Raw genomic sequence first — 72089 nt, forward strand, 5'->3', positions numbered from 1 at the left:
TACCCAAGCCAGCTACATTGAGTAGATTTGCCCATTCTCCCCCAACTCCCTTTCACCACTTCTCTCTTCCTCCTTATTTGTTCTGGATACACCTGATGGGATAATTCTAGTCTACCCGCTCAAGTGACCTGACTGGCTAGCACCAGCCAGGACCTGCTCAGATCCCTGGCTGGTGATTAAACGTGCCATGATTGTGACAGTCCTCTCCACTGGATTAGCCCTAATAGAGACAAAGGACTGACCATGACCCACTGCCAGGAAGCAGAGTCACAGACCAACTGTGCAAAACTGCCCCAGCCTGACCATGGCTGAACACCTAAACTGCTCTGGGAGGCTGCCCCACATGTCACTGACTGATGGATGTCTCTATTGAGCTCCTGAGGACTACTTCCCTAGGTTTTTGAGACATGGCTGACTGCTTACTGAGGATACAGTGTCTTTGGCATGAACATTGCTGTCACATGGTACAGGTGTGACACTGCCATATAGCAAGCCATATGCACCTTTGACGGAGGGCTACCGAGCAGCACATCAGCATGAATCAGCACCTATCTAGTTGCATAGTTGCACTAATTGGTAATATAAAGCATGACAAGGCAATGCATGAAATCTGGGCGCTTGCCGGTAGTTACCAAGTGTAGGTGAAGAGATTAATCTGTACCTGATGTAGTCATATACTGCTAGTTGCTGGTATGCACTGGGGTGCATGTCTGAGCATATCAGGGTGAACTGCCAGAGCATCAGAGAGGCACCATGGTATTACCAAGTGTTCACTGAATGTCTGTGGAGGAAGGGTAAGTACAGCAGGTGCCCATGGATCGTAGCCTGGGCTGCAATTCAGTTGTACACAGAATGGATGTTTTACAGAGGAAGCAGCAAGCTGTATGCATTTTCCATGTCAGGTTTTCCCAATGGCTGTTCAACAGGTTTGGTGAGTTTGAAACCAGAATGTTAATGGGGCAAGTTGCTCCATCAACAAGGAGCGAAATGACTGTTAATACCCATCAACTGGCAACTTGCTGCTGCCTTCTGAGAATCTTGCCACTCCACTTGTGAGAAATGTAATAGATGGACCGAGATAATCTCAACATGGAGAACATTGTTCAAGAAGGGGAGTAGAAACAACCCTGGCAATTATAGACCAATGAGCTTTACTTCAGTTGTGGGTAACGTGTTGGAAAGGGTGATAAGAGATAGGATTTATAATCATCTAGAGAAGAATAAGTTGAGTAGGGATAGTCAACATTGTGTTGTGAAGGGTAGGTCATACCTTATGAACCTAATTGAGTTATTTGAGATGGCGACCGAACAGGTGGCTGAGGTGAAGTAGTTGATGTGATGAATATGGATTTCAGTAAGACATTTGATAAGGTTCCCCACTGTAGGCTATCGCTAAAAAATACAGAGGCATGGGATTGAGGGTGATTTAACAGTTCGGATCAGAAATTGGCTAACTGAAAGAAGACAGAGGGTGATGGTTGATGGGAAATGTTCATCCAGGAGTTGAGTTATTAGTGGCAACTGCTGTTTGTCATTTTTATAAATGACCTGGATGAGGGCATAGAAGGATGGTTTAGTAAATTTACAGATGACACTAATGTCAGTCGAGTTATGGATAGTGCTGAAGGATGTTGCAGGTTACAGAGAGACATAGATAAGCTGCAGAGCTGGGCTAAGAGGTGGCATGTGGAATTTAATGCAGAGATGTGTGAGATAATTTGCTTTGGAATGAGCACTGGAATATAGAGAACTGGGCTAATGGTAAGATTCTTGTTCGTGTAGGTGAGCAGAGAGATCTCGGTGTCCATGCACATAGATCCCTGAAAGTTGCCACCCAGTTTGATAGGGTTAAGAAGGCAGATGGTGTGATAGCTTCTATTGATAGAGGGGCTGAGTTTCGGAGCCATGAGGTCATGTTGCATCTGTACAGAACTCTGGTGCGGCTACACCTGGAGTATTGCATACAGTTCTGGTCACTGCATTATAGGAAGGATGTGGAAGCTTTGGAAAGGGTTCAGAACAGATTTATTAGGATGTTGCCTGGTATGGAGGGAGTGTCATATGACACTTGAGGCTGTTTTTTTTGTTAGTGAAAGGAAGATTGAGAGGTGACTTAGTTGAGACATATAAATTAACCAGAGGGTTACATAGGTGGACAGTGAGAGCCTTTTTTTTCAGATGGTGATGGCTAGCACGAGGGGACATAGCTTTAAATTGAGGGGTGATAATATAGGACAGATGTCAGAGGTAGTTTCTTTACTCAGAGAGTAGTAGGGACGTGGAATGCACTGCCCGCAATTGCCGTAGACTCACCAACTTGAAGGGAATTTAAATGGTCATTGGATAAACATATGGATGTAAATGGAATAGTATAGGATAGATAGGCTTCAGATTGGTTCCACAGGTCGACGCAACATCGAGGGCTGAAAGGCCTGTATTGTGCTGTAATGTTCTATGTTCTATATTCTATAACAGCCACATTGGACTTCTTGCCTGATTCTGCAACACATCTCTGCAAAACCCACATCTTTTAGACATCTATACTATTCCATTCCATTTACTGCATATGAAATGTCTGACACTGTCTGGTGGTTAGTTTGCAAACTACACTCATAGAAATCAGCTGGTTTGCTGTGATGTCTGCTTTATAACTTGTAATATGATCTACTGTTTTAAGTAAACCAACATATGGAATTAATCAATCCATGATTAACAATTGATTACCACACGGTTATCATTGCCATGGCATAGTAAGTTGGTGTGGAGGTCTATTGTGCTTGAACAGTCCAAAAATAAGTTAATGCACAGCTGAAATACAGAGTCACCAGATTTAAACTGCACTAAAGTTTGTGGGATGACCCTTGATGTTTTTACTATTACAAAGTCAGACAGTGTTAAAATCAAAGCTTGCTGTTAAATTGTCAAATCCCTATCAAGAGCTCAATTTAAGTTGCTCGAAGAGTAAGTAATCAGAATGTGTGCTGTATCAATTGTAAGGAATAGGTCAAGTGCATATTGTCAAAATTACCTGTAGCATTTTGTCATGTGATTGGGACACAGCAAGCCTCCCAATAGAACTTAAAATGTTTAAGCAACATTCAGAGCTGTGGTTTCTAGATTTGGGTATGTCCATTGCAGAAAAACAACTTATTAAGATTTGCTCGGTCATAGGAAAGTAAGATCTGTGTAGACTTAAAACACAAGGATGAACAACCAAAAAGCAAAAGATCCACCAAAGATAAGGACCACAGTAGAAGACCAATTCAAAGTCATCTTGAACTTGCATATTAACAGAGTAAAAATCATGTAATTTAGATAGAAGTCTATATAATCCATTTACTACACAAGTGCAGAAGCAGAGAAAAGATGTCAATATGTGACTTTCTTTTCAGATGAGAGGCTTGCAAACAAAACTGCTGAATTGGTAATAATATCCATCCCAGCAGAAACTTTCTGGAAAGATGTATTAGACAAACTGAAGATTGATTTAAACGAAGAACTATTGTGTAATTAGACATAAGTGCAAAATATTCCTCAGAGTTTGATAAATCTTAGAGGTCCTAAATACAAACTTAATGTCTGATACAATCATTAGAATACTTAAACATAGGCAATGCATATGGAAGGTGTGCTTCAGGATGTGGCTGAAGAGTTTCAGGACAGAGGAGATAACCTGGGGGGGGGGGGGGTGCAATTAAAGAGAGAGACTCACTGAGATCCTTGTAGAGAGAGGAGGAGAACGTCTTCAAGGTAGGCATCCTTGGAAGACGCTTCACAGTAAGGTTAAAATTAACTAGGAGAAAGTGAGAACTGCAGATGGTGGAGATCAGAGTTGAGAGTGTGGTGCTTGAAAAGCACATCAGGTCAGGCAGCATCTGAGGAGCAGAAGAATTGATGTTTCGAGAATAAGCCCTTCATCAGGAATGAGGCTCATTCCTTATGAAAAGCTTATGTCGAAACATCGTGGCTGCCTGACTAGCTGTGTTTTTCCAGCACCACACTCTCGACCCTGATCTCCACCATCTGCAGTCCTTACTTTCTCCATTTGGAAGGTGTGATCTTCTGTATGCACCAAGAATTGCTCACCATTCAATCAATAATAGGTAGAGGTTGAATAGGCTGGGACTTTTTTTCTCTGACGTGCCGGAGACTGAGGTAATAAAATTACGAGGTGCATAGATAGGGTGAATAGGCAAAGTCTTTTTCCGAGGTTGGGGTGTGTCCAAAACTAGAGGACATACGCTTAAAGAGAGAGGGGAAAGATTTAGCAAAGGACCTGAGGGATAACATTTTCATGCAGACTGTGATGCATATCTGGAACGAGTTGCCAGAGGAAGTGATGGAGGCAAGTACAATTACATCATTTAAAAGACTTTTTTTTAATTTCAAAAATATACTTTATTCATAAAGGATTTGATGGTCTGTACATTGGATCATGCCATACATATGTCCATATTTACAAACACAGATTCGACTTTATTCTTGTCCTTTACAATCCTGTGCATTTTTCAATCTTGTATATATACATATATTTGGCTGAGGCATCAGCAGAGCCCAAAAAAACGTCTGTATGGGCCCCCTGTTCTTCTTTCGGCAGGCCGATCTTACACGGTGGTCTTTCCCCACCGCGTCTTGGCGGCAGCTGCCCCAAGCTTCAGCGCGTCCCTCAACACGTAGTCTTGGACCTTGGAATGTGCCAGTCTGCAACACTCGGTCGGGGTCAACTCCTTCAGCTGGAAGATCAACAGGTTTCGGACCGCCCAGAGAGCGTCCTTCACCGAGTTGATGATCCTCCAGGCGCAGTTAATGTTCGTCTCGGTGTGAGTCCCGGGGAACAGGCCGTAGAGCACGGAGTCCCGCGTCACGGCGCTGCTCGGGACGAACCTCGACAAGCACCACTGCATTCCTCTCCAGACTTCCTCTGCGTAGGCACATTCCAGAAGGAGGTGTGTGACAGTCTCGTCCCCCCCGCAGCCACTTCGAGGGCAGCGTGCAGTGCGGCAGAGAGTCCGGGCGTGCATAAAGGATCTCACGGGCAGAGCCCTTCTCACCACCAGCCAAGCCACGTCTTGGTGCTTGTTGGAAAGTTCTGGCGATGAGGCATTCTGCCAAATGGCTTTGACAGTCTGCTCAGGGAACCGCTCGACAGGATCCGCCCTCTCCTTTTCCCGAAGGGTCTCAAGGACACTACGTGCTGACCACTTCCTGATGGACTTGTGGTCAAAGGTGTTTTTCCTCATAAATTTCTCCACGAAGGACAGGTGATACGGAACGGTCCAACTACTCGGAGCGTTCCGCGGCAGCGAGGCCAGGCCCATCCTTCGCAACACCGGGGACAGGTAGAACCTCAGTACGTAGTTACACTTGGTGTTTGCATACCGGGGATCCACGCACAGCTTGATGCAGCCACACACAAAGGTGGCCATCAGGGTGAGGGTGGCATTGGGCGTGTTTTTTCCCCCATTGCACCGGTCTTTGTACATAGAGTCTCTTCGGACCCGGTCCATCTTTGATCTCCAAATGAATTGGAAGATGGCCCGGGTGACTGCGGCGGCACAGGTCCTGGGGATAGGTCATTTAAAAGACATTTGGATGGAAATATGCATAGGAAGGGGGCTATGGGCCAAATACTGGCAAATGGGACTTGGTCAGATTGGAATATCTGCTTGGTGCAGATGAGTTGGACTAATGGGTTTGTTTCTGTCCTAAAAGACTCTATGATTCAGTGATTCTAAAAAGGGTCATTGTCAAAGGCAAGCATGAGAGTGAAGGCTGATGCATGCAGCGACCCAAAGAGACTGCACACAGCGTGTATCTTCGAGCTTCAATAATAACCATCTGATATCCTGCCAGAGGATGCACTGGATGACAGCTGGTTGACACATGAACTGGTTGACAAATCAGAATGCATCAGTGTATATGACAAGCCAAATATGGTGAACATATGATTCACACATTCAATCTTGTAGAAACATCTTTGTTATCACAATGTCTGAACTGTCCACAAAAATTCAAATCATCTGGCCTTGGAAAAATGGTAACAATTTGTTCTGAAGAAGAGTCAGAGGACCCGGAATGTTGATTCTGCTTTCTCTCCTCGGATGCTGCCGGACCTGCTGAGTTTCTGTTTTTGTTTCAGATTTGCAGTATCAACAGTTCTCTGTTGTTTATTTAGTGACTATTTGATTTTGGCAAAGATTAACATGGAGCTAATATCAATATTCAACCTTGTCTTGAGGGGATGTCACCTTTAAGAACTCTATGTGTTTTGTGTAAACAATGTCGTGATAGTACTTTGCATTGCGTTTGCAAGCTATATAAATAGAAATCAGTTGGTTCGTTGTAATGTCAGTTTCATGACTTGTGGTGTGTTTTTTTTGTTTTAAATAAATAGACTGAATTGAGCCCTGAAGAGTGGGTAATTATTAGACTGTTATCATTAACATGACAACTTAGGCCTCAATTAACCTTATACAGTATTGAGTAAGCTGCCTGATACCACTTCTAATGCTGGAAAAATTGCACAAGTAGGGAGGTGGGCAGCAGGCACCAACTGAATTTTTTATGCTGTGCTGCTTACCAACCTGGAAGCAGGGATCAATAAGTAAGCTATGTTTCAGAATACAAAGACAAAGGAAGTAAGAAAAATAAAGTCTCTAGAAGAGATGTGAATGGCCATTTTACAGCAAAAAAAGGAAAAGACAAGAGAAAAATAGTAAAGGAAAAACAAAACTGAAAGAGAAAACAAAGAGAAAAGAAACAAAATGGAAGCCAGGGTAGCAATCCAAGATATTGTCTCCTCTACCTTAGGGAGATGAAGCTCAGACTAGGTGACCATTTTGCAGAATGCCCACATTCCGTCTGCAGAAATGACCCTGAGTTTTTTGTTGTCTGCCATTTCAACACATCACCATGTTCTCTGGCCAAATTCTCCACCTTGAGCTTGCTAAAGTTCTCCAGAGAAGATCAGTGCAAGCTGGAAGAACAGCACCTCAATTTCTGCTTGGGAATCCTTCAACATTCTGGACTCAATATCGAGTTCATTAATTTTAGGGTCTGAGCACTTTCTTCCCCCACTTGTCCATACTCCAACCCACACACACACACACACACACACACACACACACTAGGCCCTGCCATTGCCTGCCGCCATAAACAAACCATTAGCAGCTAATCATTGTCCCAGGTTGACTTTTACCTTTTCCTTTGCCTGCTCAGCCATTGTTCTCTCTCTCTCTGGGCTTCCTCTCGACCTATCATTTATTCCTCCCCCCTTTCTCCACCCCTTGTCTAGAAAATATACCAAATCTTACCTAGCTACAATCAGTTCTGAAGAAGGGTCACTGTAGCCGAAATGTTAACTCTACTTTCTCTACACAGATGCTGCAGACCTGCTGAATTTTTCCAGCAATTTCTCTTTTTGTTCTGATTTCCAGCATCCACAGTTCTTTCAGTTTTTTGTTTACAAGATTGGGGTCACACTTACAGACTGAACAGAGATGGTCTGCCAAGTGGTCACTCAATCTGTATTTAGTGCCCTTACTGTAAAGGAGACAACACCATGAACAGTGTATATTGTATATAATATTGAAAGAAGCATATGGAACTCATTGTTTCACACATAAATCCTAACTATCTCTACCTACAATGTCATTTCATTTCATCCTGAGAAATGTACATTACTCTGATCTTGATATTAGTGACTAATCTTTGAATTTAAGTCATGTGAGGTTCGTTTACAGTGCAGTTGGTTTTTAAAACGCAGTTGGTTTTTAAAACAGAATTAGTTCGTCTTCAGATTTATGTGGCATGCTTAATCCATGAACCACAATAACCTCAACTGTTGCATGTAATTTACATCCAGACTGAATTTAGATAAAACAAAAGCTGCAGGATGTCTGAAGTCACCACAATGTTCCCTGGCCAACATTTCTGTAGCAGGCCTGCTGCAGCATTCCTGCAAGCCTCACTGTAAGCTCAAAGATAACATCTTATTTTTTGCTGGGGGATCCTGCAGCCTCTAGGACTCAACATAGATAACTTTACAGCCTGATTCCACCTTTTTATGTGTTTTACTCATTGCACACCTGGTCCTAATAAGACATGAGTTACTTTCAGCACAGTCACCCATTTTCTCACTCTTATTATCACTATTTAGCTTTTCTTCTGTCCTGGCCTGCTATCTATAAACTCCGTGTTTACCTATCCCTTTCACAGCTCTCTCTCTCTCTCTCTGTCACTATCTCTTTCTCTCTCTCTGGGCTCCAGCTTCACCTTTCTGCCCAATTCTCCCTTACCCCCACCCCTGCCCCAAGTTCAGCTTCAATATAAATATTATTTTTTCTTAGTTGCTAACAAGAAAACCTGACTTGAAATGATAGCTCTGCTTTTTTTCCCCCACGGATGCTGCCAGACCTGTTAAGTGTCTCCAGCAAATTCTGTTTTTGTTTTAGATCTTCATCATTCAGATTTATTTGTTTTAAATACTTTACAACTCTATTTCAGACACTGTTATGGTCAGGGCATTTTCACTTAACAAACTGGTTGACTAACTGACTTTTCTGCTGGATTACAATGCGAATATTAGTATATATTAGTGAATATTAGGATATTAGATGGCAAAATTTTACAGTGATATCATCAGTTAAGTCTCCTAAAGGTACATGGTTGGATGATCATGGATATCTGCAATGTTTGAAAAGAAAGCAATTGTTCTAATGAACAACAATAGGACGAAAGTCTCCATTTACTGAAATCTGCTTTCCATTGCAGGAAGACCTGCAACTGCTGAGGAAGTGTTATTGTGATCGAGAGTCTTAGTTATCTATTCTGTTCTTTAGCACTTCACAAATTTCCATTATTTGATATCGGTAAACTTTCACTGAAACTGATAGCCTAGTGGCTTAGAGCATGATGAGGGAGGAGAATTTCTCCCACATATTCAGTCTGTAAGTAACGTTCACTGGTGAACCACAAAACAAAAATTAAAAGTTAGTGGTGAATTGCAATCTTAGACCAGATAGATAATGTCAATATCTAAGGGAGGGAGATTAACAGTGCAACTTCTGATTTAAGGCATGACAGACTGGAAGAGGTAAAAATGTTGAACTATTGGATGAAATGACTGATCCTTGCACGTAAAGTCAATTTGACCACAAAGAAATGGTCTGTACTGAAACTGCTGCTCAGCAAAAAAAAACTTGCAAAAGCCAGTTAAATATAATGAATAGGCCCGTGATCTCAGCCAAGTTATTCCATGATTAAATATCCATTAGGTTATTTGGAGTCTCCAGAAAGAACAAAACATCTCAATTAAACTTGTGGTAACAGTGTTGTTAAATGAAGAGCAGGATAACTTTAACACTACCCTAAAAGCCCAAAGCATGTTTTAGCAAAGTAATGGAATCTGATTCTCTCTTCTTTTAAATGTCAGACTTTAAAATGTTTTTCTGTTGTTCTAGGTTACCAAAATCTTGCTTAGATACATAACTATGAATGAGGGTGATCCTTCTGGTCTTTATGGCATCATATAAGGTTCTTCAGATTAATCATTTGTAAAAGACTCACAATACTGACAGTAGAGTTCCTATAACAGCTGATGGTGACATCTGGGCACGGATGAATCTCATATAAAGCTTGATGAGAATCAAGATCATCACAATGGAGTTTGTAAACATCAGTTACAAACCAAAGCAACACCACATAGATTATTGGGAAGTGATGAATCTTGTATGGACATCACTTACTTTGATGAGTATAAAATACCTCCGATATTCTCCAGTTTTTGTTTTATCTGAATGCTGTCTGAATGCAATTTAAATGCAACAGGTGAGGTCATTTTCAATTCATTGATTAAGTGTACAACATAAATCTGAAGACGAAACAATTCTGTCTTAAAAATCAACAGCACTGTAAACTAACCTCACATGACTTAAACTTGAAGATTAGTCACTAATATCAAGATCTGAGAGGCATATTTAAGCAGGACAAAATAAACTAACATTGTGGGCAGGGATAGTTAGGACTTAAGTGTGAAACTATGACTTCCACAAGCTTCTTTCAATCTAATTTACAATATACACTGCTCGCAATGTTGTCTTCTTTGTAGTGGGGAGACCAAACACAGATTGAGTGATCACTTGATGGAACACCTCTATTCAGTCTGCAAATATCTTCTAGACGTCTGTCTTTTCCATCCTCCCTTGTTCCCACTCTGATATTTCTGTCCTGAGTCTCTCAATGAGTCTCAAAACAAGCACGGATATCAGCACCTTAGCACTTCATGTTTTGAAGGGACACTTTAAAAACTTTCAGATTCAACATTCAATTTCAGAATCTAAGATTGTTACATTGGATCCCTTTTTCTTTCCTGTTTGTCTGTTTTGTCTTTTCTTCCTTATTTTTCTCTTCTTGTCTTTTCCTTTTTGCTTTCAAATGGTTGTAGCTCAGGATTTGACCAATCACACCTCTTCTAGATAATCCTTTTTTTATTTACTTGCCCCATTACCATTCCCTTTAGTCTTGTACCATGAACCATAGTTACATATAGATCTCCCACTGCCAGGTTTGTAGGCAGCAGAGTGTAAAAAAAATTCAGTGGATGACCTGCCTACTGACTACCTCTGCAAACTTTACCACATCAGAAACAGACTCAGGCAGCTTACTCAGCAGTGGATTATTTGAGGCCTAAGTTTTCGTATTAATGATAACAAGCTAATAATCATTCACTTTTCAGGGTTTGATATATTCTGTGGATTTGTTTATTTAAAACAATGAAACATATTATAAGTTACGAAACAGATATACAATAAACTAACTGATTTCTGTGTACCAACCCTTGTTCTCAACCATGGATTCCTCACCACCATGGTTGACAGGGCCCTCAGCTGTGTCCAACCCATATGCTTCAATTTGGCACTCACCCATTCTCTTCCTACAACAGTGATTGGACACCCATGAAACTAATTTACCATCTCTCCAGAATCCACATGCAAAGGATCATTAGCCACCATTTCTGCCACCTCCAGCAGGATGCCATCACCAGACATATATTCCCCTCCCCTCCCTTGTCAGCCTTCCACAGGGACTGTTCCCTCCAAGACCCCTTGATCCACTCTCCTCCACTCCCAATATCTTCTCACACCCCCACAACACCTTCCCATGTAATCACAGAAGGTATGACACCTACCCATTTAATTCCTCCTTTCTCACTATCCAAGACCCCAGACACACCTTTCAGGTGAAGCAGCGATTTATTTGCACTTCACTTAATCTAGTCTACTCTATTAGAGTTACAGGGTTAAAGAGTTAAAGAGTTACAGGGAAGTAGTTACTCCCAGGCACGAAGAAAGCTGTGTGACTGTTCGAAGGGGGATAAACAGTCAGTGCAGGGATCCCCTGTGGTCGTTCCCCTGAAAAACATGTTTATCGTTTTGGATACTGTTGAGGGGGATGACTTACCAGGGGTATGCAGTGGGGCCCAGGTATCTGGCACAGAGCCTGTCCCTGTTGCACAGAAGGGAAAGAGGGAAAGGAAGAGAGTGTTAGTCATTGGGGACTCAATAAGGTAAAAACAATGACTGCAGATGCTGAAAACCAAATACTGGATTAGTGGTGCTAGAAGAGCACAGCAGTTCAGGCAACATCCAATGAGCTCGTTGGTTGCTGCCTGAACTGCTGTGCTCTTCCAGCACCACTAATCCAGTATTGGGGACTCAATAGTTAGACGGTCAGATAGAAGGTTTGTTGAGGACGAACGAGACTCACAGTTGATGTGTTGCCTCCCAAATGCCAGGGTCTGTGATGTCTTGGATTGTATCTTTGGGGTCCTGAAGGGAGAGGGTGACCAGCCTCAAGTCGTGGTCCATGTAGGTACCAACGACATAGGTAGAAAGAGGGATAGGGATGTAAGGCAGGATTTCAGGGAGCTAGGGTGGAAGCTGAGAGTTAGAACAAACAGAGTTGTTATCTATGGATTGTTGCTTGTGCCACATGATAACGAGGCAAGGAAGAGGGAGAGATATCAGCTGAATATGTGGCTGCAAGAATGGTGCAGGAGGGAGGGTTTCAGGTCCTTGGATAATTGGAGCTCATTCTGGGGAAGGTGGGACTTGAACAAACAGGACGGTCTTCACTTGAACCAGAGGGGTACTAATATCCTGAGTGGGAAATTTGCTGGTGCTATTCAGGTGGGTTTAAATTAGTTCAGCAGGGGGATGGGAACCGGAGGTGTAGTTGCAGTGCACAGGAGGATGAGAGTAGGAAGGACATGGACAGGATTTCAGGGTCACAGGAATGTGCTGGCAGACAGTGAAGTGGTTTGAAGTGTGTTTACTTCAACGCCAGAAGTATCCGAAATAAGTTAGATGAGCTTGCAGCATGGATAGGTACCTGGGACTTTGATGTTGTGGCCATTTCGGAGACATTGATAGAGCAGGCTGAGGAATGGATGTTGTAGGTTCCAGGGTTTAGATCTTTCACTAAGAACATGTAAGGCAGTAAAGGAGGGGGAGGAGTGCCTTGTTAGTCAGGGATAGTATAACGGTGGCTGAGAGAACTTTTGATGAGGACTCATTTACTGAGGTAGTGTGGGCTGAGGTTAGAAACAGGAGAGGAGAGGTCACACTGCTTGGAGTTTTTTATAGGCATCTGCAGAGCTCCAGGGAGGTGGAAGAGAGAATTAGCAAAATTAAAATGCGATTAGGCATGAATTAGGATGCATAGAATGAGGTAGCAAAATGCAGGAGATGCAGACAATGGAAATGTGGAGCTGGTTTAAGGAAAAGATATTGTATGTCCCTGTCAGGCAGGAAGGAAGTGATAAGGTAAGTAAACCGTGGTTTACAACAGAAATTGCATCTCTTGTTACAAAGAAGGAGGAGGCATATGGGTTGATGATTCAGATGAGGAGATGGAGAGTTACAGATCAGCTAGGAATGATTTAAAGAGAGAGTTAAGAAGAGCAAAGAGAGGACACTAGCAGTCTTTAGCAAACAGAATAAAGGAGAACCCTAAAGCTTTCTATGGGTATGTGAGGAATAAGAGGATGACTAGGGTAGGAATAGGGCCAGTCAAAGACAGAGGTGGGAAGTTGAGTGTGGACCCTGTAGAGATTGGAGAGGTGCTAAACAAACATTTCTCATCAGTTTTCACTCAGGAAAAGGAGAATATTGTTGAGGAGAAGAATGAGGTAGGAAATATTAGACTAGAAAGGATTAAGGTTAGTTATGAACAGGTGTTATCAATTCTAGAAGAAGTGAGAGTAGACAAGTCCCCTGGGCCAAATGGGATTTATCTGAGGATTCTCTGGGAAGCTAGGGAGGAGATAGCAGAGTCTTTGGCTTTGATATTTGAGTCATCATTGTCTACAGGTTTGGTACCAGAGGACTGGAGGATTGCAAATGTTGTGCCCTTGTTCAAGAAGGGCAGTAGAGATGACCCAGGTAATTATAGACCAGTGAGCCATACTTTTCTTGTAGGAAAGGTAAGATTTATAACCATCTAGTAAACAACAACTTGATTTCAGATAGTCAACATGGTTTCGTCAAGAGCAGGTCGTGTCTCACAAACCTCATTGAGGTTTTTGAGAAGATGACCAAGCATGTAGATGAGGGTAGGGCAGTTGATGTGGTATACATGGACTTCAGTAACGCCTTTGATAAGGTTCCACATGGTAGGCTGTTGGAGAAAATGCAGAGGCATGGAATTGAGGGTGATTTAGCAGTTTGGATGCGAAAGAAGGCAGCGAGTGGTGGTTGATGGAAAATATTCATCCTGGAGTCCAGTTACTAGTGGTGTGCCACAAGGATCAGTTTTGGAACCATTACTGTTTGTCATTTTTATAAATAACTTAGACGCAGGCATAGGTGGATGGATTAGGAAATTTGCAGACGACACTAAAGTCGGTGGAGTAGTGGACAGTGTCGAAGAATGTTACAGGTTGCAGGGGGACTTGGATAAACGGCAGAATTGGGCTGAGAGGTGGCAAATGGAGTTCAATGCAGCTAAATGTGAGGTAATGCACTTTGGGAAGAATAACAGGAAGGCAGAGTACTAGGTCGATGGAAAGATTCTTGGTAGTGTGGATGTGCAGAGGGATCTTGGAGTCCATGTACATAAATCCCTGAAAGTTGCCACCCAGGTGGATAGTGCTTTCAAGAAGGCATACGGTGTGTTAGGTTTCATTCGTAGAGGGATTAGGTCCTGGAATCGCAATATCATGCTGCAACTATACAAAATGCTTGGATATTGTGTATAGTTCTGGTCCCCATATTTTGGGAAGGATGTGGAAGCATTGGAAAAGGTGCAGAGGAGATTCACCAGGATGTTGCCTGGTCTGGAGGAAAGGTTTTACGAGAAAAGGCTGAGAGACTGGAACCTGTTCTCACTGGCAAGAAGAAGGCTAAGAGGGGATTTGATAGAGACATACAAGATGATCAGAGGATTAGATAGAGTAGACAGTGAAAGTCTTTTTCCTAGGATGATGACATCAGCATGTACTGGTGATAGATTTAAGACAGATGTCAGAGGCAGGTTCTTTACACAGAGAGTGGTAAGAGTGTGGAATGTCCTACCTGCCAATATAGTCAACTCAGCCACATTAGGGAGATTTAAACAATCCTTGAATGACCACGTGGATGATTTTGGGATAGTGTAGGGGGACAAGCTGAGAATAGTTCACAGGTTGGCACAATATCGAGGGCCGAAGGGCCTGTTCTGTGCTGTATTGTTCTATGTTCTATGTTCTATGTTCTATTCACTGCCTACATTGGGGAGATGAAACATAGATTGGGTGACCGCCTTTCTGAACACCTACATGCAGTCCACAAGATTGACCCTAACCTCCCTGTTGCCTAACCCTTCAACACTGTGTTCCCTGTGCAAAATTTCTGTCTCAGGCTTGCTACAGTGCTCCAGTAAAGCTCAGTGTAAGCTGGAAGAGCAGTATCACATTTTCTGCTTGAAGACTTTTCAGTCTTTGGGACTCAATATCAAGTTCAAACATTTTAGGGCCTGAAAACCTTCTTCCATGTCATCAATGGACTGCCCCCAATACCATCTCATTGTCAGCTACTAATGATCCCAATGTGCAGATATTGATTTCCCTAGGCTGACATATCTTTCCTTAACTATCCCTTTGTCTCACCGTTGTTCTCTTTCTCTGAGCTCTATTGCCATCTATTGTTTACTCCTCCTCAACCACCACCCCCCCCACCCCATCTTTAGTATGTATACTAACCTTTCCTTAGCTACAATCAGTTCTGAACAATGGTCACTGTACCTGAAACATTAACTACGAACAGGAATTGACTTCGACTGAGTGTTCCAGACCAACATATTCCAAGGTCCAGGACTATGTGCTGAGGGATGCAGTATAGCTTTGGACAGCTGTTGCCAAGGTGCAGTGGGTAAAGACTACTTTCTGGGGTCATTCTGTTGAAGTTATTTGTGGGTTTGTTCAGTATCGGGCCCTCTGGGTACCTCAATTATATGTAAATATGACCTTGCACAAGTAAGAGATGCCTTTGGTTTGTTTGTTAGATAGAGTCAAATCCCAAAGTTTGTTTGTTTCCCTGACATACTACTGTGTAGAGCCGAGCTGCATTTGTGACTGTGAATATATATAAAGATTTTGTTATGAATGAAGTATAAGACCATAAGACAAAGGAGCAGAAATTAGGCCATTCACCCCATCGCATCTGCTCCACCATTCAATCATGACTGAAAAGGAAAGGCGTGGCATGAAGGGATAGAAACAAACACCATGTATTGGCCAGGAATCAAACCCAGGCTTCCTGCGTAGAAGGCGAGAACTATACCACTGAACCACCAACGCAAATAGCATATACTTTTGAAATAAAAAAGACTCTACTTTCTTTCCACAGATGCTGCCAGGCCTGCTGAGTTTCCCAGCAATTTCTGTCTGTGTGTGCAGCTTTCAAGCTCAAAGCAGACTAACTGTCAAGAAGAGTCACAATGTTGTCTACACACAGCACACGGCATTCTTAAAGATAAATTTTCTTCGAGGCAAGGTCAAATATTGGCATTCATCCTATATCAATCTTTATCAAAAACAAATAGTCACCAAAATAAAAAGCACAGAATTGCAGATGCTGGAAATCTGAAACAAAAACAGAAATAGTTGGAGAGATGCAGCAACTGTGGAGAAAAAGCAAAGTCAACATTTCGGGTCCAGTGACCTTTTTCAGAAGAAATAGCTGCAGGTTTTCTGAGGCCAGATAATTTGAAGTTTTGTTGACACTTCAGACATTGTGACAACATTGATGTTTTCCCTGAGATCGACAGTATGAAACATATGTTCACCACCTATGTCTTGTTGAGTTCCATTTTAGGTTCTGGTTTGCCATGTGAACCTCTCAGATGGTCTGTATTGAAGAAGCTGGAAGATACTTCTTGTGTGCAGTCTGTTTGGGTAACTGCAGGATTCTGTCTTCACTTTAACATTTGTCTCTGCCAATGGCCCTTTCTTTCACATGTCTTATAAAATTGATTGAAGAGAACTGTTTTCTAATCAACTTGTTCAGAGATGTTAGTATGCACTTCTAGAGCAGGTGGGACTTGGAAACAGGCTTCCTGGCTCAAAATTAGGGATATTATCACTGCACAACGAGAGCCCTCATATTGATTGAAAGCTTGGTGCATGCTGGTGGTCACACCTTCTATACGTTTTGATGTGTTTAGATACTCTCGTGATTGCATCACACATTAAAATAGTACTTAGAACTGTAAATTTTATCGACTTGTGAAGATTGTTCACACTTATGTCCACTCTTCATTAGTTTTTTGACTCGATACGCCTTCAGTTTGTCTAGCCAATCTTTTTGGAAATATTTACTGGGATAGATGCCATTACCAACTCAACAATTCTGTTTGCCAGCCTCTCATCTGAAAAAAAAGTCACATATTGACCTCTTTTCTCTGCACCTGCTATATTCAAGAGATTGTATCGATTTCTGTCTAAATGGCATGAATTCTATCTGTGAGTTTGCAAATTCAATATGATTGGCAAAACACAAGCCCCACTACATCAACATGGCTGATCTTGGACTAACACGTAATATACTTCAGCCATTCAGCACTGCACTTTGGAGCTCACTAACATCTTACAATATTCCTTGCAGGTTGCTTAGTGCACTGTGATACACTCATCTCATGCATCTGCATATGATGCATTTTCTGGATTTTTGTTTGCTCTCTTAGCGTTTATTCATTTTGCACTGACTTTGACAGTCACAACATCTCTGGCTTGCATTGACCTCCAGCACAGACAGAAAGGCAGACAGCTTGTAATAGTTGGGAACATAAACAGTCAAGGGGCTGACTGGCCTGTTGTACTGCACTTTGTTACATTAATAGCGCATCTACATCACGTGCCAACAACTTATGCAGCAAACACACTTAGTTCAACCAACTGATCAGGTCTGAACATTGAAGAGATTAAAAGGATTGACTATGGTCAATCAGAAATTTTCACCACAATCAGTCAAGAGGTTCACTGATTAACGTATTGGATTGGCCAGTCAATCACCACATCCTATCACTGTCTGGGAATCATTGTCTCTGCTGTCCAAGGATTGGGGCATATGGGTTAAGTTCAAGCAGAATTACAGGTACAGACAGTTGAGGAGACATCTGACCGAGGGATGGGCCATGCTCATTTGGGGCTGTCACCATATAGTTTAGAGGTTATGTTGCAGTCAGTCCTGGAAGTTTGGATAAAATTGGTGCTAATTGAGCAAAGCTGGAAACTCAACCTTGGGAGCATTGCATTATGTTGTGATGTGCTGAGGGGATAATGAAAATAAAGGAAGGCAATTTGAAATATAAGGGTGGAATCTGATGCAGTACTGGAGGACACAGTCTACTGCAGGAGGTTTGCAAGTTACCGTGACTCTAGTTTCAGTGAGAGGGCAGGAGATTGTTGTCATGGACATGCCAAAACAATCAGTCATGATTAAGGGAGAAAATTGGATATATTTACAATCAATAAAAAGGATTGGGTGTGAATATAGTCAGCTAGAAAGCTCATATGGTTGAAAAGGACAGCTGCAGCTAGGGTGGAATAAACCTGCTCTGTGATGGAGCCAGGTGGCCTTGAAGTTTTGGTGGGCAATCGTGAGGCCACTTGAGGCTAGAAGGCTCAGGGAGATGGTAGGTCCTGAAAGCTCTAGAGTATTCTGAGATGAAGGAACTTTGGTGGGAGAAAGGCCTGTCTTACTGAGAGGAAAGGGCTCCTGGAGTGTGGTCCAGGTACCTCATACCTTCTTGCCTTACTGTTGATGCTGAGCACCAATGCCTAAAGTGTTGGAGCACAAATCTCCATGTGTGCATTACTGGCAGCCACTGATCTTCCTTCTGGATTTGGCTCTCCATGACACTCTAACCAGGTAGCCAGATGCATGCATTCTGGAGTCACCACGGCACTGATTCCTCCAACTGTAATCCAGTTTACCGACAGTTTCCAACAAACTCCCCCATAGTTTCAGTGCCTGACTATGCATAAAGTTATTTTTGGCTGACACCGTGGGATCATTTTATTCAGGGTGTCTGGCACTCCGCTGAGTGGCAGCGATTTGGGGCATTTCCTCTTCAATCAGCATGAAGTCTTTTGGTTTGTGCTGTGCTCACCAAAGCACATTCCTGAGTCTAATCTAAATAAAAGCCTACTGAGGTGAAAGTAAAGGGTGCATGTAAAGTTTCTGCAAGTGCATCCTTTGAGCGTTCAGTGGCTTCCTCCTTGGAGATGGAAGCGGAGTTAATGTCTTCAGACACTAGCCTCTTTAGCACAGGGGAGGACCATTGGGTACTGCTGGTGGAGCAAAGCAGAAGAGGGGCCTTTAGTTGTTCAACCGGGGTAGAAGATTGAGCATACTTATGTATGAGTTAACACTGGTGGTAATGGGAGAACAGAGCAAAAATGAAAGCACAGTGAAATGAACTGGACTCGCTTGGAGCTTTAAGCATCCCCATACAGATGGTTACGACCCTCTCTGGCCATCTTCAGGATCCTATCCTTCTGGGGGTTGACGGCTGCTCCTGAGATGAGACTGAAGGAGAGATTGAGTGAGATGAGAATGGACGGAAGAGCTTTTAGTAGCGATGCTTGAACAAGAGAGAGTTCAGGTGTCCTCTGTGAGTGAGTGGCAAGTGCAAAGTGCAGAAAGGATTGGCAGTTTGGGAGGATGAGATGGGCAAGGCCCATAGAATGGATGTGCTGCATGCAATAATGAGACTTGTAGACTACTGGACTTGCTGATCTTACTGAGCAGAACTAGAGTTAGGATGAGTGTAAGTTAGCAGAAAGATGATGGTGGCACTTACTCTTAAGGAGTGCAGAAAATCATTGACCTTCTTCCTGCACTGTCAAGTGTTTGCCTTATCTTAGACATGCCATAGGCCTAAGCCAGATCTGGTTATAAAATAGCATGGCCTCCTTTGCAGTTAGTAGGATAGTGGGGGCTGTCCTCTTCAGCACTGAATCCCCAGGTCCCTGTCTGAAGAGGGGAGTTCAAGCTTTCCCTTCTGGACCATATCCTCAGGGATAACAGTGACCACCACAGAGTGAAAGGTAGTCCCTGGCATGCAGCATCTGAAGTGAGGTGCAGCTGGATTTTAAATTTAGTGCCTATGGCATAAATAATGGTGCAATGTCCAAACATAGTTTTGAACTCTGCCTCTGCTGCCATTTGACAATATAAAATGGTCACCTTAGATGCATAGTTAATGAAGTGAGAAACAAAAGGTAACATGAGAAAAATTGCTGTGGCTCACAACGAGACAGGCACAATGAAACTCTCGGAAAATAACACAGCCTAAACATGGGAAAATCCAGGCCAAATTGGAGTATAGGTGCAAAAAAGTCAAAACATGGAGACCAAAGCAGGCCGAGTACAGAAAATTCACTGGAAGTGAGGAGTTGACGTCTGTTAAATTTTAAGGTAAAAATTTGGTTTGATCTATTGTTTTTCTGTCTTTTTGTAAATGTGGGCTGAATCTTCCCACAGTTTGAGAAAACCCCATTTTTCTTGAGTCTTTTGGAGGTATTTGCTCTGCCAGGTCGGTAAATTTTCTCGCTAATTACTATCCGACCCCTATAGCACCCTTCTCAGCCAATGCCATCCTATTTCTGCCACACTCTGTAGCCAGAAATACTCAGCACTGCTGGCGTATCCCAGCATACACCAGTATCCCAGGCAATAACACCATACTTAAAAGGCAACTGCACACTTGGACTTTTGGAGGTGTGTGTGTGTGTGTGTGTGTGTGTGTGTGTGTGTGTACATATATGTTCAGGTTTTATTAAAAACTTGAACTTGTGGCATATAGGTTTTCTGTGAGTCAGAAAGATTTGGATGATTAACTTGTAAGTATTTCTGTACCCATGATGATTTATTTTAAAACATAGCATTAGAGAGAGACTTTCAGGAGAATGATGAGGATTGTTTTCACTGGTGAGTTTATGTGCAAACAAAATGAATGGTGTAGTGTGTTAAGCTTTCAGGATAGAAGATTTTGGAAACTTTGGGGGCTTAGAACAAAGAGCCATTAAGCTTGAAAACAGTTTTTGGGTTCCTGTTGGCAGGTTTGCAGAAACCTGGTTGAAGCTACTTGTGCAAACAGTTGCTCCTGAGAAAGGGAGGTGGCTTAGAACTGTAAAGAAAGAAATTTCCAAAGTGCAAAGGTTTTAGTTTATAAATTCCTGAACAGAAGTGTTTGGTCAGAACTCTGAAGGGATTAAGTGAAGCTGAGAAAGTCTAAGCTCAGTTATATAATGAAACAAAGAGGAGGCTATCTGATTCTCATGATCGGGAATTTAAGCCACAGCTATGTCAAACACTATGTGGAACAGAGAAGGGAATTCCACCTGGTGTTTAAGTACTGTTGTGGGATTTTGTTAGGATTAATGGGATTGTATTTTTACCAGATCTTTCAAATCTTTAAACCTGTTTAATATGAACAAATGGTTTGGTTTATTCCATTTACATTTATTTTAAACTTTTATTTTATTGTTTAATCCAAATTTGCAACATTGTGTGGCTTGTGTTTCGGTGACAGATGACCTCCTCAAAACCAAAAAAAAAATCCACCAAATTAGATTTCAGTTTGGGATTTGAATTGTACAGTAATAACAAATTCAGTAATAACACATTTTCTTAGAAACTATGGCAGACAAGGGAAATTGGTGCCCTGCTTTGAAGTCAGGGACCTTGAGGTCCTGCTGGAAGGAGTTGTTCAAAGATAAGATAGGATAGAAGGGTACATATAATTCAGGTAAGATTAGGTAATAATGAGGACATTAATGACAGTTAATTCCCTTTAAATGCCACTTGCCAATCGCAATCAAGAATCTCATCCTAATGTCTGGAATGCTGCTGCAACATTGCTTTCAACATTGAGAAAGGCCTCACTTGACTTCTAACGTGGTTCTGCCAAATTTCTCACCATAGCCCACGTCATTCGGGGCCTGGGAACATTCTGCTTCATGCAGAAGTTTAAACAACGTAGATTCACAAAAATGAAGCAATGTCATGACAGATATCACTTAGAATCTTTTCTAGGTCTAGGCAAAACTGAGATATTGCAGAATTCCATATCTTGATGACATCTTGATGGTTTCAATTCAGTAAAGCAGAATTTGAAGTCAGCTGTCATAAAAGATGTGTAAGTGTTTATCATACATTATTTCCAAAACAAAATTCTATCAGTTTTCCATTTGCCAGGTGGTTGGCAGAGGACAGAGTTTAATCTCCTAAATGTTTGCTAACTGTGAATTGTCTTGTTCATTCATATTGCACATTTGATTTGCTGTATTCAGAATGCCTCTTATATTCAGCATCCAGTTGTTAACTGTTACAATTTAGCTCCTGCTCACACTGGTCTTTCAGATACAGTGGCATAATTTTTCATAGATAAGCATATAGATCCTAAGAATAAAAAAATTGTAACCTTGGGATAAACCCTGGAATGGAAAGTACCAGACATGCTACAAAGCTTTGGGGGCTTGAGACTTGTGTCTTCTGACTGAAAGGTCTAAGACCTACTTTGCCTTTGATGTGCTGTGCATGTAGCAAAGTGGGTCAGATGTATTATGCACCTGTACGTACATTTTGAAGTCAGCCTCATTAACAATCAACTTCAATGTAAATGAGGGGATCCACAATGTTCCTGACGCACCAAAACAATGCTTTGGCAGGCCACCTTTCCTTTAAATAGGTACTTCAAAGAGTAAGTGATAGAAATGTTCACACTATACCTCTTATTTGAAGATATACAGTGTAGACATGATAGGCTGAATTGCCTTTTTCTGTGCCTTCTACTTTCTATGATTCTGTAATTCTGACTCCAAATAGAGCCAACATTACAGCAGGACCTTCTACTGCATTGCCTTGAATAAATTAACTATTCTGTTGCAAGTCCTTTAAAGAAAACAGACAAAGCTCTAAGGGAAGCCAGCATGCAAGTAACAGTCATGACAATATCTCCCAGCACAACATTCAGAATATCACATTATATGTTTTTCTTCATTCAGTGAAAATAGAGAGCACGACAGAATTAATAAATACCTTTGTAGTTGGATCGATTTGATAACCATTTGTTTACACCTTGCAAGTCTTAAGAAATTTTTGTTTTTCACTTACCATATACCATAGATTATAGAATCCCTACAATATGGAAGTAAGCCATTTGGTCCATCAAGTCCACACTGATGCTCCAAAGAATGTCCCACTCACACCCATCCCCTCACCCTGTAATTCCCATGGTTAATCCACCTGGCCTGGATATTATTGGCAACTGAGCATGGCCAATCCACCTAACCCACATATCTTTGGACTGTGAGAGGAAACAGGAGCACCCTGCAGAAATCCACGCAGATAACATGCAAACTCCATATGGACCATCACCCGAGGCTAGAATCAAACCTGAGTTCATAGTGTTCTGAGGCAGCATGCCCCCAAATGTTTACTGTTAAACAATATGATTCAGTCTAAAAAAAAACGAGTCAAATTTATTTTCAAGAAATTATCAGATGGATAGACATACTGCTTTTTTCTGAGCATCAGACAATTCCAGACATGATGGAACAGTATCTGACATTTTTGTGCAAATGTAAAATAGGTGATAGTGAGTTAGTTGCTTGTTCTACATTCCTCTATTTTTAAAATTTCACTGAAGTCAATGAAGAGGTAACATTGGCAAGAATCTTGAGTCCTGTTTGCATCATTTTTAGATGATACCAGAAAACTCATCAAACTCATATAGCTCATAACTGCTGATAGATAGTTGGCCTATCTGAAGATTCCAAGTTTAAAGATAATTTTGCACTTGTTATTCTTCAATTCCCAAAGGAGAACTAATCTTTTATCAGTTAGTCTTCTATCTAATAAGGCCCTACAATCAGCATCCTAACTCAGCCCCTCAGAGTAGGAAGGTGGGATCTTGAGATTGCAAGCAACACTTATTTACACCTTAACAAATGAAGAACATCTACTTTCATTATTCATATAACAATATCCTGTGATATGGTTCAGAGACAGAGAAAGATGAAAGCAGAGGATGGAAACTCCATTATATTTCTACTATGTTGAATGGATTTATAGAATCCATTAGACCATTAGACTATGTTGTTCAACCCCAAATGTGGACAATGGATATTCCTAAATCCAAAATAACCAATGCCTATGGAATAAGAAAAAAATAGCTTCAAGAGGGATCAAAATTAATAATAAAGAAAATATGGGGTTCTCCATTTATAAATGAATGACTTACAAATATTCAAGAATGGAACTCATTTGCAACACTTTACATTTGGATAGCCACACAAGAGTTTTCATATTTCCTATTGCAATCTTCTTCACTGCTGGTTGAATCAGAAAATTAATTTCATTCAGCAGGAATATGGTAAAAACAAATAATACAAAATACTGTCTGTCCTAATGTATTTTTAATGCTTCAACTGAGTGCAAAGAAACTAAATATACATTATCACAATGTAAGCAATAAAATAAACAAGCTTATATTTGGCTCTGAACATAGCTGCATATACTATCAAGGACTGGTATATCACAAATGATATATGATATGTATTGTCTCTTTTTTTCCATAACTGATGTAATTAAGTGGTGCTGGTTTGTGGCAATATATACACATTTTATTGTATTTTTGTAATTACAAGTAACTATATGAGGGAAGGAGCTCTGAGATATGCTGTGATAAATCCTGAGGAATATCACCAGCAGAGTGAGACAACAATTGCATGCAAGTTCAGTGCGTTTTGTGATCAAAGAAGATGAAGATACACCTCCGACCAAAATTAATATTCTGCCTAGCAATATCCACTATGAGCCCCACATATTCTTTGCAGGTGAAACAGTGTTTTGTGTTGTATTTCTTTCAATGTATTGGACTATATTTCCAACTGACAATATGGTCTCCACTAGATTGGCGAGATCAAACGTAAAATCAGGTGACCACTTTGTCGAACACTTCCTATTCAGTTCACAAGTGCGATACTGAGTTTCCAGCTGCCTGTCATTTTAATTTTCAAACTAGCTCCCACTCCAATCTTTCTATCTTCAGCCTCCTGTTGTGTACCAACAGAGCTTAACACTGGCTCAATAGTTAGTATCTCAAATTTTGAATAGGTAACTTTTTGGGTTCAACATTGAGTTTAGTAATTTTAGTTTGTAATCTCTGCTGCCATTTGGTTTTTTTCTTTGTATGTTTTTCTTGTTTCTCTCTTATTTCCTTTCCTTTTGCTTTTGGGTGGCAGCTATTCATGATTCTGCTGTACTTTTTTTCTCCATACACATCTTTTGTCTCTTTACTTGTTTTGTTGCCATTCTTTTTGTCTTGCACAGTGAAATCCTTTGACATTTAACCTCTCTTGCCCTCCACTCTATCATAGACCTTCCTCTTTGTTCTTTACTTCACCTGTCTACTCTCATCCCAACATCCATTTACTCAAAATGCATTTCTAACTTCTGGTGAAGATCACAGAATCAACTCAGTTTCTTTCTCCAGAGATGCTGCTATTCCTTTTCAGAATTGCCAGCATTCTGTTCTTAGAATACCCACTGCTGCCTCATTTATGTCCGTGCAATGAGCCCCAATTGCCACTGGCACAGACCCAGCTTGACTCGGAGAGTTTTATTGCTTTCCCTCCCTCACATAACAGAGTGCTGGCAGGTTATTCAACTCTGGAAGATGGTATTTCTCTAGTCATAGTTAAGTGCTCAAATTCTAGAGGGATTGCTGGGAACTGTTCAGATAATTGTGTTTCCTCCCTCCAAGGAAAATAATTTGAATTGTGAAAAGTGGTCTCTGGCTTCAGCCAAAATATTTTAATTGGTTACTAGGTATAGACAGAATTTTTTTTGTATTTAAAAGCTGTGATTTATGTTGTTGTGACTAAGTCAGCATAATGCTTTCCTTTATTGTATTGGAATGCTCCCCTGTGTTCCACATTGTGAAATTATTAGACTGTTTACTTCACAATTACCTATTTGACATGTAACTGTTTGTTTTGTTGTGCTGGATGCTATCCTGTCCACTGATTTAGATGGGTGTTTGAAGAATGACCAAATCAAGTGTACATTCATTCATTTTTTTTATCAGCAAATACACTGTTAGCCATAGAAAAGCATTCAGACCACACTGTAATTTAATCTTGATGAATGGATCACTTCTTTGCCAAGACATTACACGCCTGGGTTAGGATATCTGTAAACTCCAGATAAAATTGGTCAATTTGCAAACCTTTGTACCACAACACCGTTTATCATTTGCTCAACTATTCAATCTAAGTAAAAACAGGAAATACTGAACAACTTATATTTTACACACATGTGATTTACTTGATTGGATTATGTTTAATAGTGAATTAACTATGTTTTGTGTGCTGAATCTAAAGAAAATAATCAGAGGAATATTTGATACTTGCCAAGGCACTCTATAAAATCAAATGAATGCAATATAGGTGGGTGTACAATCCCATTGTGTAGGCATGAATTTGAACCAAACTTATAATAAGATCTACTGTTAAACAGCAAGGTAGAAGAAAACTTTTCAAATCCAGATTTTTAAAATGTCCCCCTAGATTCCAGCCACATGTTTCTGATCCTCTGATGATAACAGATATTTGCATGGCAGTCCATGTTCCTAACTACTGCTCTCACCTCTCTCTTCGGCAGCATTGACTCACACTTCGACCGAGTTGACCTGGGCTGCTGTTCCATCTTATCCTTCACCTCACCTGGTTAATTTAACAAAAACACGGTTTTCCCTTTTGGGTGTCAAGGATGGCAAGCTTCAACAATTCTTAGATGCTCTTATGAACTCATTAGAGAACAATAACTTTTTATTTAAAAAGTAGAAGTTCAAAATCCCAGTTTTTCACAATTTTTCACAAACCTACCCAAATTAAGCCATGCTTAAAAACCAAAAAGGAGAAATCACATTGTTGGGTGTGTACTGTTGGCTTCAAAACAGTCAGAGAGAAATAGAAGCGCAGATATACAGGCACATTTCGGATGATTGTAAAAGTAGTAGGGTACTAATAGTGGAGATTTAAACTTCTCCAGCATTAACTTGGATAATCATAATGTTAAGGGTTTAGAAAGCATATAATTATTAAAATGCATCAAAGATAGCTTTATAAGCTAGCATATAAAAGGCCCTGCAATAGAAGGGGTGATCCTCGACTTAATTTTAGATAATGAGCCCAGGCAAGTGGTTGAAGCATCAGTAGGTGAGAATTTTGCAGTCACAGATCATAACTCTGCTAGACTCAAGTTTGATACGGAAAAGGACAAGGATTGGTCTGAAATCAAAGTTCTTCGTTTGTACAAGGCTGATTTTAATAAGGTAAGGAGTAATTTGGCCAGAGTGGATTGGGAGCAGAAACTTCCATGCAAATCTGTGTCAATGTGGTAGGACGCATTCGAGAAGGAAATAAGGAGAGTAAAGAACCAACATATTCCAATAAGACAAAAGGTGGGACTGATAAATCCTGTAAACCCTGGATAACAAGGGATGTACAGGATTGGATAAAAAGAAAAAGGGAGGTTTCTGGCAGGTACTGAGGGCTGAAAACAGCAGAAGCCTGAGAAAAGTATAGAATATGCAAGGGAGATCTCAAAAAGAAAATGAGGAGAGCAAAAATGAGGCAACAACTGATAATGGCAAGTAAAATAAAGGAAAATCTGAAGCTATTTACCAAAAAAGTTAAGAGTAAAAAGATAACTAGGGAAAAACGTAGGGCCCATTAAGGACCACAATGGTAAGACATGCATAGAGCCAGAGGATATACGTAGGATTCCAAATGAATACTTTGTGCCAGTGTTCACTAGAGAGGGACAATGAGGCTGTTGAAGTCAGGGAGAAGCTCTGCGATACAACTGAAAATTTAACATAGACAGGAGTCTTGGGTCATCTGACAAGCTTAAAAGTATCTAAAACTCCAGGTCCAGATTAAATGTATGCAAGGCTGCTGAATGAGGCAAGGAACTAAGTAGCAATGGCACCAGCAATAACTTTCAGTCCTCTCTGGCCACAGGAGACATACTAGAAGGTGCAAGGGTTAAACCGGGAAACCACAAACCAATCAATCTAATCTCAGTGGTGGGGAAACTATTTGAAATGAATCTGAGAGACAGAATTAATCCACACTTGAAGAGGCAAGGATTAATTAAGAACAATAACCATGGAAGATAATGTCTGACCAACTGATTTCATTTTTCAAAGAGGTGGCTAGATGAGGATAATATATTTGATATAGGCTACTTAGACTTCAGCAAGACTTTTGATAAGGGAGACTGATAGCAAGGGAAGAGGCCATGGAATCCAAATTGATCCAGAATTGGCTGAGAGGTAGGAAGCAGAGGGTGATGGTCGAGAGGTATTTTGTGACTGGAGGCCTGTGACAAGTGGGGTTTTGCAGAAATCAGTGTTGGGGCCCTTGCCATTTCTGGTATTTAGAAATGAGTTAGACTTAATATAGAAGGATTGATTAGTATGTTTGAGGATGATATGAAAATTAGTGGTGTAACAAATGAGATAACCTTAGATTACAGGAGGATATAGATAGCCAAAGAGATCTAGGAGTGCAGATGCATAGTTCTTTGAAAGTGGAGTCAGAGCTAGGCAGGATGGTAAAAAAGGCATTTGGTATGCTTGACTTCATTGTCCAGAACATAGAGTCATAGAAGTCATACAACACAGAAACAGGCCATTAAATAAAGGAGGTGTGATGTCATATTGCAGCTGTACAGGAGATTGATGAGGCCAATTTTAGAGTAGTGTACAATTCTGGTTGTCTTTCTATAGAAAGGAGATTGTTAGACTTGAGAAGTGCAGAAAAGATTTGCAAGGAAGTTGCCAGGACTGGAGGGTACAAGTTATAGGGAGAGACTGAATAGGCTGAGACCTTTTTCTGTTGGAGCATCAAAGGCTGAAGGGTGATCTTATTGACGTTTATAAAATCATGAGGGGCAGGGATAGGATGAATAGCCAAGGTCTTTTTCCTAGGATGAGTGAGTTCAAAACTAGAGGACATAAGTTTAAGGTTAGAAGGGAAAGATTTAAAAGGACCTGAGTAGTAGCCTTTTCACACAGAGGGTGGTGCATGTATGGAATGAGCTACCAGAGGAAATGGTGGAGGCTGATACAATGACAACATTTAAAAGGCATTTGAATTGATATATGAATAGGAAGGGTTTGGAGAGAAATGGGCCAATGCTGGCAAACACAACTAGGTCAGATTGGGGTGTCTGATTAGTGTGGACGGGGTGGATAGAAGGATCTGTTTCAGTGTGTATAACTCTGTGACTCTATGGCTGGTTAGATTGGTTGGTCAGTAGCAAATGGAATTCAATTTGGATAAGCCTGAAGTGGTGTGCTTGGGCAGGATAAACAAGACAATACATGATGACTAAGAGGATACTGGGAAGAACCAGGGATTCAGATGGACCATGAGAAAGTGTGCATTTACACTCGTACCTTAAGGCAGTGGGACAGGTAGATAAAGTGGATACTTGCCTTTATTAGCCAGGCATTGTGAACATAAAGGTTAAGCCACAGCTGGAGTATTGTGGGCAGTTTTGGAATTAGAGGAGTTATGTGGTGACATTGGAGAGGGTGCAGAGGAGATTTATCAGGGTATTATCTGGACTGGAGAGTTTTAGTTATGAAGAGAGATTGGATAGACTGAGGCTTATTTCCTTGGAATGAAGGAAACTGAGGGTGCCATGTCTGAGATGTATAAAATAATGAGGGGTATTTATAGAGTAGTCAGGAAGGAACTTTTCCCTTTGCTGGAGGGATCAATTTCCAGGGATCATTAATTTAAATAAAATAAAATAAATAACTGCAGGTGCTGGAAATCTGAAACAAAGACAGAAGTTTCTGGAGAAACTCAGCAGAGTGGCACCATTGATGAAGAGAGAACAGAGTTAATGTGTTCAGAAAAAGAATCATTGGACTTGAAACATTAACCCTGTTTTTCTCCTGCTGTACCTATACTGACCTTCTCCAACAATTTCTGTTTTTGTAATGGATGTGAAATTGGGGCAGAGGTTTAGAGGGCATATGAGGAAAAATGTTTTTCACATAGAGGGTGGTAAGAATCTTGAACTCACTCCCTGTAAGAGTGGTTGAAGCAGAAACCCTCTTAAGAAATATTAAGATATGCACTTGCAATGCCAAAATACACAAGTGCTGGAAAATGGAATTGGAAGAGTTAGATGCTTGTTTTTGACCAGTGCAGACTTGAAGAGACAAAAGGTCTTTTTCTGTGTTATAGACCTTTTTGACTTTAATCTAAACTTTAAAGCAAATGAAATGTTATTATACAAGAATTAAGCAAAGCAAAAGTTATCTTAGGAAACTACCTATACTCTTAACATCCAGAAACAACCCCAATCAAACATGAATGAAAATAGTTAACAATCGCACAACACCAGGTTATAATCCAACAGGTTTATTTGGAAGCACTAGCTTTCAAAGCACTTCTCCTTCATCAGGTTGTTGTGGAGTGTAAGATCATAAGATACAGAATTTATATCAAAAGATTACAGTGACATGCAACTGAAATGATATATTGCAAAAACTTGGACTGTTAAGTCTTTCATCATTTAGAATGCGTTGCAAGTTTCGGTTCATTAATATGCAAATCCCAGAACTTCTTTTAAGTCACCTTCTCAAGACAATTTAAGGTTTTATAACAAAAGGTGTCATTTCAGCTCAGATAATGCATTAAAGATGTGAGGTCAGAGTCTGTCTGTATCCCAAACGTGAGTCAGACTGGTTCTATTTACAAAATATTACATGTATTGACTGCTTGCAGATTGTGCATTTTTTGGGCCAAATAAAATGTATCTGCAAACATAATTCTGCACCACATCCTCCAAGGTGGACTTCAGGATAGGCAATAACCCAAAGTGGCTGAGCAGAGGCTGATAGCCAAGTTCAATCCCATGGGGATGGCCTCAACTGGGATCTTGGGTTCATGTCACACTACAGGTGACCCCACTACTCAATACACTCTCTCTCATACACACAGATAAGCATACAAACACACACACTTCTACATACTCACACACTCACGTAGACCCTCTCTCTCACACACACACTTTATCAAGCTTTCACACATGCAAACACGCACCCTCTCATGTACACTCACACTCACACACTCACATGCACCCTCTCTCATCCATGCATACACACATATCAGTCTATGGGATGAATTTGTATTTGCAGAATTATATTTGCAGATACATACTATTGTGCTCAAAAATGCACAATCTGCAGGCTGTCAATGCATGTAATATTTTGTAAATCCCACTTTGGAAATAGAACCAGTCTGACTCAAGTTTGGGAACAGACAGACCTCAACCTTTCATGCATTATCTGAGCTGAGATGACACCTTTTGTTATAAAACCTTGAGTTATCTTGAGAAGGTGACTTAAAAAAAGTTTTGTGTTTTACATATTAATGAACTGAAACTTGCAACCCATTCTAAAAGATGAAAGACTTAACAATCCAGGTTTTTTCAATACATCATTTCAGTTAGATTAGATTAGATTAGATTCCCTATAGTGTGGAAACAGGTCCTTCGGCCCAACCAGTCCACACTGACTATCCGAAGAGTAACCCACCCAGACCCATTTCCCTCTGACTAATGCACTTAACACTATGGGCAATTTAGCATGGCCAATTCACCTGACCTGCACATCAGTTGCATGACACTGTAATCTTTTGATATAAATTCACCTCTTATGATCTTACACTCCACAACCACTTGATGAAGGAGCAGCACCCTGTAAGCTAGTGCTTCCAAATAAACCTGTGCGACGACAACATGGTGTTGTATGATTTTTAACTTTGTCCACTTCAGTCCAACACCAGCTCCTCAACAACATGAATGAAGATGCAGTTTTTTATTGATTCTAAAATGTTAATTACACACTAAATGGCAAATGAACTAAGACAGAGTTTATGAATTGATTTGGGAATCTATACAGGCATTTAACTCAGTCACAAAGTCCTTCAAAAGCTGTTTTTTCTCACAAAGAATACCAGCTCCTCTCCTTTTAGGATGCACACTGCTGCCCAGCAGACAGCAACCTGAGTTCCTTGGGTATAACCTTCACCACAAATGGGAAATATTTGCAAAGTTCGCACAACTCAGTCTGGATGGCATATGTTTGCCAATGTTATCGTCTGGTTACAGAAACAGCTGCAGCAACATTTCTTGGCTTATGGATCTGGATTCTGTCTTTTTTTCAGTTTGCTTGCCCTGCATCTCTGGACTCAGTAAGTACAATTACCCAGCTTGGATTGATCTATCTTTTCATATCTTTCAAGTAGCTTCAGTCTTCCCAGAAGTTCCTGTTTCCAAATCCTGGTTGTTTCTGTTTCCTTAGAAACTGGAAGTTCAGCTTCCTTTCCATGTTACCCTTTCCTGTTTCCTTTTCCTGTTTCCTTTTTAGTTTCTCTTTTCAGCTGCTCAAAAAAAACAGACTTTAAAAACACAGATTCTCTCACAATACCAGCATTCACTTGATTTGGAGATGCCGGTGTTGGACTGGGGTGTACAAAGTTAAAAATCACACAACACCAGGTTATAGTCCAACAGGTTTAATTGGAAGCACACTGGCTTTCGGAGCATCACTCCTCCATCAGGTGGTAGTGGAGGGCTCCACTACCATCTGATGAAGGAGCGATGCTCCGAAAGCTAGTGTGCTTCCAATTAAACCTGTTGGACTATAACCTGGTGTTGTGTGATTTTTAACTTAGCACTCACTTGATCCTTCTTCCTCTTCATTTTCCACTGCCTCTTCGTTTTAAGTTCACCCTTGGCTGTGATTTCACTATCCTATCTGATCTTCCTCTTTCTAATTACACTTTGGTAAAGGCCTTACCTCTGAATTTAAAGCTTGGTCTGATGCTGAAATCTTTTTTTCTCACTGTTTCTAAATCCATTTCTTTATTTAGCAGCCTTCCCCCCCTCCCCCACCCAAACACTCCAATACCCACAACCACTACCAACCTCCTTCTCTGAAGACAGTGGATCCTAGTTCACAATTTTAAATTCTTATTCCCTGGATCTCAGGTGTCTGATCATGCTGCTCTATGTGTCTTTTCATTGAAAATTGCCATTGTGCCATTGAAGCATAATTTCTCTTTTGCCCTCACTCACTCTAATATATGTCCCTCTGAATTTACTGCATTCCACTCTCGTAAAACTAACCCTGACATTGCAATTGACAAGGACAGCACTATTGCTGCTTGGTTAACTTCAATCTATGCTGCTACAGCCGAATGCTATCTCTCTGATGTTTCCTCCTGTAATTCCTTTGAACCATGACTCCACCACCAAGCATTAAGCCATGTTTCATGGACTGCCAGTGAACATACCTCTTCTGGAGATCTTGCCTTCATGAACTCACATCACAATCTCTTCCAACCCCAAAAGGCCCACTTCTATATCCTTTTCAAAATCTAAAATAAGAGGACACTGTAAATGTTTTCAGTGTATTCTTATGCCATAGAATTTAGAATCACTGAATCCCCACACTGTGGAAACAGACCATTCAGTCCATCGAATCCACACCAACCCTCTGAATAGCATCACACCCAGACCCCTAACCCATCTGTGTAACCCTGCATTTCCTACAGCTAATCCACCTAGCATGCACATTCCTGGACACATTGGCAATTTAGCATGGCCAATCCATCTAGCCTGCATAACTTTGGACTATAGGAGGAAACTATAGTGTCTGGAGTAAACCCATGCAGACATGGAGAAAATGTGTAAACTACACATAGACTGTTGCCTGAGGCTGGAATTGAACCTGGGTACCTGGTTCTGTGAGGCAGCAGTGCTAACTACTGAGCTACCCGTTTTTTGGGATAAACTTATTTTTTCCAATCTTGACGAAACATTAACTATGATTCTTCTCATTTTCTTTGCCACTGTGGCAATTTCTAGTTTCCTGACACTATGTATCTCCTTTTCATTATAGACAAGTAATCTCTGATCACCAGGAATGGCTTATGCCTGAAATGTCGACTCTCCTGCTTCTCGGATGCAGCCTGACCTGCTGTGCTTTTCCAGCACCACACTTTTCGACTCTGACTCTCCAGCATCTGCAGTCTTCACTTTTCCCTTATCAAAATGACAATTTCATTATCGCTAACACTTCTTGCCTATGAAAACCCCTACTTGCCATTCTGATTATTCTATTTTCCACATCCTACTCCCTGTAATAACTATTCCATTCCTTGGTTGTGCTGTCTGCATTGCAACTACTCCAATGATACAATTTTCCCCAGTCGTGGAATCATCCATTGTATCTGTCTAAGTCTCTTTACAGCCCTTTCTTGCCATCCTCACAACTGGCATTCCTGATTTGTACAGTTAGCAATGTTAGATACATTGTAATTCTTTGTCTAAGTCACTAACATAGATTGTATTTGCTTTCATTAACCCAGCTGAACCCTTGTCCTGGACTGATCTTGCAGCAGACCACTGGTCACAACCTACCAAATTGAAAATGCCCCATTTATTGCTACTTTCTGTTCACTATCAATTGCCAACCATTTATCCATGCTAATCTATCACCTGAACCCCATGAGCCCTTATTTTGTGCTTTAATCTTTAGCGTGGCACCTTGCTGAATACATTATGGAAATCCAGATGTATCATATGCACTGGTTCAGCGTTATATCCTCTATTGGTTACATTCTCAAAATAATTCTAATAAACTTGTTAAACAAAGATTTCCTTTTATAAAGCCATGTGGACAGTTCTTAGTCATTCCGTGTTTTCCTATGTGCTTTGTTAAGACTTCCTTAATGTTGTTGGAAACAGCGACTTATTGTTAAAGATAATAGCGGCTTCCAATATTCCTGGGTAATTCAAAAAAGGTGCAAGACTGGATTAAATTTCTTTTGTTTGCAAATAACATGTTCCCTCATACAGGGTTGGGGGTGGGGGTGGGGGTGGGGGGGGTGGGGGGGGGGGGGGGGGGGGGAATGTTGCCTCTAGCATAAGTGTAAAATGAACCATATTATCAGGTTGACTGATTATCTTCAGTTGGCTGCGATGTAGGTATTTGCACAGAATTATTCAGCAATCGCTGAATGTCATCCAACAGCAGACATTTGTTTTGGGCTTTGCAAGTGGGCTTTTTGAATCTGGTCTGCTTTCCGTTATGAACAACCAAAGGAACACACTGTTCAATTCAATCAACCAATTTTTTTTTAATGTATGGCCTATGTATCTGACAGCATACAGTCACAGGAATTCATACATAATGTTATTCAAGTGTGTGATTGATAGGCCATCTTTTTGGACTTATAGAACAGTTCCTTTTTTCCCTGTACTTGTGCCAGTACCCCATGAACCAAAGCCCACTTTGCTCACAATGACCCTTGCCTCACAAATTCAACTCATTGAAAGGAATCTCACTCCACCTTTTATTTATTTCACAATCTGAGTAGCAAGATCCTCACCATGCAGCAGTGAATTACTAGTTGATAGTGAGTTACTATCAAGTGACGGGCTGTCCTAGAGGTGGCTGGAAGGTGTGTCAGGGTGCATAGAGCTGGAACATGCATTGGGATGGGGTGAGGGCCAGAATGCATGTGGGCTGCCCTGAGTGCTGCTGTCCTAGGGTGGGACGGGCTGTCTTAGAGGTGGCCGGATGGCACATCAGTCAGGCAAGAGCAACATGGTATGTAGGAGCGGACCAAGGACTAGAAGGTGGGTAGGCTGTCCTCAGTGCTGTCACACCAGAAACATACTGGGACAGGCTGTCCTTGAGGTGGCTGGAAGGCGGGGAGAAGCAGTAAAGGAAGCTGGAAAGTGAGTAGACCCTCCTGATCGCTGTACTCCCAAGGTGGGTGGGGGAAATGGGACAGGCTGCCCATAAGATGGCCAGAAGGTGTGTCAGGACAGACTGAGAGCCGGAAGGGCTGTAGAGATGGGCTGCCTTGTGGCTGGGTGGTGGGAGGTACTGTGCTGCCAGGGGATCTGTGTTCTGTGCACTGGTTTTCATTTGGTTACTGTCTTATCTCTGTTTGTACTTTTCCTTTTTAATGACTTACAGTGGGATTGGAGGTTTGCCCTCCATTTCCTGTTAACTGATTGCACTTTGGGGTTTGGTCTTGCTGCCCCTCTAAATAATGTTTTTTTTTGTGAACTGCTGCTTTTTGTTTATTGTCAACTGTTTGTATTTTGTATTGTTTCATAAAATAACAAATATCTGAACAAGGATTTAGAATCTCCTCGATGAAGGGGACTGATTCCAGACAGGCTGGCCACAGCCAGTGTAATGTGCACATGCCTTTGATGAAGGGCAAAAGAGGAAAACCAGGGAATTCTAGATCAGTTAACATCTGTGGTGGGGCAATTGTTGGAGTCTATAATCAAGGGTAAGACATCTGAACACTTTGAAAATTTTCCGTTAATCTGGGAAGTAATGACATAGGTCATGCCCAATGAAAATCATTGAATTGTTTGAAGAGGTGACTAAGGTAACAAACAGGGAATGTCTGATTTTATTTATAGGCACTGCTAGAAGGATCTGTATGAGTACCTTGACTATCGAGGTCATCAGTAAATAATGTGAATAATGGTATAGAAAGTAATTTATCCAAATTTGAGGATGAAGCAAAGATAGGTGACTGACTACAATGTGGATGATAGCATAAAATTGCAAATGGATATTGATAGAATAAATGAGTGGACAAAACTATAGCAGAAGTCCAATGTAAGCAAGTGTGAGGTTAGCTATTTTTGGACCAATAAAGGAGAGTTCAGTGTGCTTTCTAGACAATATGAAGTTAAATGCAGCGGATGTACAAAGAGACCTAGGGCTTCAGGTGCATAGTTGATTGAAATGACACGAACAGGTGCAGAAAATAATCAAGAAAGCTAATGGAATTCTGGCCTTTATATCTAAAAGGCTGAAGGACAGGGATGCAGAAGTTATGCTGCAATTAGACAAAACACTGGTTAGACCCCACTGAGTACTGTGAGCTGATCTGGGTACCACACTTTTTAAGTATATAATGGCCTTGGCGAGAATACAATGTATGTTTACAAGAATGATATTTGGATTTCAGGGGTCGAGTTATGAGGAGAGATCAGATAAATTAGGCCTGTTGTCTCTAGAACCTAGAAACTTAAGGATTGATCTGATCAAAGTCTTCAAGATATTAACAGGAAAAGACAAGACAGATAATAAACTATTTCGACTGGTTGTGATACTGGAACAGAGGGCATAGTCTAAAAATTAGTATCAAACCATTCTGGAGAGATGTTCGGAAGTACTTCCAACACAAAAGGATGTAGAAATTTTGAACTCTTTTCTACAAATGGTAGTGGATGTTAGATCAGTTGTTAAGTTTAAATCAGTTCATGTTTTTGTTAGGCAAAGAATTTAACGGTTATGGGCTAAAGGCAGGAATGTGGACTCAGGCCACAGATCAGCCATGATCTCATTGAATGGCAAAACATTTTAAGGGCGGCACGGTGGCACAGTGGTTAGCACTGCTGCCTCATAGCGCCAGAGACCCGGGTTCAATTCCCGCCTCAGGCGACTGACTGTGTGGAGTTTGCACGTTCTCCCCGTGTCTGCGTGGGTTTCCTCTGGGTGCTCCGGTTTCATCCCACAGTCCAAAGATGTGCTGGGTCAGGTGAATTGGCCATGCTAAATTGCCCATAGTGTTAGGTAAGGGGTAAATGTAAATGTAGGGGTATGGGTGGGTTGCGCTTCGGCGGGTCGGTGTGGACTTGTTGGGCCGAAGGGCCTGTTTCCACACTGTAATGTAATCTAATCTAATCAAAAAAAAAACAGGCTTGAGGGCTGAATGGCCTACTCCTGTTCCTATGTTCCTCACAGAATACACAAAAAAAATCTATCACTTAGTACACCAACCTAAGCCACAAATATTTTCATTATAATTATTTCCAAGCCACCGGCTGTTTACACAGTAATACGCATTTAACCCCTTAGTAACATTGGAGAACGTTTGAAATTATGGGTAAATGGTAACAAGTTGGAGGTGTAGTGGACAGAAAAGAATGTTACTTCTGTATAACCAGCTCTTGATTAGATAGTCAATGGGCCAAGGAGTGGCAGATGGAGTATAATTTAGTTAAATGTGAGGTGCTGCATTTTGGAAAGGCAAATCAGGTCAGACTTATACACTTAATGGTAAGGTCCTGGGGAGCGTTGCTGAACAAAGACCTTGAAGTGCAGGTTCATAGCTCCTTGAAAGTGGATAGTGAAGAATGCATTTGGTATGCTTTCCTTTATTGGTCAGAGCATTGAATATAGGAGTTGGGAGGTCATGTTGCAGTTGTGCAGGACATTTGTTCAGCCATTTTGGGAATGTTGTGTGCAAATCTGACCTCCTGCCTATAGGAAGGATGTTGTGAAACTTGAAAGGGTTTAGAAAAGATTTACAAGGATGTTGCCAGTGTTGGACGGTTTGAATTATTACAAGGAGAGGTCGAGTAGGCTGGGGCTGTTTTCCCTGGAGTATTGGAGGCTGAAGGATGACCTTATAGATGTTTATAAAATCATGAGGAGTTGGGATAGGATAAATAGATATGATCTTTTCCCTGGGGTGAGGGAGCCCAGAACTAGGTTTAGTGTGAGAAAGGGAAGATTTAATAGGGGCCTAAGGGGCAATTTTTTCCACACAGAGGATGGTGCATGTATGGAATGAGCAGCCAGAGGATGTAGACTGGTACAATTACAACGTTTAAAAGGCATCTGGATGGTTATATGAATTGGAAGGATTAATACAGAAATGGACCAAGTGCTGGCAAATGGGACTAGATTAGGTTAGGATATCTGGTCAGCATGGACGAGTTGGACTAAAGAGCCTATTTCCATGCTATACATCTCTATAATTCTATGACTCTAAGTGTCCTGCTTGTGTATGAAATTTGGTTTGTTAGCCATTATCGCAGAAACTCTGTTAAGTGCAATAATGACTTTTTCTTGCACTCCTGGCCCTTCATAAATTGTTATAAATAAAGAAGGTTAACTGCTGGTGAAATAAGTATTTTCCACTTTCTGTTTTATATCAACTACACAGGGGAGTCCGCTTGCAAACATAAAGAACTGCACAAAAAATGCAAATTCAAAACAAATGACCTGTTCGTGTTTCAAACTCTTTTTAAAGTGGATAGCTGTGATTGCTATAATCACTGACTTATATTACAAACTAAATATTATCAATGAAGTAAATGCAGACAAAAGTGTCATGTTTTAGTATTACTGTTGTCAATTAATGTTTCAGCAATGTAGTATCTATAAAGTTGCATTAGCTGCTGCAGTAAATCAGCTGAGCAAAACTGTGGAGGTTAAATAATTCCATTTTTGCTTTTAACATTACATATGGTGCTGAATTGCAAGGGTAGTGGGAAGTGGTTTACCACAATTTCCACTATCTGGCAAGGTACTGGCGATGATGCAATTGCTGTTGAATGAGCAGTTAACTTGTGATGAAAGAAGAGTGTGAAACTTTGAATCCAGCTTCAGTATGTGGTCAAAAAGCAAATGATATTACTTAAATATCCATTACACTGTGTAAATCACCTTGACATTTAATAGATGCTGACGTTAATAGTTATTTAATAGGATTGGATGGCAGATTTTCATTTTAGCTGCAGCAAACATCATCAATGTACTTTAAAAATGGATGATAATCTTGAATTGCAGCAACTGACAATCTGGCAATTTGATATGCTGCTAGTTGAAAACCCAATGTTGTCCGTGCTTTGGACATTTTGAACTGCTTATATGTTAAAAGCACTTTATCCAAGCGCTCGTCATTAAGGTGGACAAAGGCACATAGAATTCGGTTTGATATTCAACTCAATTATATGAATGAAATATACTTTCTTATAAACATCTTCTGAGCATTTCCTGAATTCTCTCAATATTTGCTCTCTACCTAGCCCTATTTTTCTGAGAAAAGATATTAACCGCAATGATCCAAATGTTTGAACTGGACTGTTAGAATCTTCTTCCTCTCTGATACAAAGCCGGTTGTTTTGCACGAGGGTGGGTCTTAAAGGTCAGGGCAGATCTTCTCCTGGGTCTTCATGCATTGCCGCATGGTCTTTCACCATGGATCTTGATGTAAGTCTTCATTGCTGTGTGGCTTCCAGATGAATGTTTTTATTTTCCTCCCTGCCTCAGATCTTCCCGAGTGGTCAGAAGCCACAGAACAATGTGGTCATGAACAGGTTCAAAGGTTGCAATGGAGTTGTGTAAACACACTTCACTGTTGCCATGCCTGGAAGGTGTAAAGTGCACCTCCTCAGACATGAGCTGCAAGTCAAGGTGCCAGAAAGTCTGATCATTACTTCTCCAATGCATAGCCCTCAGGCTGGTTGTAACTGTTTTCACCCTCAACATTTGTGATGTCTTTCACTTTGACTACAGAGAACAGTGGAAACCAATGGCTGCTGGCCGCTGCTTAATTTAGTTTGACCAATTTACCATGAGAAAGTGAGGTCTGCAGATGCTGGAGATCATAGTCAAAAAGTGTGGCGCTGGAAAAGCACAGCATGTCCAGCAACATCCAAGGAACAGGAGAATCAACGTTTCTGGAATAAGCCCTTCATCAGGATTGTTGGGAGTGAAGGGGATTGGGAGATAAATAAGAGCATGGGGCTGTGGGGAAGGTAGCTGGGAAGGCAATAGGTAAATGGAGGTGGGGGTTTGATGGTAATCGGTGGAGTGAATAGGTGGAAAGGAGGATGGACAGGCAGGACAGTGTCACATGGGAGGGTTGGATCTGGGGTGAGATGAGGAGAGGAGAGATGAGGAAACTGGTGAAATCGACACTGATGTTGTGTGGTTAGAGAGTCCCAAGGTGGAAGATAAGGTGTTCTTCCTCCAGGGGTCGGGTGGCTTGGAATTGGCAGTGGAGGAGACCCAGGACTTGCATGATCTTGGAGAAGTGGGAGGGAGAGTTGAAGTGGTCAGCCACAGGGTGGTGAGGTTGTTTGGTGCATATGTCCCAGAGATCTTCTCTGAAACATTCTGTGAGTTGGTATCTTGTCCTTCCAATGTACAGGAGACCACATTGAGAGCAAAGGACACAGTAGGTAAGGTGTTTGGGTGTGCAGGAAAATCTCTGCTGGATGTGGAAGGATCCTTTTGGGGCCTTGGATGGGATGAGGCGGGAGGTGTGGGTGCAGGTTTTACACCTCATGTGGTGGCATGGGAAGGTTCTGGGAGTGGAGGGTGGGTTGGTTGGCGGAGGGGAGTATGGACCTAACGGGGGTGGGGAGGGAAATATATCTCCGGTAGTGGGGTCTGACTGTAGGTGGCAGAAATGGCGCAGGATAATACATTGTATCCAGAGATTAGTGTGGAAGTTGAGGACTAGGGAATGTTCTATCATTGTTGCGGTTGTGGGGTGGTGTTCATGGGCGGAGGTGCGGGTAGTGGAGGAGATGCACTGGAGGACCTTATTGACCATTAGGCCTGATGTTTCTGACTGTGGGTCAGTTTAGAAGGTTGAATTTTTTTTTCCCATGCTCACTTGGCCACACCTAGTAGAACTCTATATTAATAAAATAATTAATGAATACTTGTCATCCACTCTTTTCATGAAATTAATTGCTAATATAATATATCATGAGTAAGAGTTGTGTTGATTAATATGCATATGTGATGCAACAGCTTTTTGTGACATAGCACATTGAAGTCATATTTCATTTTGACCATCTAACTTCCTTAGGAGCCAGTGTCTTAAAGATAACAAGGAACCTGGACATATATCAGGTCTAACCACAAGGGAGGACTCAATAATATAAATCATATTTATGGTAGTAGCGCTATCTCTCATGATTTCCAAACCTCAAGAATCATTACAAATTTGTTTTTTATGCTTGGAGGATAGTTGGAAGAGAACATAATGAAGCAATTTAAAGACATTAAACATATCCAAATGCTGAGACAGGCTTGTAAGCTTAATGTAAACAAGTCTTTCCAGGGGTCAATAGACAATAGACAATAGACAATAGGTGCAGGAGTAGGCCATTCTGCCCTTTGAGCCTGCACCACCATTCAATATGATCATGGCTGATCATCTTTAATCAGTATCCTGTTCCTGCCTTATCTCCATAAGCCTTGATTCCACTATCCTTGAGAGCACTATCCAACTCTTTCTTAAATGAATGCAGAAACTGGCCTCCACTGCCCTCTGGGGCAGAGCATTCCACACAGCCACCACTCTCTGGGTGAAGAAGTTTCTCCTCATCTCTTCCTAAATGGTCTACCCCGTATTTTTAAGCTGTGTCCTCTGGTTCGGCACTTACCCATCAGCGGAAACATGTTTCCTGCCTCCAGAGTGTCCAATCCTTTAATAATCTTATATGTCTCAATCAGATCCCCTCTCAGTCTTCTAAACTCAAGGGTACTGGATTAGTGGTGCTGGAAGAGCACAGCAGTTCAGGCAGCATCCAACGAGCAGCGAAATCAACGTTTCGGGCAAAAGCAGTGAATAAAGGCAGTGAACCTGAAGCATGGAGAGACAAGCTAGAGGAGGGTGGGGGTGGGGAGAGAGTAGCATAGAGTACAATGGGTGAGTGGGGGAGGAGATGAAGGTGATAGGTCAAGGAGGAGAGGGTGGAGTGGATAGGTGGAAAAGAAGATAGGCAGGTCGGACAAGTCAAGGAGACAGTAACTGAGCTGGAAGTTTGAAACTAGGATGAGGTGGGGGAAGGGGAAATGAGGAAGCTGTCGAAGTCCACATTGATGCCCTGGGGTTGAAGTGTTCCGAGGCGGAAGATGAGGCGTTCTTCCTCCAGGCGTCTGGTGGTGAGGGAGCGGCGGTGAAGGAGGCCCAGGACCTCCATGTCCTCGGCAGAGTGGGAGGGGGAGTTGAAATGTTGGGCCACGGGGCGGTTTGTTGATTGGTGCGGGTGTCTCGGAGATGTTCCCTAAAGCGCTCTGCTAGGAGGCGCCCAGTCTCCCCAATGTAGAGGAGACCACATCGGGAGCAACGGATACAATAAATGATATTGGTGGATGTGCAGGTGAAACTTTGATGGATGTGGAAGGCTCCTTTAGGGCCTTGGATAGAGGTGAGGGAGGAGGTGTGGGCACAGGTTTTACAGTTCCTGCGGTGGCAGGGGAAAGTGCCAGGATGGGAGGGTGGGTCGTAGGGGGGTGTGGACCTGACCAGGTAGTCACGGAGGGAACGGTCTTTGCGGAAGGCGGAAAGGGGTGGGGAGGGAAATATATCCCTGGTGGTGGGGTCTTTTTGGAGGTGGCGGAAATGTCGGTGGATGATTTGGTTGATGCGACGGTTTGTAGGGTGGAAGGTGAGCACCAGGGGCGTTCTGTCCTTGTTCTGAGGGCGGAGGTGCGGGATGTGGACGAGATGCGTTGGAGGGCATCTTTAACCATGTGGGAAGGGAAATTGCGGTCTCTAAAGAAGGAGGCCATCTGGTGTGTCCTATGGTGGAACTGGTCCTCCTGGGAGCAGATACGGCGGAGGCGGAGAATTTGGGAATACGGGATGGCATTTTTGCAAGAGATAGGGTGGGAAGAGGTGTAATCCAGGTAGCTATGGGAGTCAGTGGGTTTGTAAAAAATGTCAGTGTCAAGTCGGTCGTCACTAATGGAGATGGAGAGGTCCAGGAAGGGGAGCGAGGTGTCAGAGATAGTCCAGGTATATTTAAGGTCAGGGTGGAATGTGTTGGTGAAGTTGATGAATTGCTCAACCTCCTCGCGGGAGCACGAGGTGGCGCCAATGCAGTCATCAATATAGCGGAGGAAGAGGTGGGGAGTGGTGCCAGTGTAATTACGGAAGATCAACTGTTCTACATAGCCAGCAAAGAGACAGGCATAGCTGGGGCCCATACATGTGCCCATGGCTATGCCTTTGGTCTGTAGGAAGTGGGAGGATTCAAAGGAGAAATTGTTAAGGGTGAGGACCAGTTCGGCCAAACGAATGAGAGTGTCAGTGGAAGGGTACTGTTGGGGACGTCTGGAGAGGAAAAAACGGAGGGCTTGGAGGCCCTGGTCATGGCGAATGGAGGTGTAGAGGGATTGGATATCCATGGTGAAGATAAGGCATTGGGGGCCGGGGAAACGGAAGTCTTGGAGGAGGTGGAGGGCGTGGGTGGTGTCTCGAACGTATGTGGGGAGTTCCTGGACTAGGGGGGATAGGACAGTGTCAAGGTAGGTAGAGATGAGTTCAGTGGGGCAGGAGCATGCTGAGACAATGGGTCGGCCAGGGTGGTCAGGCTTGTGGATCTTGGGAAGGAGGTAGAACCGGGCAGTGCGGGGTTCCCGGACTATGAGGTTGGAAGCTGTGGGTGGGAGATCTCCTGAGGTGATGAGGTTCTGTATGGTGGGAAATGATGGTTTGGTGATGGGGGGTGGGGTCATGGTCGAGGGAGCAGTAGGAAGAGGTGTCCTCGAGTTGGCGTTTGGCTTCAGCGGTGTAGAGGTCAGTGTGCCAGACTACCACTGCGCCCCCTTTATCCGCTGGCTTGATGGTGAGGTTGGAATTGGAGCAGAGGGATTGGAGGGCTGCGCATTGTGAGGGTGAGAGGTTGGAGTGGGGGAGGGGGTCGACAGGTTGAGGCGGTTAATGTCCCGGCGGCAGTTGGAAGTGAAGAGGTCGAGGGCAGGTAATAGGCCAGCGCGGAGTGTCCAGGTGGATGCAGTGTGTTGGAGGTGGGCGAAGGGGTCCTCGGAAGGTGGGCGGGAGTCCTGATTGTGAAAGTAAGCTCGGAGGCGGAGGCGACGGAAGAATTGTTCGATGTCTCGGCGTGTATTAAATTCATTGATGCGTGGACGGAGGGGGATGAAGGTGAGTCCTTTGCTGAGGACTGATCGTTCGTCCTCAGTGAGTGGGAGGTCTGGAGGGATGGTGAAAACTTGGCAGGGCCGGGAGCTGGGATCTGGTGTGGGTGTGGAGCTGGGAGTGGGGTCGGAGCCAGTACCTGGAGTGGGTGTGATGGTGGGGGGAATGGGGGTGGAGGCATGAGCTGGGGTGATGTTGCCCTCGGGGTTCTGGGGTGTGGGGATAGTGACAGTGGGGTCTGTGGGGGGCGTGTCAGCAGAATGCAGGTGAGTGGCGCTGGTGGAGGCGGAAGTGGTTGTGATCATGGCAGTAGGGGTGGCGGGAGTCACTGAGCATGTGGCATCAGCGATGATGTGAGGGCCGGAAGTGGCTGTGGGAGCGGCCATGATGTGGGCGGAAGTGACATCATCACTCAGCATGGGGGTGGTAGCTGCGTCAGCCGCATGGCTAATGGCGTTTCCAAGGCAAGGGGAATCTTCTGGAATGTTTGAGGAGCGCTGGTTATGGAGGTGGGTGGATAAAAGTTTGTTGTACTTACAGGTTTTGATGTTTGAGATGGAATTGAAATACTGTTTGTTGAGAGTATGAATTCTCCTGAGGATATAGTACAGAGTGGGTCCTTTGCAATTCTGAGAGAGTGTGGCCCTCAGCTGAGGCAGGGCTGACTGGAGAGAGGTTAGGTGACGGCGCATTGCTGCAAGCGTGGAGCGGAGGATCCTGAAGGAGAACCGTTGCTGGTGTTTTTGAATCTGTAGTCTGTACTGTTTGTCCTGTTCGGGTCCGAACTCTGCTGGTTTAAAGGTGGTCTGGAGTCCGTGTGGGATGAGTTGGTTACGGAGGCATGCGCTGAGGAAGCAAATGTGGCTGTGGTACCGAGTTTGTCAAGGGTATACAAGCCCAGTCTCTCCAGTTTTTTAGCATAAGGTAGTCCCACCATTCCAGGAATTGACCTCGTGAACCTACACTGCATTCCCTCAATAGCCAGAATGTCTTTCTTCAAGTTTGGAGACCAGAACTGCACACGTACTCCAGGTGTGGTCTCACCAGGGCCCTGTACAGCTGCAGAAGAACCTCTTTGCTTCTATACTCAATCCCTCTTGTTATGAAGGCCAGCATGCTATTAGCCTTCTTCACTACCTGCTGTACCTGCATGCTTACCTTCATTGACTGGTGTACAAGAACACCCAGATCTCTCTGTACTGCCCCTTTACCTAAATTGATTCCATTTAGGTAGTAATCTGCCTTCCTGTTCTTGCCACCAAAGTGGATAACCATGCATTTATCCACATTAAACTGCATCTACCATGCATCTGACCACTCACCTAACTTGCCCAGGTCACCCTGTAATCTCCTAACATCCTCATCACATTTCACCCTGCCACCCAGCTTAGTGTTATCAGCATCATCCAGGGTCTTATACACTGGTGATAGATTACTACTATATAGATCTCCTAAACTGAAACGCATAGGCCTAAATAAAAGTGCCTATAGTATAGAGTTCACCAGTGGACTTGAATGATTAGCGTTGTCATGAATATGTATGTATCATTAAAACAATTAGAGCTCAGCACTTGAAAGTCATATGGGAATGTGCATGTCTATGGGGAGAGAGGTGAATGGAGTGGTGTACCTCAGCTGCCTCTGCTATAAAATGCCCAGTTGACAAATTCAGATGAAGCTATTAATATGGAAGCAACTTTTCATCTTGAAGCATTAGGAATGGGAGCAGATAGTTCAAAACTCTACTGCATAACTCAGATACAAAGTCATTATGAGGAGGCACTGGTGTTAGACTGGGGTTGACGAAGTCAGAAGTCACATGACACTAGGTTATAGTCCAACAGGTTTATTTGAAATCACAAACTTTTAGAGCGCTACTCCTTTTCAGGTTAAGTAGAGAGAAGCACATAGTCATAGCCTTAATAGACAGATAATGGCAAGATTATTCAAGGTAATTAAGTGTGTCAAAAGATAAATACAAATGGTGTGAGTGGAATGTCGACAGAGTGAATAACAAGTCTTTGCAGGTGATCAAGGGTGATCTGATTAATTAGGGCAGTGATATAATTACAAATAATGAAAACTAATATGGTGATAGAAACAAGCCAAATAGCTAGAATAACATAATAGGTAAGAGTCTCATGATGAGGATCTAACCAAAGTAACAAGTAATCAAAAACTGCATAAATTTTTAATAAGTTATCAAGGTGATGGTGCCAAAGCAGAACAGTGAGGAAGATTTTACAAAAACAGAACAATATGGTGGGGTTTCACATACAGTGACATGAACCTAAGATCATTGTTGAGGCCATCCTCATGGGCATGGAATTCGGTTATCAGTTTCTGGTTGGCAATTCTGCATTGTTGTCTATCTGTAAGGCCATTTTGGAGGTTAACCCGAAGATCAGAGGCTGAATATCCTTGACCGCTGAATTGTTCCCCAATTAAGATGGAACCCTCCTACCTGGTGATTGTGGCGTGATGTCCATTCATCTGTTGTCGTAGCATCTGCGTGGTCTCATCGATAGATCATGCCTAGGGGCAATCTTTCTTGCAGTGTAAGAGATAGACAATGTTGACTGAGTCACATGAGCACGTGCCATGCACATAGTGCAGGTAGCATCCATGTTGATGATCTGACATGTCAGATAATAACATGGCAGGATTTTGTGATGCTGTCGTCACTGTTCTCCTGAAGGCTGGGTAGTTTCTGTGAATTATGGTCTATTTGAGGTTAGGCGGCTGTTTGAAGGTGAGAAGTGGAGGCGTAGGGATAGTCTTGGTGAGATTTCCGTTGTCATTGATGACATGTTGAAGGCCATGAGAACATGACGAGGTTTCTCCACTCTGGGGAATTACTGGATTATGAAGGGTATTCAATCAGTCATGTCCTGTGTCTATCTTCTGAGGAAGTCATTGCAGCTTTTCGCTGTGGCATATCGGAGCTGGCAATCAATGAGTTGAGCATTGTATCCCATCCTTATGAGGATGTCTTTCAGCATCTGTAGGTATCCATGGCATTCCTCTGTGTTTGAGCAGATTTGTATGTATGCAGAGTTTATCTGTAGGGGATGGCTTGTTTAATATGTTTAGGGTGGAAGCTAGATAACTGAAGCATTGTGAGATCATCTGTGGGCTTGCAGTACAGTGCGAGTATCCCTTCACTTGTTATTCAGTTGTTGACCTTTACGCACACTATTTGACACTTTTGATCACTTGAAAAGGCTTGTTGTTCTACCTGTTGACACTCCACTCACACTATGTGTACTTTTCTTTTGACGGTCTTAGTTACCTGGAATTATCTTGCTATTATTTCTCTGCCTATAAATTCTGTGCCTGTGCACTTCCCTCCACTTTACCTGATGAAGGAGCAGCACTCCAAAAACTTGTGAATTTCAAATAAACATGTTGGACTATAATCTGGTGTTGTGTTACTTCTGATTTTGTCCAAATACAACATATCAGAGGTCAAGCCAACCAGAGATGCCTCGATGTACAAGGCAGCAGACTTTATAACATCAAGGATTTGTGACCATCAGGATAAGCAAGAGCACTTATCTGTGAGCCCTCCAAAAAATACCTCCTGTTAGTATTTTCAAATTCAGCATGTATGCATCCTCCTTTTTCCCCTTTTGCACTTTATCTGCCAGTTAGCTCCAAACAGCCAACTTTCCAAACTCTGAAACTGCAAACGATGGTTAATCAGTCTGTTTACAGCCTGCAAGATTGCCAACACTATTTCAATAAGGCCGAAAGCATAATTTGGGTCACACTCGGATGTGTGAAGCAGTCACTCTCAATCCAAATTAAATTTCTTCCCCAAACATAGTAAATTTGTGAACTTTAGTCTGATGACAATACAAAATTATACTGCGGACATAGTGGGGTTAATTTTTCTGCTGGGTGATTCACTTAATGTTACATACCGTAATGACATTGCTTACTTGTCCTCAGGCTCTGCAATTGAGCAACACCCAGAGTAGTTACATTCAAAGCCAGTGGTATTAGAAGTTTATATATAAACAGCAAGGCTCCAACCCACCAAGAAATCATTATGACTGTTATTGTGAAAGTGTTGATTAATCACAGCTTCTCCAGCAAGTACTTCTTGTCCAGCTTTATCCATAAAGGTAACAACAACAAATTCTGCAGAACGATGCAACATTCTCATTATTGGCACCTCCCTGCATTTTAATGATCTGCACAGTGAGTTTACAGAGTTATTTTTGCCTCTTTACTTAAAAATAATAGATTGGGCGTTTCAATGATTGGATATGTTACTGTATGTGGTTGGATTTTCTTCCAAATGACAGATTAGCAGCAGGATGGGACCTATAATTTCTGTGGCCTTGAAGAGTGAGTGTTCTGTCTTGATAGAGGATGTGTGAAAAGGCTGATTCTCAAGTGTTATTTGCATTTCAGCCCTACGCTCCTGATCTCCATGGAGGGTGGCAGGCAGGTCAGAGAGCTTTCTTCTGAGCCGGGCAGGGTGTCTATTAGCAGGTCCAGGCAATGAGTAGTTGAGCGGGTTGTGCTAAACAACTGCCTGCCCCCTTTTCTATGGTTACATCTGCACCAGGGTTTTCTTGAAGAGGGTATGTTTGGTGTCTGATCTCATGCTTGAAGTCTTCTACAACAGTGGTCACTACAGGGGCTGGTAAACATATCTCCTCAATGTTATGCGAACTTCATCTGTTAAGCTTGCTTTTACATTTTCTTCTTTTGTTGGAGACCCCCTTTTAAGTAGCTTTCAACAAACTAATGTGCCTAAATATTCTAGCAAGACACTCCCTTTCCATTAATTTTTTAAAATTATTTTCTAGAGTACAAGGAGATACTGAACAGATCCAGCAGCTGACAGCTGAGGAGGTCATTTTACCCAACTGCCTGCCTCTCTTTCATAGTTAAGTTAACCCCTAAGGTGTGTATGAAGAGGGAGCAAATGGTGTCCAATGGTCAGTTTGAGGCCTTCATATAATAATATTTTTAAAATTTAAGTTTCCTTTGATTTTTTCAGTTGCAGCACCCCTTTAAGGAGTGATTATTTATTTAAGTGAGCCATTTGTCCTCTCTGTTAAAAAGAATAAAATGGAACTTTATCTCTTTATATCCAAATACTCATACTGGGTTTGGCAGTAGAGTTTGGAGCCATTTGTAATATTTCACTCTGTGAACAAAACAAAGCGCTAGAAAAATTCATCAGATTTGGTTGCATCTTTGGAATACAAAAAACAGAGTTAAATGCTGTTTTTGGAGATCCTTAGAGTCATAGAGTCATAGAGATGTACAGCATGGAAACAGACCCTTCGGTCCAACCTGTCCATGCCGACCAGACAACCCAACCCAATCTAGTCCCACCTGCCAGCACCTGGCCCATATCCCTCCAAACCCTTCCTTTTCATATACCCATCCAAATGCCTCTTAAATGTTGCAATTGTACCAGCCTCCACCACATCCTCTGGCAGCTTATTCCATGCATGTACCACCCTCTGCGTGAACAAGTTGCCCCTTAGGTCCCTTTTATATCTTTCCCCTCTCACCCTAAACCTATGACGTCTGGTTCTGGACTCCCCGACCCCAGGGAAAAGACTTTGTCTATTTATCCTATCCATGCCCCTCATAATTTTGTAGACCTCTATAAGGTCACCCCTCAGCCTCCAATGCTCCAGGGAAAACAGCCCCAGCCTGTTCAGCCTCTCCCTGTAGCTCAGATTCTCCAACCCTGGCAACATCCTTGTAAATCTTTTCTGAACACTTTCAAGTTTTACAACATCTTTCCGATAGGAAGGAGAGCAGAAGTGCACGCAATATTCCAACAGTGGCCTAACTAATGTCCTGTACAGCCGCAACATGACCTCCCAACTCCTGTACTCAATACTCTGACCAATAAAGGAAAGCATACCAAATGCCTTCTTCACTATCCTATCTACCTGCAATTCCACTTTCAAGGAGCTATGAACATGCACTCCAAGGTCTCTTTGTTCAGCAACACTCCCTAGGCCCTTACATTAAGTGTATAGGTCCTGCTAAGATTTGCTTTCCCAAAATGCAGCACCTCGCATTTATCTGAATTAAACTCCATCTGCCACTCCTCAGCCCATTGGCCCATCTGGTCCAGATCCTGTTGTAATCTGAGGTAACCCTCTTCACTGTCCACTACACCTCCAATTTTGGTGTCATCTGCAAACTTACTAACTGTACCTCTTATGCTCGCATCCAAATCATTTATGTAAATGATAAAAAGTAGAGGGCCCAGTACCGATCCTTGTGGCACTCCACTGGTCACACGCCTCCAGTCTGAAAAACAACCCTCCACCTTTGAGCCAGTTCTGTATCCAAATGGCTAGTTCTCCCTGTATTCCATGAGATCTAACCTTGCTAATCAGTCTCCCATGGGGAACCTTGTCGAACGCCTTACTGAAGACCATATAGATCACATCTATTGCTCTGCCCTCATCAATCTTCTTTGTTACTTCTTCAAAAAACTCAATCAGGTTTGTGAGACATGATTTCCCACAAAGCCATGTTGGCTATCCCGAATCAGTCCTTGCCTTTCCAAATACATGTACATCCTGCCCCTCAGGATTCCCTCCAACAACTTGCCCACCACCAAGGTCAGACTTACCGGTCTATAGTTCCCTGGCTTGTCCTTACCACGCTTCTTAAACAGTGGCACCACGTTTGCCAACCTCCAGTCTTCCAGCACCTTACCTGTGACTATTGATGATACAAATATCTAAGCAAGAGGCCCAGCAATCACTTCTCTAGCTTCCCACAGAGTTCTCGGGTACACCTGATCAGGTCCTGGGGATTTATCCACTTTTAACCGTTTCAAGACATCCAACACTTCCCCCTCTGTAATCTGGACATTTTGCAAGATGTCACCATCTATTTCTCTACAGTCTATATCTTCCATATCCTTTTCCACAGTAAATACTGATGCGAAATATTCATTTAGTATCTCCCCCATTTTCTGTGGCTCCACACAAAGGCCGCCTTGCTGATCTTTGAGGGGCCCTATTCTCTCCCTAGTTACCCTTTTGTCCTTAATATATTTGTAAAAACCCTTTGGATTCTTCTTAATTCTATTTGCCAAAGCTATCTCATGTCCCCATTTTGCCCTCCTGATTTCCCTCTTAAGTATACTCCTACTTCCTTTATACTCTTCTCAGGATTCACTCGATCTATCCTTCTTAAGTTTGGTTTCCGATCTCCAACCTCAGCAATCAGCTGTCAGAAGTTTAACAACCTGAAGGTTTTTGTGGGCAAACTTTTGACAATTGCAGAATAGATCAACAAATGAGTTAATAAAGCATATGGGATCACTTGCTTTGTTAAAGAAGAAGACAAAAAACTGTAAGATTTATAGTGATCAGCAGTTCGACACCAACTGAAGTATTGTTTTGAGTTATGGTAACATATTTCAGGAATGATATGAAGGCTTTAAAGTTAGAGAAGTTTTATTTGAATGGTTCTAGTAATGAGTGATTGTGGTTATTTAGACAGGCAGGAGAAGTTGTGCTTCTTCTTGTAAGAATAGAGAAGAAGAAGTAAAGGCTTTGGATATGATTTTTAAAATCCAGTTGTGGGCTATGGACATTGTTGATAAAATGTAGAGCTGGGAAGCACAGCAGGTTAAGCAGCATTAGAAGAGCAGGAGAGTCAACATTTTGGGCATCTTGATGAAAGATCCTGCCCAAAACATAAACTCTCCTGCTCTACTCATGCTGCTTGACCCACTGTGCTTTTTCCAGCTCCACATTGTATTGACTGACTTTCTAGCATCTGCAGTCCTCACTATCTCCCAGTGGCTATGGACTTTAATGGCTAGGTTGATTATTTCCCATCACTAATTGTCCTGGAGAAAATGGTGGGGAGCTGCTTTCTTCAATTGCTGCAGTCCATTTGGAGTAGGTAACATGCTGTTGGAAGTTCCAGGATTTTGACGAAACAAAACTGAAGGAATGGCAATACATTTCCAAATTAAGATCATGCAGCTTAGAGAGAAACTTGCATGTAGTGGTGTTTTCATGTATCTGATGCTCTTGTTCCTCTAGGTGGTAGTGTTCATAGTTTTGTAAAGTGCTAGGAGTCTGCAATTTTAAGATTAATGGTGAATTGTTGCAGTGCATCTTGTGGATGTTACACATGGCTCGCACTGATTGGGGTAGAGAGACTAGGTGTTGAATGCATTGATCCCATATGCTTTATTATATCTTCATATTTATTAAGTATTAGATTGAGCAAATTAGGCCAAGATATTTTCAATAATTGAGGGAACAGATTGAAAGAGTATCAGAACCAGAAATGATGTAAGAAGGCTTTTTAATTGCAAATACATAAATGGGATTCATCCTGATATGAATTTGGATATTTGACATGAAACTGTAACTTTTTTGGTAAACACTGATATGATCTATTCCTTCAAGAAGGGAAATTAATTTTCTTCCTCAAGCTGGAGCAGAAATCAACTTGTTGCTGAGCTATTCACTGAAATGGGGATAACTCTGCAATTATTTCTCGTGGTGGAATTAAGGGTTGGGGTGGGTGGCAGAGCATAGTTATCTGAAGCAAAGATGGACAGAGAAATTTAAATTATACCATTTGGATCTGAAAAGCCTACAGAAATGTAGTTAAACGAACCAACATTTACTAAGTGCCTGAGCTTAGCCTTTACTGATTTTCTAACTTTATGAATTGCAATTCCCTATAATCCTGTATTATAATGTAGAAGTCTCCACAAATATTAAATGCCAGGAGAATTAATTTTTTAAATAATCATTCACTTGGTGTGGTAGTTGGATTTTCATCTTGGAAGAGAGAACTCACAGACTTGGATCAATTCAGGTATTGTCATTGCACTACCTGACTGGAAGTGCCCACCAGTGCTATTTTCATATTGGATAGTCAGGAATGGCTGGAATCACACAGTAGGCCTGGGGTGGGGATCTATGTGTGCTGACTGATACCAAGGTGGGAAGATTAAAAGGCACATCTCTCTTTGGTAAAGCAGAAGGTCCAAATCTGCAGGTGAATGTAAGGCTCCCTAACACTCATCTACACTAAACCCCTAATTACCCCATGTACCCTCACCTCTCCATGCACAAGCCCTCACCCTCACACCCCATAAACCTTCATTCTCTCCTCACTCACCAATACCCCCAATGTGCCAAGCCAGTATCCTGTAGAAACAGGATTCATGAGCATTATAATAACTTTGAAATATCTTTAGAATTTCCAAATCTGTCAAAATGGATGTACGTTTTTGAAAATCCACTTTATACTCTGAACAGCTCATCGATCATTTGAAATGAACAAACTTGATTGAAGATCCATTAAAACCCTTTTAAAACTCATATGTAGTTCAAAATAACCTCATACTCCCCATTGAAATTGTGCCAACCCCCCCCCCCCACCCCGTTTGAATCCATTAAAAGTTTTGCTGACAGGCAGCAGCTCAACAATCTGGCAAAGCTTTTAAACAGCAAAAGAGATGGCTGAGGTAAAATTCAAGGGGAAACAAAAACAAAGCTAATCCCAGGTGTTGGGCACATTTCATACCATCCTTACTGGATTTCACTATCGTAAATTTTGGTGAAACACTTTCTCCAGTGGAAAATATATCTTAACTGATCTGAAGACTTCCCATTTTAACAATTCTTTAAGTCCCTTGACAGCTTGCCACTTGTCAAAAATGGCAACCACATAACTATTTAGTGTTTACTTATACTTTCAAAATGATGCCATATCATTATTGTATTAAAACATATATCACTTATGATAGACCAATTCACTTTTTCATGTCAAATTGTTTACATGGTTCTTTACCTCAAAACAATTGTTTCCCATGGTGCATGTCACCTCTGTGCTGGTATGAATATTATTGCCTTTCAATATCAGCCAGACTCAATTCCAGTTGTAGAAAGTCTCAAATGTCCAGTTCTGCAATGGTGTCAGAAATATCAAAGCTTCCGATCTGCTGAAAATTGCTGGTTAGGTAAAAACAATGACTGCAAATGCTGGAAACCAGAGTCTAGATGAGAGTGATGCTGGAAAAGCACAGCAGTTCAGGCAGCATCCGAGGAGCAGTAAAATCGACATTTCGGGCAAAAGCCCTTCATCAGGAAAACAGGCAAAGAACCTGAAGCAATGGGGGAGAAAATCCCAGACTTGAGTCCTGTCCACTGTTTAAAGCTTGTTTATATATTTTGAACCTACATTTAGGATGGAAATCCAATCCTACAACCATAGGCAAGGCTGTAATTTGGTTAATTCCTAGTAACTGTGTAAGAATGATAGAAGTTGGTACAATGAACTGACATTGTATGTTTTCTCAGTAGGCATTTGACAGTAGGCATTAGTGTTAGTTCCCCCACCCTCCTCTCTGACCTATCACCTCCATCCCCACCCCCATTCACCTATTGTACTCTTTTCTACCTTCTCTCCAGCCCCACCCCCCCCAATTTATCTCTCCACCCTGGAGGCTTCCTACCTCTGTTCCTGATGAAGGGCTTTTACCTGAAACATCGATTTTCCTGCTCCGTGGATGCTGCCTGACCTGCTGTGCTTTTCCAGCACCACTCTGATCTAAACCATTAGTGTGAGACCAGACATACTCACAGACCTAAATAAGCATGCATGGTTGGTTTCCTTGTCAAAAGGACATTATAGAAATCTGACAGCTTTAAAGTCACTTCTGGTAAATTGACTAATTCCTTTTCCAACTGAATTTAAACAATAAACCTGTTTCCAGTCACATGTTCTGAATTATTGGTCTTGGCTTTTTAGATTGGTTGCCAGTATAGTGACAACTGCATCAAATGTTTATAAAATTACAAGATACGAAATCAAAAGAAAACTACTGCTGTTTTGGAAATGGTTTACAAAGTTGTAATGAAGACTGTTTTCACCATATGGTAACCATGTCAAACACAGTCCTGTTTTGCTCAACCAACTGGAGGAACCTATGGAGAAGAATTATAGCCAAGCTTACCTTCCTTGATCTGCATAATGCAGAAGGCACACAAGGATGATGGCTCTGGTAATTTTCTACATAAACAACTGACCAGGAAAAGTCTAATTAATTTATGAGTCTTATGCAGTCATAATACCTTATGCATAATGGTTCAGACACATCTTATCATAAACAGGAACCATGTAATCTCATGGCAGTGATAAAAAACCTGAAAAATTCTTCTCTGAAACCATCTTGCTCCATCCTCTGTGATCAGCGCCATTCCTGGGAGTTACATTGGCCAGTCTTATATGGCATGGAACCTGCCTTCTGATAGATGTGATTCTTATGCCAGTCATTAAATCAGTCCAGATCACTTTTGGGGAAATAGAACATCAACACAAACCAGTCATGTGTTCCATTTCTTCTCTGGTGAAAACAAAAGCTTTAAACATTGAATCTCATTTGACTTTGTGTAAATTATAAATATTGATCTTGGGGCTGGATTACAGCTGAGAGACAGTGACAAACTTTATTCATGCTAACTATCCACAAAATGGGTGATCTTTCAAAGAGTAAACAGTCCCTTAATCTATCAAATCCCTTATTTTCTTTAACATGAAGAAATGCTTCAGCTGAAGGTCTTTCATTTTTAAGTTTAATGTTTAGTACCTTACTTACTGAAATGTGGGTGTGTCAAACATTACCAGAAGGTACTCTCTGTAGCCAAACAAGAACTTCAGCTTGACACCTGCTTGTGTATTTTTCACAATATTTGAAACTGTTATTTTACTCTACTGCAAATGGACATGATATACTGTACAGATGTGAAAATAAAACTGATAGTCCCTGCCACATAACTCTACTTTTCACATGAAACACCGCAACCATTAAACAATATACTCAAGTGACAGTTACAAAATGACAAAACAAATTAAATTCAGCACTGGTTCTAATGCTGTTTTCTTTAAATTTAAAGTGTTGTTCTAAATATATTTTAATTACTTTTCTCTCATCAGAATGAGGCAATGAATGCAGAGGAGTGGAAATTTGTTTCTTTTTGATTAATAGAACCCTCTAATGCATTAACCATTGTGACCTTTGAGAAGATTTGTAGCTCAGGTTGAGTTTCTGGTTGTAAGTTTGCTCACTGAGCTGGAAGGTTTGTTTTCAGACATTTTGTCACCATGCTAGGTAACATCATCAGTGAGTCTCTGGTGAAGCGCTGGTGTTCTGTCCCATTTTCTATTTATGTCTTGGTCTGTTAAGGTGGACGATATCATTTCTGGTTCTTTTTCTCAGAGTTTGGTTAATGGGATCCAAATCGATAAGTTTATTGTTGGAGTTCTGGTTTGAATGGCAGGCCTCTAGAAATTCCCGTGCATGTCTCCGTTTAGCTTGTCCTTGGATGGATATGTTGTCCCAGTCAAAATGGTGTCGTTCTTCATCTGTATGTAGGGATATTAGTGGTAACGGGTCATGTCTTTTGGTGGCTAGTTGGTGTTTGTGTATCCTGGTGGCTAGTTTTCTGCCTGTCTGTCTGATGGTAGTGTTGTGTTATAGTCCTTGCATGGTATTTTGTATTACGTTAAGAGACCAAGACACATAAATAGAAAGTGGACAGAACATCAGTGCTTCACTGGAGGCTCACTAATGATGTTACTTCGCATGGTGACAAAATTTCTGAAAACAACCCTTCCAGCTCAGCGAACAAGCTTACAACCCTGAGCATTAACCATTGGCTAACACTTTCATAGAAATTCCATGGTTTAAAGGCTGCACAAAATGCCAAACTAGGCAGATGAAATTAAAATGGTCACTTTCACATCACAGAAATAGTGAAAAGGGCTTCGAAGATGCCTAACCAGATTGTTACAGACTCTATCCTTAAATCCCAGTGTAGAGTTATGCTCATCTGATATAGAAGGGGAGTGTGTAGTTGCTGGGAACTAAAATTCAAAAGTGGCATACCAATTATTTTTATGAATAGTCACTGTTGTAATGTAGGGAAATTCAGCAACCAATTTGAAACACAACAAGATCCCATAAGAAAAATGATCTTACGAGATGTTAGTTAAGGAATATATCTCGTCTTACCTGAGTCATTCAGATGAGAGTAAACTAAAAGATGCGAACAAATGCAGACCTCAGTTATGGAACCAGTACAGCTATGATGTACTAAACAATTTCCTGTGTTATAATTTTTATATGATTTTATATCATAGAGCCATACAGCATGGAAACAGACCCTCTGGTCCAACTATAATGTTCCCAAATGAAACTAGTCCCACCTGCCTGCCCATATCCCTCCAAATCTTTTCTATGCAGTATCTTATCCAAATGTCTTTTAAATGTTGTAACTGTATCTGTATCCACCTTGCTCTCTGGCAGTTCATTCCACACATGATTCACTCTCAGTGGAATAGGGGTGCCCTTTATGTCCTTTTTAAATCTTTCTTCTTTCATCTTTAAAAATATGTCCCCTGATTTGAACTCTCCCACCCTAGGGAAAAAAACTTTGTCATTCACCTTATCTATACCCTTAATGACTTTATAAACCTCAATAAGGTTAACCCTCAAACCTCTCATGTTCAACAGAAAAAAGTTCCAGTCTTTTGAATCTATTTGTATAACTCCAACCCTCCATTCCCAGCAACATCCTGGTAAATCTTTTCTGAACCCTCTCCAGTTTAACAATATTCTTTCTATAACAGGGCAACCAGACCTGCACACAGTACGCCAGAAGATGCCTCACCATCGTCTGCACAACCTCAGCATGATGTCCCAACTCCTATACCTAAATATCTGTGTAATAAAGGTAAGAATGCTAAATACCTTCTTAACCATCCTGTCTACCTGTGATATAAATTTCAAAAAAATATGTACCCAAACCCTTTGGTCTCCCTATTCTACAATCCTATCCAGGGCTCTATAATTAACTGTATAAGTCCTGCCCCTATTTACTTTACCAAAATGCAATGCCTCACATTTATCCAAATTAAACTCCATCTGACATTCCTCAGCCCATTGACCCAACTGATCAAGATCTCTGTAATCTTAGAAAATCTCCTTCACTGTACACTATACCACCAGTTTTGGTGTCATTTGCAAACTTACTAACCATGCCTCCTATATTCACAACCAAATCATTTACATAGAGATGACAAACAAAAGTGGAATTAGTACTGATCCTTGCAGCACACTTTTGGTCCCAGGCCTCCAGTCTAAAAGACAACCCCCCCATCACCATCCTCTCTTTCCTACCTTTGATTAACAGATAGCATTTGCTTTACGATTGTTCTTGATATTTCCTGACTTACATTCAGATCCAGATTCCCTAGTATTTTCTGACCCATTCCTTTTATTGGGAAATTTTTCCATGTACTTTTTAATATGAGTCTTAAAGCTCTGGTCATTCTGCGAGGAGGGACCAGTAGAGACTTCCCAGGGTGAATAGCTTTCTTCAATTGGGATGAGATCAATCTTCATGAGATTGAAAACACCAACTGCAATGACATTTAAAAAAACATGCTGGTGGAATTGTATAAGGTCTGAGCATTGGGGATAATGGCAAGATTTGTGGCCAAATTGGATGAGAAGTCCACTGTGGCCAAACTTGATGTCAGGTGAGTTTCTCACTTGGCAGCAGCAAGATACCAGTAAGGGGTATTAATGCTTTTTAAAATGTCTTGTGAGAAGCCCAAATCACCACATTAATGTTTAGCTCTATATCTTAACAAACTCCCTGATCCCACTAGACATTGAGAAACCAATGTGGAAATAAGAGCATAGCAAATTTAACTCACCATTTGTTCCAAAGGACCTCCGTGTTGAACACTGGCACCAACATCTCAGGGTATGGTCCAGGGATACAGATCGGTGTCCGATATCCGTGGACAATGACTTCAACATTTGCCTTTATGGAGTCTAATGAACACTAATGAACACTAGTCTTCATGAACACTAATGACACATCTCCCATTACCTGTGGCACACTTCTGCACTTCAATACTGTAATTCAGGCTATGATGACAACTATCATTGTTATGCTGCAGCAAGGACACTGTGCTCGGGGAGACCTACCCTGCTCAAGGATTCGACCAGGCTCCATCACCAAGCATTGTACTCACTGTCATAGTGCTCATAGGCTCAGAGTCAATCTGGATGCTTGCAGCATCCCTGCTTTGCCTTGTCTTTTTGCACTTTGACCCTACATCAAGACATACCAGGCTCATTTAACTTATGTCTTGACTTGCTGTTTAGAACAGACACAAACGAAGGAAGCTTGTCATGGTGGTGGCACTTAGACTGGCAGAGTGGAGTAGGTCATTGACTTTCTAACAGTGCTGTACATTCCTCCAGATGGTTGAGACTGCTTTAACATGGGTGGCAACTTCAGACCAGACTGGCATGCACTGGTCTTTTGCCTCCAACACAGGTCATGTCAGAGGAGGAAATCCCACCTCTGCACTACCATGACATCCAGGATCCTGCCTTCAAATCAGGGTGTCAACTTTTCCCTGTCTGCCATGTCCTGGACAAATGTTAGGAATCTTGCCGGGCCACTCTGGAATGGCAATGCTCATCCAAATACACAACTGGCTTTCAAAGATGGCGCGGGGTCAAGGGATGCTAGTAAATTCTGGGATATTCATTGGTGAGTTGGTCTTGGAATGGCATGTGGTTGAAATCCAGAAATCGTATGCCAGCATGCCAACATCAGACTTGATAGGATGAATCAAAGACTTCTTATTTATATTTTGTTTGTAGTCTTATCTTGGACACCAGAAATGTTATGAACTAAACATTGTGGAGGATTTAAGCCCCCAGGAAATATTCTGTGGGCAAAAGATAATGCAGCACCACCTAGTGTTATGTCAGAAAAACATTAGAAGCCATTGTAATCATTTAGCTTTGGGATTCCCATTACAACACCATCTGGGAGAATGATGGTTTTATAAATGCGATAAATAACTTCTGATGTTATGATATTAGAGATCCATTTGGAAAGAATGATAAAACAAGGTGATAAGAGTGTATGGGTCGAGAGTGTGGTGCTGGAAGATCATATACCAGAATGTATGCCAAGGCTAGATTTTAACATAACATAGACATCCAACTAAGGTCAATTGACTGCTTGCTTCAGACTGTGTTAGTACTTTAGTAGTATCTGATTGTCCTTTTATACAATAGCGTTCAGTGGACATAAACCAGAAAGTATTGGAGAACAACTGTTTTGGAGGTTTACATAGGTGGAATTTGCACATTCTCCCCACATCTGCATGAGTTTCCTCCTGATGCTCCAGTTTCTTCCCACAGTCAAAAGATGGATTAGCCATGGGAAATGCAGGGTTACAGGGATAGGGTGGGTTTGGGTGGGATGCTCTAAGGAGGGTTGGTGTGGAATCAATGGGCCAAATAGCCTGCTTCCACACTGTAGGGATTCTATGACCTACATTTTCACTGTTGATTAAGTCAGTTGACTACAGATAATGCTTAAAATAACCAACGAATCATAATTTTGCTTAAATGTATAAAACTGTGATTTCTTAGAAATGTTGCAGGATTAATGCTATTTCAGTAGTACACATATTTCAAGACTATTTTACATTCTTTAAACATGATGCAGTCCTTTCAGAAAATTGCACAATTAAATGGGTCAGCAAAATCCGATAGGAAGTTCTCCTCGAATGCCATTGTCGAGTTTCAGCGAAACCTCGCTTATTTGAAAATCACTTAATAGAAATAATGGAGTCTATGGGAAAAGTAGGGTTGGGACAGACCGGCAAAAAATATCACTCATAATCACTCAAAAATCACCCAAAAGCCTAAGACAAAGTACACCACAGCCTGAATGAAGATCTGAATCATATTTATTAATGAACAAATGTAAGTTAAACACATTACATTGAAAAAATATTGTTAATGCAGGGACAGAGGGTCATCATCACCACTACCTTCAGGTGCAGTTGTGGTTGCAGAAGGGGATGGCTGTAGTTGATTATCTTCTGACTGTTTCTTGGGGGGGGGGGGTTTAAAAAGACACCCAGTTTTTGCTTCTTTGCTCTTTTTCTTCTGTTTTGAAGAAGCTGTTCGTAGGGTGCCAAATGATATAATATTAAATGAATTGCTACCCTGCTATGTTCTGCATTGCAATCAATAACTTCGAAGGGCAAAAGAGAAGTGGAAAGCTCTTGTGCTGCTGCATCCTGGACTTCATCTTTTCCATCCCGAGCTTCCAATTCTCCCTCAGCAACAAGCTGTTGTAGATCAGCTGTAGAAAGATCTTCAGTGGGACTCAGTCAGTTCATCAATATCTTCACTTGCCACTTCTTTAAAGCTAGGAGTAGATTGTGTGGTATGCAGGTACACGAACAAATTAGATAGGCAAATAGTATGTATAAGAGCAATGCAGTCCTGAAGGAATTATGCAGGGCTTATATCCTTGTCTCAGACGGAGAGCAATGAACATTTATTAGTTTAATTTTTATGATGAAGCTGATCAATGTATAGTGCTGTACCTCTCACATGCTCTGATGGTAGCTGACATGCGCAGAACAAAGCATGCAGAACGAATTGCGCTATTGTGAGCAAAGAAGTAAGCATTTTCAAAAATTCCGTTCCCTAATTCTTCAGCGATCTTACAGCCAAATCATTCTGATGAAACACACTTTATACGAGAACTACCTGTAATTGTTGCCCTTCCTACGTCAAACAAAGTTATGTTTTTACTTTAAAATGTAGGAATTCCTGAAAATCCTTAGCTGGTTGCATGATGGTAACCTCTTTTTGTTTTATCTTTCATGGGATGTGGACTTCACTGACTGAGTCAGCATCCATTGTCCATCCCTAGTTATCCTCGATAAGGTGGTTTTGATATGTCATTTGCTGACAGCAGCACCATGGTAGGATGGATATCAAACAATGAGTCGGAATATGGAAAGGAGATAGAGGGCTTAGCATCGTGGTGCAATGATAATAATTTTTCCCTCAATGTTAGCAAAACAAAAGAACTGACCATTGACTTCAGGAAGAAAGGAGGAGGTCACGCCCCATCTACATCAACAGAGCTGAGATGGAGAGGGTCGAGAGCATCAAGTTCGTAGGAGGGATGATAACCGACAATCTGTTCTAAATTTCACACGTAGCAGCAACAGTGAAGAAGGCACAACAACGCCTCTTCTTCCTCAGGCTGCTTACGAAATTCAGCATGCCCATAAGGACCCTCACCAACGCTTACAGATGCACCACAGAATATATACAACCTGGGTGCACAACTGCCTGGTATGGCAACTGCTCTGCCCAGGACTGTAAGAAAATACAAAAGGTTGTGTGCACAACCTGGACCATCGTGGAGGCCAACCTTCCATCTTCTTACACTTGTTGCTGCAGAAAGACTGCCAACGTCATCAAAAAACCCATCCACCCTGGTAATGCTCTCCTACAACCTTTTCCATTTGGCAGAGGATACAGAAGCTTGAACATATGCACCGACAGATTCAATAACAGCTTCTTCTTTGCCATTATTAGACTGATAAATGGATGCTCTAACTTCAAAGAATGTTGATCTTGTTTTGTGCCACTGCCTGTGCAGTTGTAACCTGTTATAACTTGCTCTGTCTAAGATCTGTATGTCCTTGCTTACTGTGATCTGAGTGTACAGCTTGAAAAATAAATATTTTCATTGTACAAAGAACAAAGAAAATTCCAGCACAGGAACAGGCCCTTTGACCCTCTAAGTCTGCACTGATCCAGATCCTCTGATCTAAACCTGTCACCTATTTTCTAAAGATCTATATCCCTCTGCTCCCGACCCATTTATGTATCTGTCTAGATACATCTTAAATGATGCTATCGTGCCCACCTTTATGATCTCCCTAGGCAAAACATTCCAGGCACCTACCACCCTCTCTGTAAAAAAAACTTGCCCCACATATTTCATAGAACATTACAGCACAGTACAGGCTCTTCAGGCCTTGATGTTGAACTGATCCGTGAAACCAATCTGAAGCCCATCGAACCATAGGACATAGAACCCATCTCCCTTAAACTTTTCCTCCCTTACCTTGAACTCATGACCCCTAGTAATTGAGTCCCCCACTCTGGGCAAAAGCTTTTTGCTATCCACCCTGTCTGTACCCCTCATGATTTTATAGACCTCAATCAGGTTCCTCCCTCAACCTCCATCTTTCTAATGAAAATAATCCTAATCTACTCAACCTCTCTTCATAGCTAGCACCCTCCATACCAGGCAGCATCCTGGTGAACCTCCTCTGCACCGTCTCCAAAGCATCCAATCCTTTTGGCAATGTGGCGACCACAACTAAAAGCAGTATTCCAATGTGGCCAAACCAAAATCCTATATAACTGTAACATGACCTGCCAACTCTTGTACTCAATTTTTAATGAGTACTTTATGTAGGAAAAGAAGGAAAGCATGCAGTATGTCGCCTTGACCACTCTATTGACCTGTGTAGCCACCTTCAGGGTACAATGGACCTGAACACCCAGATCTCTCTGTACATCAATTTTCCCCAGGGCTTTTCCATTTACCATATAGTTTGCTCTTGAATTGGATCTTCTAAAATGCATCACCTCACATTTGCCCAAATCTGCCATTTCTCTGCTCAACTCTCCAATATATCTATATTCTGCTACATCTTCTGACTGTCCCCTTCACTATCCGCTACCCCACCAATTTTTCTGTCACCTGCAAACTTGCTAATCAGACCACTTATAGCTTCTACTTATAGTTTGGGCGGCACAGTGGCTCAGTGGTTAGCACTGCTGCCTCACAGTGCTAGGGTCCCAGGTTTGATCCCAGCCTTGGGCGACTGTCTGTGTGGCGTTTGCACATTCTCCCCGTGTCTGCGTGGGTTTCCTCTGGGTGCTCTGGTTTCCTCCCACAGTCCAAAGATGTGCAAGTCAGGTGAATTGGCCATGCTAAATTGCCCATAGTGTTAGGTGCATTAGTCAGAAGGAAATGGGTCTGGGTGGGTTACTCTTCAGAGGGTCTGTGTGGACTGGTTGGGCTGAAGAGCCTGTTTCCACACTGTAGGGAATCTAATTCATGATGGCACAGTGGTTAGCATTGCTGCCTCACAGCGCCAGAGACCTGGGGTCAATTCCTGCCTCAGGCAACTGTTTGTGTGGATTTTGCACACTCTCCCTGTGTCTGCGTGGGTTTCCTCCCACAGTCCAAAGATGTGCAGGTTAGGTAAATTGGCCATGCTAAATTGCCCGTAGTGTTAGCTGAAGGGGTAAATGTAGGGGAATTGGTCTGGGTGGGTTGCTATTTGGAGGGTCAGTGTGGACTTGTTGGGCCGAAGGGCCTGCTTCCACACTGTAAGTAATCTAATCTAATCATTTATGTATATCACAAATAACAGTGGTCCCAACATGGATCTCTGTGGAACACCTGTGGTCACAGGTCTCCATTTTGAGAAACTCCCCTTCCACTACTACTCTGCCTCCCAATGCCCAGCCAGTTCTCTATCCATCTAGCTCATACTCTGGACCCTGTGCAACTTCACTTTCTCCATCGGTCTACCTTATCAAACACTTTACTGATATCCATGTATATGACATCTACAGGCCTTCCCTCATCATTCAACTTTCTCATCCTCAAAGAATCCTATTGAGTTGGTAAGACATGGCCTTCCCTGCAAAAAACCATGTTGCCTATCACTGATAAGCCTATTTTCTTCTCATAGAAATAGATCCTATCCTCAGTATCTTCTCCAGCAGCTTCCCTACCACTGACGTCAGACTCATCGATCTATAATTACCTGGATCATCTCTGCTACTCTTCTTTAACAAGCGGACAACATTAGCATTTCTCCAGTTCTGTGGGACCTCACCCATGTTCAAGGATGCTGAAAAGATATCTGTTAAGGCCCCAGCAATTTCCTCTCGCTTCCCTCGGTAACTTGGGATAGATTCCATCCAGACCTGGGGACTTGTCCACCCTATTGCCTTTTAGAATGCCCAGCTCTTCGTCCCTCCTTTTGCCAACTTGACCTAGAGTAAACAAACATCTATCCCTAACCTCAACATCTGTCATGTCCCTCTCTCAGTGAATACCAACGTAAAGTACTCATTAAGAATCTCACCCATTTTCTCCTACTGTGCATAACTTCCCTTGTTTGTCCTTGAGTGGGCCAATCCATTCTCTAGTTACCCTCTTGTTCCTTATATATGAATAAAAGACTTTGGGATTTTCCTTAACCCTGTTTGCTAAAGACATTTCATGACCCTTTTTAGGTCTCTTAATTCCATATTTCAGATTGGTTCCACTTTCCTGATATGCTTCCAAAGTTTTGTCTGTTTTCAGTCGTTGAGAGTGCTTTGCTGGAAAAACACAGCAGGCTCAGGCAGCATCCGAGGAACAGGAGAATCAACGTTTCAGGCATATGCCCTTCATCAGGAATGCTGCCTGACCTACTGTGCCTTTCCTGCAACACACTCGTGACTCTGATCTCCAGCATCTGCAGTCCTCACTTTCTCCTTCGTCTGTTTTCAGTCACCTAAACCTCATGTATGCTTCCTCTTAGCTAGTCTCACAATCTCACTTGTCATCCATGGTTTCCTAATCTTGCCATTTCTATCCCTCATTTTCATAGGGACATGACTGTCCTGCACTCTAATTAACCTCTTTAAAGACCTCCCACATACCAAATGTGGATTTACCTTCAAACAGCTGCTCCCAGTCCTCACTCCCCAGCTCCTGCTGAGTTTTGCTATAGTTGGCCTTCCCCCAGTTTAGCACCCTTCCTTTAGGACCACTCTCATACTTGTCCATGAGTAATCTAAAACCAACAGAATTGTGATAATTATTCCCAAAGTAATCCCGTACTGAAAATTCAACCACCTGGCTGGGCCCACTCCCCAACACCAGGTCCAGTATAGCCCCTTCCCAAGTTGGACTATTTACATACTGCTCTATAAAACCCTTCTGGATGCTCCTTATAAATTCTGCTCCAACTGGACCTCTAATACTAAGTAAATCCAGTCAATGTTGGAAAAATTAAAATTTCCTATCACCATCACCACCACCTTGTTGCTCCTACATCTTTCCATAATCTATTTACATATTTCTACCTCTGTCTCATGCTCGCTGTTGGGAAGCCTGTAGTACAGCCCTAACATTGTTACCGCACCCGTCCTATTTCTGAGCTCTGCCCAGTTCTGCATTTAACACTATCATTCCTCAGCACCTGATTGTAAATCTGAGTCTGCTGGGCCTAAATACCTCCCTTCGTAACTGGAGCCTGGACTTCCTGACTGGAAGACCTCAGTCAGTCCAGATTGGGAACAGCATTTCTAATACCATCACACTGAGCGCAGGGCCCCCCCCAGGGCTGTGTGCTCAGTCCACTGCGGTTCAACCTGATGATGCATGATTGTGCAGTGATGCAGAGGTCGAATCACATCATCAAGATTTGCTGATGATACAACTGTAGAGAGTCTCATCAGCACAAATGACGAGTCAGCATACAGACAAGTGGTGCAGCAGCTAACGGGCTGGTGCAGAGTCAACAACCTGTCTCTGAACATGGACAAGATGGAAGAGATGGTTGTTGCCTTCAGGTGGACATGGAGTGAACAGTCTCCACTGGACATCAGCTCCCTCCATGGAGATTGTGAAGAGCACAAAAGTTCTAGGCGTACACCTGGTGGAGAATCTCACCTCTACACCAGCCCCATAACCAAGAAAGCCGAGCAGTATCTCTACTTTCTGCGCAGGCTGAGGAAAAAGTGAGGTCTGCAGATGCTGGTGATTAGAGTTGAGAGTGTGTTGCTAGAAAAGCACAGCAGGTCAGGCAGCATCCGAGGAGCAGAAGAATCGATGTTTCAGGCTGGAGCCTTTCATCAGGAATGAGGGTAGGGGTGGGGTGGAAATGAGGAAACTGGTGAAGTCCACATTGATGTCATGGGGTTGAAGTGTTCCGAGGCGGAAGATAAGGCATTCTTCCTCCAGGCATTGGGTGGTGAAGGAGTGGCAATGGAGGAGGCCCAGGAACTGCATGTTCTTGGCAGAGTTGAAATGTTTGGCCACGTGCATTGGGATTGATTGATGTGGGTGTCCCGGAAATGTTCTCTAAAGCGTTCTGTGCGAAGGTGTCAAGTCTCCCCAATTTAGAAGAGATCACATTGGGTGCAATGGATACAATACTTCCACATGTGTGGAAGTGCAGGTGAAACTTTAATTGATGTGGAAGGCTCGTTTGGGGCCTTGGATGGAATTGAGGGAGGAGATGTTTTTCCCCTCCCCACACCTTACCTCGTTCCAATCTTCCAGCTCAGCACCATCCTCATGACTTGTCCCAGCTGTCAATCTCCCTTTACACCTATCCACTCTACCCTACTCTCCGACCTATCACCTTTACCCCCCACCTCCATCTACTTATTGCATTCTTAGCTACCTTGTCTCCAGCCCCACCCACCTCCCCTTTATCTCTCCACCCCCGAGATTCGCAGAATGAGGAAAGCCCACTTCCCATTCCCCCATCCTCACCATATTCGACAGAGGGCTCATTGAGAATACCCTGAGCTACTGCCTGGTTCGGGAATTGCACTGTCTCAGATCATGAGACCTTACAACAGATAGTGAGGAAAGCTGAGAAGATCATCGGGGTCTCTCTTCTCTCCATAACAGATCTTTACACCACACACTGCATCTGAAAGGCTGAGAGCATTGTGGAAGCCCCCACACACCCCTCACACAAACCCTTGACCCTCCTGCCATCTGGCAGAAGATATTGGAACATTTGATCTCTCACAGCCAGACTGTGCAATAATTTCATCCCCCAAGCCATCAGGCTCCTTAACACAGTATGATCTAACTCTTTTCCCATCTGAAATTCTTTGCATGATTTTGAATTGCTGCTAGAAAAATGTCTATCATTTAACATTCTTCTATTACAGTGTAACTTGTGTGTTTTGCACTTCTTATGCACTTTATGCCAAGTGTGTAGTTTGTGCTGTCCATGTCACACCCTCAGTCCTGAAAGAACACTGTTTTGTTTTTAACTGTGTCAGTTGTGTATGGTGGAAATGACAAATAAAATACTACTCTCTCTGTCTGCTGAAGTCCTCTACAGTGCGCTCCTTTAGCACAGCTGTGATATCTGCTCTGGCCAGTACTGCAACTCTTCCACCCCTTTTACCTCTCTCTCTGTCCTGCCTAAAGCATAGATATCCTGGGATATTTAGTTACCAATCATGCCCTTCCCGCAACCAAGTCTCAGTAATAACAATAACATCATATGCCCAGATATTAGTCCAAGCCCTAAGTTCATCTGCCTTACACTTCTCATATTAAAATAAATGCACCTCAGACCACCTGTCCCTTTGCATTCATCATCTGCTCTCTGCTTCCTTTTCCCCTCAATCATGCTGACTTCATTATCAAGTTTCTGACAGTTACTGCCTCCTTGCTTTCCACTAACCTCTTCATTTGTTTCCCATTCACCTGCTGCATTAATTTAAACCCTCCCCAAATGCATTAGCAAAAGCACCCCCTAGGACATTGGTTCTAATCTGGCCTAGGTGCAGACCGTCCAATTTATAATAATCCCACCTCCCCCAGAACTGGTCCCAATGTCCCAAAATTGTGAACACCTTCCTCCTGCACCACTTCTCAAGCCAGAGAGTATTTTAATATCACTCTCAGAATATTCATCCTGAATGTTCTATCATTCCTACTCTGACTCACACGTGGCACTGGTAGCAATCCTGAGATTACTACCTTTGAGATCCTACTTTTTAACTTGACTCCTAACTCCATAAATTCTGCTTGTCAGACCTCATCCCATTTTTTACGTATATCATTGGTGCCTATATACACCATGAAAACTGGCTGTTTACCTTCCACCTTCAGGATGTTCTGCAGCCGATCTGAGATACCCTTAATCCGTGCACCTGGGAGACAACCTACCATTCAGGAGTCTCATTTTCGACCATAGAACCGCCTATCTACTCCTCTTACATTCAAATCCCCTATGACAATACCCTTTCCACTCTTTTTCCAGCCCTTCTGTACAGCGGAGCCAGCCATGGTGCCATGAACCTGGCTAATGCTGCCTTTCCCTGGTGAACCATCTCCCCAACATATCCAAACTTGTATACCTGTTTTGGAGGGAGATGACTGCAGGGGACACCTGCACTGCCTTCCTGCTCTTTCTCTGCCTTTTGGTCATCTATTCCCATTCTCCCTCAACAATCCTAATCTGCGGTATGACCAATGCGCTAAACATGCTATCCATGACCCCCTCAATATTGCAGACGCTTCCAAATGAGTCCATCTGCAGCTCCAAAGCCATCCTGTGGTCTAACAAAAGCTGCAGGTAGACACATTTCCAGCATGTGAAGGAGTCAGGGACATCAGCCGCATCCCTGAGCTCCCACATTGAGCAAGAGGAGCATAACACGTGGTCTGAGATCTCCTGCCATTTTTAATCTTAAACTTAACTTAGTCCAACTACAATATCAAATAATAGTTAAATGAAAAAAGAAAAAAAACTTTTTACCAATCACATGATAAAATGAAATAGATAAATCTTATCAACACACCACAGAGTCTTTTTTTTGGTTTGAAGAGGAGGGTGGATGTGAGACCCTGCCGCTGCCCAAATATAGGTTCATTCCCCTTCTCAGCATGCAATTCGACCGCTCCCACTCACTCTTCTTGCTCTCACCAACCCCGCTGCTGCACAAAATGGAGGCCACTGACTCTCGTGGTAAGCCCTTTTAGCGGGAAACTTTCCTTCCCAGCAGCCCCTTGGTCCTCACTCTCACCGACCCCTCTGCTGCTGAAAATGGAGCTGTAGTTGGGTACAGGTGACTATAATAAATCAAATCAAATCAAAGTCTTCTTGAACCACCACAGCCTATTTGATGTTGTTAAAACTGCTTTAGGAAGAAAGTTCCAAGATCTTGACCCAGCAACACTCAAGGAATGGTAATATATTTCCGAGTCTAAATGATGACTGGCTTGGAGGGGGATTGGCAGGTGTTGGTGTTCCCATGTTTCTGCTGCTCTTGCTCTTTTTGGTGGAAGTGGTTGTGAAGTGTGCTATACAACGAGCTTTGGTAAATTTCTGCAGAGCAGCTTATAGATTCTACAAGTTGCTGCTATTGAGCATAGATGATAGAGGTAGTGGAAGTTTGTGGATGAGAATCTTGGAAGCCCTACAGTGCAGATAGGAGTCATTTGGTCTATCAAGTCTGCAATGCCACTCTGAAGAGCATCCATCCTATCTCCATAACTCCACATTTACTCCACCTAGCCTGCACATGATGAGGCAATTTCCACTGGCTAATCCACATAACCTGCACATCTTTGGACTGAGTAGGGAATCTGGAGCACCTGAAAGAAACCCACACAGACACAGTGAGAATGTGCAACCTCCACAGAGACAATCACCCAAAGCTGGAATCAAATCCATGTCCCAGACGCTCTGAGGCAGCAGTGCTAACAGTTGAGCCACTGTGCTGGATATGGTGTCAATCAAGCAGGCAGCTTTACCCTGCATCGTGTCAAACTTCTTAAGTGTTGTTGGCAAAGCTTTCTTGAGAAGATTTAAGTGTATTTTTTTGTATGCCACTTTTGCTCTAAACACAAGTTAGAATGGAATACAATTAAGAATATACTGAGATATGGTCAGACGATCAAATTAAAAACTAAAACTAAGTGTCTTATGATAACTATTATTCTGAATTTAAGAAAAAAACAAGACATAAATCTGTCTGAAATCATGCACTCTGTTAATGAATTAGGTCTTCTGACTTCTCAGACCAGTGAGACTGAACAACACTTGCTATTGAGAACATGTTTCTGTCTGAATTTGTGCTAGCATAATTCTTGAGAACTGTGAAATGTAACACCCAGATGGATTTTCGTAGCTACAGTACTTGACAGGCCTTTTGCAAACAAGCACTTAGAGTGGACATGTACAGTTTGTTTTCACAAACCGTATCAACTGATCTTTCCTCAGAGTACAACTTGTCAAAGTGGATCAGCTCAGAAAATCAATGCTGAAATGTTAAAGTGCCGTAACCTTTTTGAAACTGGGGTTGTTTGAATTTTGACTGTTTTGTGTTGTTAAATGAGCTTTTTAGTGAATGCATCTTTAACTAGGCAATTAGATATGACAGGCAGAATCTTCCTAGTCATTGAGCGATGGGGACCATGGAACAAATATGGGAGAATGCAGTAAGAATGAAAAGCTTAAATTCTTGAGGTTGAGAAAGAGAAAAAAAAACATTTGAGCCTTAAGGTTTCAATGGCTAGTAAATGGTAACAAACCTATTTTTGTGCGCTTACATATCATTTTGAGATAATCTCATCTCATTTATATTCAGGTTGCAATTCTCTCAGGTACTGTTGAGAAACTAGATAGTGCCAAGTCCTGACTTGAAAGTCAGAATCGTTACTTGGATACTACAGTTTGCCGACATCTTATAAGGACCTTGATGTTGGCCATCATTCCCAACATCTCAAGGCAGTGGCTACCTCCATACTGCATTCACTGAATGTTGCATTGGAAAAGCATTAGTTTCACCATATCATTTTGACCAGTCTCAGACTACATAAGGAATCCTTTCAGCACTTCAAAATTGCATTTTGGAGCTCACCGATGCCTTGCATAGTAATACTCCTGCCAGGTCACTCTGGAGCAGGGACGTACATCCATCTGCACAGGATGCACCCAAGGTGTCTTAGGTTGCTTTTTTCTCATTCATTTTATGCTTGCT

This window comes from Chiloscyllium punctatum, chromosome 20 (assembly GCF_047496795.1).
Source record: "Chiloscyllium punctatum isolate Juve2018m chromosome 20, sChiPun1.3, whole genome shotgun sequence".
Taxonomy (NCBI): domain Eukaryota; kingdom Metazoa; phylum Chordata; class Chondrichthyes; order Orectolobiformes; family Hemiscylliidae; genus Chiloscyllium; species Chiloscyllium punctatum.